Here is a 72,089-nt window from a genome sequence, read left to right as displayed (position 1 = left end):
ATAACTGATACACTTTGCTGTACAGCAGAAAGTAACACAACATTGTAAATCAACGCTTTTCCAATAAAAAAAATTTTTTAAAGCTATAGTTTTTGAGGAATCCTATCTTTCACGCAAGAGGATTGGAATGTACTAAAAGTAGATCTGAAAGTTCTTCGGTAGGCTAACACGTATGAAATTGTCACAGCTAACCTGGCAATATTCTTATCAAGCTTGATTTATAAGTGTTTCTGATTTCTGCCACAAATATTTACAGTGTTTTCTTAAGTGTAAAAACATATCCATTTTTAGGAAAAGCTTTCAGATGTACTTTCTGTAATCAGTTGTAGTCCCGCTTTTCTTTCCCTTATAAGATCACCCAGGGAAAATGTTTTGGAATTAGAGTGGTGATAGCAGAAATTTGTGAGAATACTAACAGTCACTGAGTTGTACATATTCAAAGGGTTTATTTTGTGGTTTGGTATGCGAATTGTGTCTCAATTTGAATAAAAGAAATATCAGTTATGGACAGTGGAGTAATTCTTTCTCAGTCATTCTTCTATAAAGAACTTGGGAGCACTTAGTCAGATTTGATAATAGGCTATAGTATGATAGCTGAGATATGTTAAACACCTGGTAAGCAAAAGATCTGGTTCAAAAGGACCCTGGTTTTAGTTCAGTGGTCTTTGAGGACTTTATAATACATAACTTATCATAAGTTGCATATGGATAATAATGTCAACAATGTATAAGTGACTGAACTGTGAAGTTGTTCCACTAGAGATTTTTCAGAGTGCTGTTATTACTCCACATACAAATATATTAAGTAAATATTGCTAGTACACCATGAATAGAGGAATGAAGTAAATCTACAGGCAGATCAAATATGGTACATGTATGATATGTACTATATTATACAGTGAAGAAAGTGCTATGAAATTAATAGGGGCTGCTGTGTGTCCTGCTTTGTACAGGATTGTCTCATAGAAAGATGAATTGTGTTGCCCTTTGGGGAGCTATAAGCTCCCCTGTTAAAATTTAAAGAGCTCCAGGTAGTTTCACAAAGGGCAGTATTTGAACCTGCCTTTGGTATTAAGCAGGAGGTTTTTTAGGCGGATAGGGTGAGGGTACATCTTTATTAGGATACACAGTTATGAATATCCTTAGCATATTTGGGGAAGCAGCCAGCTGTGATTGGAAAGAATGTTGGTTGTCAAGGGCAGTTGTATGGCATATTTAGTTGTGTCATATTAGCAGTGATGTCTTATAAACAACTCCATGACTAGAAAAGAGAAACTGGAGGAGGAAAAGATGTGTAGTTACCATTGTAAATGTTGGAATGGGGAGAAATTTCTGAGGTAGACTGCTTTTGGCATGATTTATTGGGTCAAAGTTATGAGAGCAGGTGCTTTGTAGGGAGAAAATAGTCAAGTAAAGCTGAGATTTTTATCTTTTATGACTAGAATTACGCCATCAAAGGCATAACCTTTTTGCTAAGTGACAGGTGTTTGGAAGCTTTGAGTTAGTCGTTAGAATTTTGGGAAATAAGCAATTTTGTTGATACTTACCCTACAGATCTTTTCCACTAAGGTATGCTGGTGGTAGAGAGTGGAGAAAGGAAGTTGAGGTGGGGGAATCTCCATTGAAATGCAAGACAGGTAAAAGAGACTGACCATCATCATATTCCTTAAACTAATATTTGAGCCCTTATTTTGTTCTAGGCATAGTGTTTTAGGTTTTGAATTAAGAAGTCAAAAAATACAGTACATGGATTGGAGGCACCACCACCCATCTTACTGGTGTTAGAGGAGCTGTCTTCTTGGCTCCCTCCTTTTCTTCCAATTTTCTGATATTCCTGAGCAACACTGGACCCAAGAGATGGGCTTTGTATGTGTGTATGAAGGAAGAGTACATGAAATATTTAGGTTTTGGAGAACTGAGTGCGACCATCTGCTTGGAAAGGGCATGTGATTCAGAGAGCAAGAGGGTTCTTGGCTACTTGGAAAAGCTAAGAGATGCCTCTTTAGGTGACAGTTTAGATGTCATTTTAGGCATAGGGTGAAATTTTTCATTTGCTTAGAGCCCTTTTGTTGGTTCTTTCTTACGGGAACCTGATCATGTTGCAGTTGGCAGAAAGATTTTAGATGCGTGCATATATTAGTATGACTATACTTTGAACATAAATATGATATTATTGGACTTAAATTTGTGTCCTGGACTCTTGTTGAGTAAGTGGGAGATATTTATTTGAAGGGGAAGCATTTGAGTCTAGATCAAAGAATCTGCTTTGGCTCTGAATTAAGTGGTGTTTTGGGTACATTATTACCTAATGGAAAGGTAACCTCTGCTGTTTTAGGAATCTACTTCAGGACATTCTCCATCCGGGTATACTTTGTCAAGCTCCTTGATGTTAATTTTCTCTTTTTTTAAAACCTAGCTTTGTTGAGATGTAATTCATTTTACAGTATACAGTTCAATTTATATATTCAGAGTTGTGCAGTCATGACCATTATCTAATATTAGAACATTTTATCACCGCAAAAATAAACAACTTACTAGCAGTTGTTCCCTATTCTTCCTCTATCCCGAGGCCTAGCATCCGCTTTCTATCTATAAATTTGCCTATTGCGGACATTTCATGTCAGTGGAATCATATGAGATGTCTTTTGTGACCAGTTTCTTCCGTGAATTTTTCACAGTTCATCCATGTTACACCCTGTATTAGTACTTCATTCCTTTTTATTGTTGAATTATATTCCATTGCTTGGATAATACCACATTCTGTTTATCACTTCATCAGTTGGTAAACTTTTGAGATGTTTCCACATTTTGAATAATGCTGCTCTGAACATTGGTATACACATTTTTGCATGGGCATATGTTTTCATTTCTCTTGGGTGTGTACCGAGGAGTAGAATTGCTGGGTCTTAATGATAATTCTGTTTAACTTTTGGAGGGACTGCCATACTGTCTTCCAAAGCATCTGTACCATTTTACCTTCCTATCAGCCATATTATGAGGGTTTTAATTTCTCCACATCCTTGCCAACATTTGTTTTATTATGTATCTTTGTTGTTTATTCTAGTGTGAGGATTATCCTATTGTGATTTTGATTTGTATTTTCTTAAAAGCTGATGTTGGGTTTTCATGTGCTAATTGCCTGTTGTTCATCTTTGGAGAAATGTGTTCAGATCCTTTGCCCAGTTTTATATTGGGTAAAGCTTTTTCATATATTCTGGATATAAGTCTCTGGATACAGTATCTAATATCATTTTTGAGGTTTATTATTAATCTTTTTAGCTTTTTTTAATAGTTTCACCATTTTGTTTTGTGGTCATAGATGTGTAACTATCAATTTATACTAAGGACATTTAGCTAGTTTGTTATGTTTTTGTTATAGACTTAAAGTTATAGAATTCTAGGCTCTCTTTGGAAATTATATATAGGTATAGGTAGATGTCTGGAAGGAACAAGCCAGAACAGCGCTGTCCAATAGAACTTTGTGTGATGATTCTATATGTGCACTATTGTTGTGGTAGACAGCCACATATGGGAAATGTGGCTAACATGACTGCAGAACTGAATTTTAAATTTGTTTTAAATTAGCCACACATGGCCAGTCACTACTCAGCTGGACAGTACACGTCTGGAGTGCTACAAAGTTAGTCCTAACTAGGTATAACAAATTTTGAGTAGTGTTCGATATGAGAAATATAATGAGTGAAGACTGCTCTTACGGAAGTTAGAGAACCCAGACTGTAGTTTTGGAACAAAGCTGTTGGGAATAGTGAAAGAATATCCAGGAAACTAATGTTATTTTTCAAGGAAAGAAAGAGGACATATCCTTTTGATAAACAGGATAAGATTTTACTTTGATACCCTCTTAAACTGTAATCCAAGGAATAAGAAACAGAGTCTACCAAATAGAATTTGACTTGTTTAGGTGGATAAACTTTTTTTCCGGGACCTTTATTACTTTACAGTGATAAATGTGCTATTACTGTGAGATTAGTAGAGTTTAGCAAGGGGAACAGATTAATAAGGTACAAAAAGTATAATAGCAGGAAAAACTCATCTATGGAAAATTGTCTTTGTGATTTCCTTACAGGAAGCATGGCATAATAGGCTCAAATTACATACATTATAGGCACAAGATCTGATTTTTATTTTGTAATAAATAGCTTGAAAAAGGATTCGGTTTTGTGGTAGATTATTATTCAAGTTTTGTCTGATTTTCTTAGGGAAAAACTCTCCCAATAGTCTTTATAAAGCTAGAAAAAAGGCAGACTAATCCTACTGGCTTTCCTTAAATGGGTAGGTTTGGTTTGTTATCTGTTGTTGATGAATTGTGATAAATTCTTTCCTAGAGGCCAGTTTAGGAAAGTCACTTATTTTCTCAACAACTATTTGTTAAGATATTATGAGGCATTGTTGTGTGCACCAGGGGTACTAGTGGAAAATAGATGGTCTCAGAGAAGATGAATGGGTTGAACACATATAGAGCACTGTTAAGATGTTGTGTATCTTTAGTTTTTACTCTGAATGAGGGGGAAGGCCATTGGAGAGTTGTGAGCAGAAAGGATTTTTTTTTTTTTTTTTTTTTTTTTTGGCGGTACGCGGGCCTCTCACTGTTGTGGCCTCTCCCTTTGCGGAGCACAGGCTCCGGACGCCCAGGCTCAGTGGCCATGGCCCACAGGCCCAGCCGCTCTGTGGCATGTGGGATCCTCCCGGACCGGGGCATGAACCCGTGTCCCCTGCATCGGCAGGCAGACTCCCAACCGCTGTGCCACCAGGGAAGCCCTCTTTTTTTTTCTTTTTTTTTTTTTGCGGTACACGGGCCTCTCACTGTTGTGGCCTCTCCCGTTGGCGGAGCACAGGCTCCGGACACACAGGCTCAGCGGCCATGGCTCACGGGCCCAGCCGCTCCACGGCATGTGGGATCTTCCCGGACCGGGGCACGAACCCGTGTCCCCTGCATTGGCAGGCGGACTCTCAACCACTGCGCCACCAGGGAAGCCCAGAAAGGATCTTAATTGTAATGTCTTAACAAGATTATTCTGAAAATAGATAATAAGTGGATGATGGAATTATCTATACAATCATTTGGGGAAGGATCAGGGAGGTGACAGTGGGAATGGTGAGAAGTAGTTGAATTTTGAAGTTAATGCAGACAGATTTGCTTCCAGATCTATGTGAGGGCTAAGAGAGGAATCAAAGATGTCACCAAAGTTTTGGCTTGGAATTTATAGAAACAGTGGATAGGGAGAGAACATAGAAGGAACCAGGGTGAGGGGTGAATATAAGAAATGAGTTGTGGACATGTTAATTTAACCTCCTTATTAGATATCCACTTTGAGAGATGTAAAGTAGGCAGTAGCATGTGTGGAAATCATTAGTGATAAGGGTAGGTTTTGATAATGGTGGGGGCACAAAACTTTACAAGGAGATTCAAGAGAGAATGGAAAGACAAATTGTGGAGACAATTTAGAAAACTTTATATATATATATATATATATATATATATATATATATATGGTAAAATTTACTCTTTCGGTGTACAGTTTTTACATGCGTACCCATGTATCTACCAGTACAGTCAAGATATAGGTAGTTTTATACCTCCAAAAATTAGCCATGAAGCTCCTTTGTAGTCATCTCTTCCCTCCACCCTATCTCCTGGCAACCACAAATCTGTTTTCTCAGACAACTCCTTAAAAGAAATTTTATTGTAAGTGAAAAGAGAGAATTGTACTCTGACCTGGCTTGATAATATGAGAATATAGGAATGAATGAGCTTATATGTTCTTAACTTACTGTTTATAAATAGTATTTTTCATAAATACTGTTTTTAATTTCAGCTTTTTAAAAAGTAAAAATTGGACCACACTGAGTTTAAGACATTATCTTTTGGATATGTTGAGGACATCATGACAAATGAGTAATAGTATAATTCTTTGGAAATTGAGGAGTCTTGAAAAGATTATCACCTGGATGGAAAGTTTGATAAACAGAAGCAAAGCCAGGGATTAAAAAGGTTTTTTTCCTTAATATTTTCTTGGATCCAGTCCTGTTTCTAAAAAGATTGATTTAGGACTCAAAGCAATCTGCATTTTATCACCCAGATTATTTTTTTTCAAGTGAATTTTCAAATTGCCTTCCTATGAAACATGTAGTTTTATGTTAACATAGCTTTCCTATGAATCCATCAAGAAAGTTCAATATAGTTGCTTAATTTTAAGAAGCAACTTTTCATATTTTAAAAGTTGTGAGATTGGATGCATCTTAAAATGAGTATGTACATTCGGTATTTCTTCCCTCTCTTGCAAAACTGTTTGTAAAAATCAGTGGGACAGGGCTTCCCTGGTGGCGCAGTGGTTGAGAGTCCGCCTGCCGATGCAGGGGACACGAGTTCGTGCCCTGGTCCGGGAAGATCCCACATGCTGCAGAGCGGCTGGGCCCATGAGCCATGGCCGCTGAGCCTGCGCGTCCACAGCCTGTGCTCCACAACGGGAGAGGCCACAACAGTGAGAGGCCCGCGTACCGCAGAAAAACAAAAATAAAAAAATAAAATCAGTGGGACAATTTTTAATCAAATGTATCTTTGAATTTGCAAAAATATCTCTTAAATACTAATATCAACAGTTCTTTTCAAAAGAAGATTGCAGAACCAATCATTGATTGCTACCATTGGTTCTACATATATAGAGGCTGTTGATTCCTGCTCTTTGTAAGCAGCAGTGCATGTGGTGTTCCCCAAACTTTGGGCAAGGTTCTTAAACCTTACAGAGGTACTAATAACCTCTTTATGTGTTTTTTTTCCCTTTAGTTAAAGAATTGTTATTTAGTTAAATTTTGATAGTTTGGGTGACCCTATATATTGAATGAATCCTGTACAGCAGACTGGTTTATCATTTAGTCCCTTTATCATTTAGATAAGAAGTACTTGCTGTTACTAATTTTAACTGTCATACAGATAATCTGTATCCTTAAATGGACCATAAAGGGCAATTTGAAGAAAGTTAAGGACCATAAAGTGCAACTATGCAAATTTACCTTGGTATTTGGAACTCTATCTACAAATTGTATTAGCAAAACAAGTGTTAACCCTTGTATCTAGTTTGGCTTCTCCCAGACTCCTCAAGGCAACGTTTGGGGAGGGGTGCCTACAAATAACAATTTTCGAAATTGTATCTTAGAAATAAAACACAAATTCTAAGAATTTCGCTAGTTTATTTTAAAGCTCAACAGGATGAATTCCAACTACATCATGAAAATGGGTTTTGAGGGTCAGTATTTGACATAACACAGTTTCATATTTTCATTTTAATACCTGAATTAAACATGTCACATTGTCATTTTTTGCACTTTTCCCTTATGTAGTTAAAGTCAGTAGTCTACTCATTTGTAAAATAAAGCTTTGACATTTAAAGAAATATATACTATTAAAATTAGATTAGGGTGAACTTAAAAAAATTAGTTTTTAATAAGTATTTATATGTTAGAATTGTATACCATAGTCTTCAATAATAAATTTAAGATAATTTCATTGTGTTAATTACTAAAAAAAGAATGGTAAGATATAAAGTCTACTTGATGGGGTTGTACCCGTCAATATAATCCGGTGGAAGTTTTGGTAGTTTTAAAAAAGATTGCAAAATAGTTAACTAAATCATTCAAATATGGTTTCTCAGAAGGTTTTATAAAGAGTGAGGAAGAAATATCCAGGAATACATTTATAATGTTCAAAGATGCCAGTTATTGAAGGCCTTGATTCTTGGAACAGTTTTTTAAATTCTGGTATTCATGAGTATCAGTAGTTGATATTCTGCTCATGCAGTATAATGCTTCAGTCCACACAAGGCCAAAGATAAATAAATTTTGTAAAGTCCTTTTCTACAAAACTGTACAGCATAATGTTACGTAAGGGGTGTGTTCTGAAGGTTTACTCTGGATGATATACTGGGAAACGTACAATTGAAATTGTAGAAGTTGTAGATTGTTCTAAGTCGGAGCATTCACAGAATTTTAGCAGACAATTTCAGGGAGTCTCAGACATTGTAAAGCCCCAAAACATAGTACCCTATAAAATCAGTCCCTTTTCTAGGAAAATCAAAGGTAATGAGGAAGAAACTTCATCTTGAAATTTTTCTGTTGTAGATGAAAAATAATGAAGTGGAAGAAAAAATATCTCCTAACCCTTGAATGAAATTATAATGAGATTGCATGTTTAAAGTGAATTTGATAAATCAGTATTGTCAGTGGGGGGGGTGATCTTACTAGATTGCTGTCACCTATAAATTATTTCACATTATGGCTTTTTTTTTCCTGTACGTGGGCCTCTCACTGTTGTGGCCTCTCCCGTTGCGGAGCACAGGCTGTGGACGCGCAGGCTCAGCGGCCATGGGTCACGGGCCCAGCCGCTCCGCAGCATATGGGATCTTCCCGGACCGGGGCACGAACCGTGTCCCCTACATCGGCAGGCGGACTCTCAACCACTGTGCCACCAGGGAAGCCCAATGGCATTTATTTTTTATTCACATTTTTTTGTGGGCAACGATACCTGAAAATTAGTTGGTTTTCAGAATTTGATAATGAATATGCCTAAAATTATTTTTTATCTATCCAATTTTTAAGAGTGGAAACAGTTACAGTACATTAAATAAACATTCAGGAGAACGTAGGTTTTTACTAATACCTTTTTTTTTTTGCTGCATTGGTTCTTTGTTGCTGCGTGCAGGCTTTCTCTAGTTGCAGCGAGCGGGGGCTACTCTTCGTTGTGGCTTCTTATTGCGGTGGCTTCTCTTGTTGCAGAGCACGGGCTCTAGGCTTGTGGGCTTCAGTAGTTGTGGCACTCGGGCTCAGTAGTTGTGGCACGCAGGCTCTAGAGTGCACGCTCAGTAGTTGTGGCACACGGGCTTAGTTGGTCCGTGGCATGTGGGATCTTCGCGGACCAGGGCTTGAACCTGTGTCCCCTGCGTTGGCAGGTGGATTCTTAACCACTGCACCACCAGGGAAGCCCACTAATACTTTATTCTAGTTGTTTCTATCAATACTTTCGTAGTGGTTGAAATGTATTATTATTAATCAGGGTTTTTGAGGCTGAAGATCACTATGTGTTACATCTAGTCATTTAAAAAGCTTGCCTTTGAAAACCTGTACATTTAATAAATGCCTTGTAATGCTTATGTTTTAGCCTGGAGATTAGGATTTTGTCTTATCTGTTTATGTTATTAGCTAATGTGTGTCCAGAAATGTTTTAATTTCTTTAAAATGGTATTTTAATTGCCTTTTATTTCTGACTAGTTTTTATACCAACACTTAGTGTCCAAATTTCTGATTCAAGGTGCAGCCATAATTCTCTTAGTGTTGAGTGCTTGTTCCTCTGGTAATAGTGAAACTTTCATAAAGATTGGGCTTTATCATTAGAGGATCAGCAGCTGTTTTGATGCCTCCTGTGATTTATTTGTATAGCTTTCCTGTGGGGAAAATGGTTACTTAATTTGTAGCTGGTTCTTGAAGCTTTTATACTGAGCTTCCTCTTATCTATTCCTTTGACTTTAAGGGTTATCACAGTAGGTATGGTTTCTCTCTTTGTGTTTTTGCCTCATGTTTTCACATTGATGCACTTTGGCATTTTATAAGGCAAGGTCTACTTAAACTTCCTTAGAGGAATCTTTGTGAGTTTTTTGAGAGCCCATTTTTGCTTAACCAGCAGTTAAGTTCTGTGGCACTAAAAAGCATCACCAGTTGATCTTTTAAAATACACTTTTCTTTAGAGAACTAGAGCATTTGACTTCCATTTGTGTTCAGGAGGCCATTACATAGATTGAAAGTAGACTGCATTTCTTCATTTTTGCTATGGCGATTTACCCCGGTTAGATGAACTAGTATGGTTCAAAAGGAAATTCCAATGCCTTGGCGTGTAGGGAATGTGGAATGGCTAGCTCATTGGTTTGGAGACTGATGCCAGTGAGAGAGAGTAGATTGGAAGGTAGGTTAGATCTCTGAATTCAACAGGGCTGAGGCATGAGATGTTCCATACCTAAAGATGTGGATAACTCACTTTTTTACCCCCACAAATTGTACAAAGTAGCATCACCTTACACAAAGGAAAGTAGTTTCTGAACACTGATATTTTATAGTTTCTGGATCATTATACTTTGGAAAATTTTGGGCCAGAAGATGAAAAGCTTTACATAAAAATGGAAGGAGGTAGTGATAATAAAAAGTTACTGTTGGGGACTTGCCTCGCAGCCAAAAAACCAAAACATAAAACAGAAGCAATATTGTAACAAATTCAATAAAGACTTTTAAAAGTTGTCCACATCAAAAAAAATCCTGGGCTTCCCTGGTGGCGCAGTGGTTGAGAATCTGCCTGCCAATGCGGGGGACACGGGTTCGAGCCCTGGTCTGGGAAGATCCCACATGCCGCGGAGCAACTAGGCCCATGTGCCACACTACTGAGCCTGCGCATCTGGAGCTTGTGCTCCACAACAAGAGGCTGCGACAGTGAGAGGCCCGTGCGCCGCGATGAAGAGTGGCCCCCGCTCGCTGCAACTAGAGAAAGCCCATGCACAGAAACGAAGACCCAACACAGCCATAAATAAATAAATAAATAAATAAATAATCCTAAAAAAAAAAGTTAACTGATGCATTATAAAATTTCAGAGCTTTGCGGTTAGGCAGAGAAACAGTTGGTGGGTTGTTAAGTTAATAGCCAAAAAGGTTCAGAACTAGAATTACAAGTTTTTTTCCTACAGGTATGTCTTAGCTTCATATGCTGCCACAGGCTTTTGTAAAAGTTACAGCATGGAATAAAGAGACTGTCTAGATCTGATGTCCATGTGGGAAGTTTTTTTGTTGTATTTTGATTTTTCTCTTTACAAATGGAAGCTTCAATACCAGGCCATCACTTCGGTATATCTTTAGCAATCACTGGGATACTTATCCAGTGGAAGTAGCAATTGAGCAGTCAGTGATTTTTGAAAGCTAAATGTGTGCTAGGCAGTGGATTTAGGCAGTAGTGAATAGTGAACAACATAGACAGTATTCTCTGTCCTGTTGGAGCTTTGAGTGGAGAGTGCTAAATGTTAGAATTGATAATGCTATGTACACCCAGCTAACAACACATGAAATACCGGTTTCTATAGGCCAAAAATGGTTAATATTGGCAGTTTTATATGGTTTAATGTAATACTACAAACTAGTGATAATTACTTGTATGCTTCTGTGGGTGAAAAGATCAGGGATTTAGCGACCAAAAGCTCTGTTTGCAGACTTGGTTAATTGCAGTCTTTTGTAAGTACTTTATTTGGCTTATATGGATTGCTTATTGTAGTGTATATGTGAAAAGAATAAGATCAAGGTAAAGGCCATTCATTGTAAAAAGTACAAAGTAAAAAGTAGAAATACTGTAAAAAGTATTCTGTTAATACTGCCATTATACACAGAAACCTTTTATGTCCAGTGCTTAAGGCAACCAACCGTATCATTGGATATGTGTGTATATATGTAGTATTTTCTTGAAGAAAAGTAGCTGCAGTATTAAAAATATCAAAGAGTAAACTGGCCTTTTGAATGAAATTAGCTTAGCAAAAAGAAATAATTGCGGAACAATGGACAATGATTTATCATTTTACAAGGACACCATTGTTGGAATCTTCCTGACTTATTTTTAGTTGTGAAGGAATTCTGTTTTCCTTTTATCCAATAGGATGTACAGTTACCCAGCACGTGTTCCTCCTCCTCCTCCTATTGCTCGGGCTGTAGTGCCCTCGAAACGCCAGCGTGTATCAGGAAACACCTCACGAAGGGGCAAAAGTGGCTTCAATTCTAAGAGTGGACAGCGGGGATCTTCTAAGTCTGGAAAGTGTATGTATTATTATTGCAGCTTTGTGATTCTGATATTTCTTGTATGTTGAAATATGGAAATTAGTGCAGTTAATGTTCAGGTTTTGTACAAATAACTTTGCATAATCAAAATAATAGAAGATGAGACAATAGTGATTAAGGGGCCAACTCTAGGAAGCCTTCTATCCTTAAGACCTTGGTAATTTGAAAAAAGTCATTAGATTTTAGGGAGTTGAGGGGCGCCCATTCATTGTGTAAAATATGTTGGTAAAGTGCTTTTAAAATAGAATTGAGGTCTTTAGCAAACCTACAAAAGTAAGAATGCTGTTGCTAAGGAACTAGGCACATTAGATTCAGTTTTCAGCTACCAACTAAAAGATCGGTGGACCCCATAACTAGGACAGTCTGGTACAGGCTCCATTTCTCTCCAAGGATCTCATGTTGACTACTGTTGTATAGTCTAGTGGGGGAGTGTGTTGTATAGTCTAGTGGGGGAGTGTGTGTATAGCTAACTGGTAGCTTCTGGTACATTTGATTCTAATCTAGGGTTTTGTTTGTATTAAAGTGAAAGGAGATGACCTTCAGGCCATTAAGAAGGAGTTGACTCAGATAAAACAAAAAGTGGATTCTCTGCTGGAAAACCTGGAAAAAATCGAGAAGGAACAGAGCAAACAAGGAGGTAAATGGTCCTTTTGCTTGTTGGGTGTAAAGTAGAGGTAGCTGTCTAAGATAGTTGAAAGTGTATGTTGGCATAGTGGGATATAAAGCAGTTTAATTGGAAACTTGTGGAATTTGAATTGGGAAGGACATTTGTGTGGGAGGATATAGACTTGTGCTGCAGTTCTATGATCATCAGTGGGGATTGTCTACATCCTGTGGACATTACTTGCCCCTAGACAGACTTGTCCTTCTCATCCGCAGTAGAGATGAAGAATGATAAGTCAGAAGAGGAGCAGAGCAGCAGCTCCCTGAAGAAAGATGAGACTAATGTGAAGATGGAGTCTGAGGGGGTGGCAGATGACTCTGCTGAGGAGGGGGACCTACTGGATGATGATGATAATGAAGATCGGGGGGATGACCAGGTGAAAACCACGGGAAAGGAAAGAAAGAGGTGGTGGAGGGGGGATCAGGGACACATGGAGTGCCTCTAACTCCATCCTATTTGTGTCTGTTTCTCACAGCTGGAGTTGATCAAGGATGATGAAAAAGAGGCTGAGGAAGGAGAGGATGACAGAGACAGCGCCAATGGCGAGGATGACTCTTAAGCACATAGTGGGGTTTAGAAATCTTGTCCCATTATTTCTTTACCTAGGCGCTTGTCTAAGATCAAAATTTTCACCAGATCCTCTCCCCTAGTATCTTCAGCACATGCTCACTGTTGTCCCCATCCTTGTCCTTCCCATGTTCATTAATTCACATTGCCCTGCGCCTAGTCCCGTTTTCACTTCCTTTGATGCTCCTAGTAGTTATGTTAAGTCTTACCCTGTAATTTTTGCTTTTAATTTTGATACCTCTTTATGACTTAACAATAAAAAGTATGTATGGTTTTTATCAACTGTCTCCAAAATAATCTCTTGTTATGCAGGGAGTACAGTTCTTTCCATTCATACATAAGTTCAGTAGTTGCTTCCCTAACTACAAAGGCAGTCTCATTAGTTGAGTAGCACCTGAGAACAGCTTTGAATTAGAGGTGTGCGTGTTATACCCCACATAAGAGCTGTGTGGGGCTGTTCAACACAAATGTAACAATGTATTTTTGTGAATGAGAGTTGGCATGTCAAATGGATCCTCTAGAAAAATAATTAGTGTAATAGTCTTAAGATTTGTTTTCTAAAGTTGATACTGTGGGTTATTTTTGTGAATAGCCTGATGTTTGGGACCTTTTTTCCTCAAAATAAACAAGTCCTTATTAAACCAGGAATTTGGAGAAAAAATAAATACCCTGGTTTTTTATTTTTGTATTTTATAATTGTTTACTTCAAATTCTTTGTTTCACAGCGGCCTCCACAAAACCCCTAGAATATACTAGATATATTTTTCTTTGAGTCATAATTATTATGCATACCAACATACACTACTCAAATTGTGTTTCATTGGGGTGGGTGTTGAATTAAGGAGACAAGTAACTTTGATGTGAAGTGGAGATTCTTTTGCGAAAATGGCTTTTAGATCCTAATGAAAAAGTTCGGGAACTGCATTAAGCCTTTTCTTCAATGTTTTGTGGTCCAGTTGGCACCTTTTTTGAGTTTTTTTTTGTCGTGTGCTGAACTGTTTCAACCTTAAATAGAAAGAGGCTCAAACATGTCAAGATTTTAGGGAAAGTGAAACAACTGAAGAATAAAACCTGTATTTTCTTCCATTTTGTTCTTTTAATTGCTGTTTATAGCCCCAGTTACCAAATGGATTCTGAGTCTGTGCCTCAGTGTTACTGAAAATAGGAGAGCTTTTTATTTCCTGGTCTTTTGTAGCCTGTGCCTTCCTAGGTAACTGAGGACACAGAGTTACACATTTATTTCACTTTCAATTAATTCAATCCATATAAACTAATTTTAGGCATGGTACTAGTTAGCACCCAAACTTCTAAGGCTGGATTTATTAAACAGCTTTCAGTTTTGTGATGCTTGCCTTGTCCTGAAAGGTCCAGTTTATTTGTTTTATACTTCAGTTTTTCCTGCAGAGCAGGACAAAAACAGTTAGTTTTGGGCTGTTATCACTCACACAAACCTTGGATTCCCCAGAAAGTTGCTGCTGTTTCAAAGGTGTTTATATACAACCTAGTATGGGCAGAAGTCATATCCTATTTATAAAGATTTCATAAATCATATAATAGGTGACAAAGTAGAATAGAAGGGAAAGGCTGATCTGTGGACTGCCCTTGGATCTCAGATTCACAGTATATACGTAGCTTTTGTGTGATGATTTGGTCAAAAATACTTTTAACCACCTTGTTTTCTAATCTTATATGTTCTCATGTTAATACAAACTCACTTTTAGCACATAACTGATGACAAGAAAATAAACTAGATGCTTAGAAGAAGAGTCAAAGTTCTAAGACTAACATGCTAATAAAACCTGTTTGAGATTATGTTAGCCATCAGTATTTAGAAGTACTGGACCAATTACCCTGGGCGTGCAGTTGTCTATTTTTAATTGCATATGAAACCAGGTATTGAAAAAATTGTGGAAAGCTCAAAACAAAGTAAAATACGGTGATGCGTTTGGATATAAATTTTAGAATAATGGGTTTTCTCAGTATGCCATGAAATCTAAGAAAATAGCCTGGAAGATTTTAAGAGTGCAGTTTCCAACAAAGGTTGGAATGCAAGAGAGGAGGTTGGATGATCGAAAAGAAATCCCTTTGAAACATTTCTAATGGTACGTAATTTTTAATTGGTAAACTGTTCTTTGGAGCTCGCTGGCTTAGGGTACTTTGTAATTTGCTGTTATCTAACCAGTGAAAGGAGCAAACTTGATGTCCAGTTGGGGTGGATGACAAATTTGGAATGCTTGGAAGGGGGTTCCCATTAGATTTCAGTTCAGATGTTACTCCAGCATCTGAAACCTGCAAGGATTATAAATAGACCAGTACCAGTCAATGTATGTTTTAAAGCCCCTGTTTTATAGAGGGAACTGGATGTGAAAGAAAAGGGAAATAATGCAAACAGGAACAACAAGATTATGGTAAATTGGAAGGGAATAAACTGAAGTCAGATGAGGATTGAGAATGTAATGGAAAGAGTAGAAGAAAAATAACCATCATTTGAGTCATACAGTAAACATAAAATATCCATACAGGAATCTTCTGGACACCTTAGCAGTATGTTCAAAAGAATAAGGGATAGCAAAGCCCCAGGGGTATGATACAGAAAGTAAAGAAACAGGACACAATCCATACTTCACAAGTACTAGTATTTTTTAGTTAACCCAGATGAAATGATGGGATGTGTTATGGAAATAGTTGGGAATAGGAAATAGCTGTATATTTAAAGAGAACAGTTTAAAAATGTACTTTGTTCTGAGGACACGTGGCTGGCCTGTGACTGCATTGACTGACCATTTATGGGCTAATTTTACTTTCAGGAGAGAACCAGGAAGCATCATTATTGACTGTGGTGGCCTGGGAGAATGAAGGACTTAGCCAGATAAAGTTCAGTGACAGTTGACCTTTTTATTTAATATGAGGAAAATATGAGGAGAATGCAGTTGCACCAATGTCAAGTGGGGTTTGAATTTTGGGACCCTAGTTCAGATCAGCTTGACCAAGAAAATGCATTTCAGTTGAATTTAGAGGGATCAAAGAAAAAGCAGTACCCTGATTACTTGCAGAAACCACTTAACAATAGTAAACAGATGTGACATAGAAATTAGTGATGAGTAAATGTTATATATAATATGTGGAGTAGGGCTACTAAGTAACTTAAAGTACCTCACTTGCTTTATCAATGCTCTGCCTCACAGAGAACAGGTATTTATACCATGGTGTTTATTTGACTAATAAGGGACGCTATGTTGGAGAACTTTCCGTGTTTAGAAAGACCTTAGGAATAAAGTAAAAACTTGGCAGTTAAGCTGTGTAGAGAAAAGGCTGGGTATATATATATTCGGGGATGACAATTCCAAATGTTCAGAGAAGAGACTAAATTAGGGGTTTTGGAAGTTCGAAGTTATTCTGATTTTTCTAATCAAACTAATCACTAGAATTAAAGTAAATCAAGGAGAAAGCCTCAAAACAGTAGGTGGGGGCTTCCCTGGTGGCGCAGTGGTTGAGAGTCCGCCTGCCGATGCAGGGGACACAGGTTTGTGCCCCGGTCCGGGAGGATCCCACATGCCGTGAAGCGGCTGGGCCCGTGAGCCATGGCCGCTGAGCCTGCATGTCCGGAGCCTGTGCTCCGCAACGGGAGAGGCCACAACAGTGAGAGGCCCGCGTACTGAAAAAAAACAAAACAAAAAAAACAACAGTAGGTGGTTTCATTAGTAACTTTCAAGTTTATCAAAAAAATTTTAGAACCCCAGTTAAGAAAAGCGGGACCTGTTTAGGCAGTGTTGAAGAATTAAAGCCCTGTTGTGAGCTACATTGGGACTCTGCCCCCACCACTTAAATTAGAACTATAAAACACAGTAGGAAGAGAGAACGGATAATGTAATGCCAAATAAGACAGAGCGGTTAATAGGAAGGAGTTGTAGCCCAAGGTGTGTGGGGAATAAGAAACTGCAGCATGGTCCACTGGAACTTTATGTGATGATGGAAATGTTTCATCATGCATTGACCAGTACGGTAGCCCAGTGGCTGAGGCCTTGAAATGTGGCTAGTGTGGGGAATTCCCTGGCGATCCAGTGATTAGGATTCCAGGCTTTCACTGCTGGGGGCCCGGGTTCGACACCTGGTGAGGGAACTAAGATCCCGCAAGCCAAACAGCCAAAAAAAAAAAATGAATTGGATTTTAATTTTCTTTACTTTTAAATAGTCACATATAGTATGTGGCTACCTTCTTGGGTAGTGTAGTATTAGAGAATACTGAGCAGTTTCTAAACAAGTACAGATACAGATTACTAACAAACTTATGTGAACAAATGTGACTGTTTCCAAGATGTTTCATATCCTGAGTTCATTATTTCCAGGCCCTAGGCACTAGCATTGAAGACTTCCCTAGAACATTGAACATTGCCTGGAACATCCCTAGACCCTAAATTGAAGATTTCCCTAGCATAAGAACATCTACAACTGCAGGCCTAATCCATGTTGCTCACGCCTTGATTTAGCGAGGCCTCTTGTAGCATAAAATATATTTTTAAGTGGTAAACTGACTTGGCTGGGTGGACCAAGGCTCAGGCAGATATTACCATTTATAGAGAGTTTTAAATGCATCCAGCGTGTTGCTAGGCAAGCCTTTAACATATACAATCTTACTTCATTCTCACACAGTTCTATTACATATGTATGGAAGTGGTAATTGCTGTTCCAAAGGGTTTCAGAGAGATTAAATATTTTTAAAGCCCCATAGTTATTAAATGATGCCAACATTTCAATCTGTGATCTGACTTAACATCCATGGATTTCGGACCTTAGGAGAGGGAATGGTGTATTTGAACCCACATCCCAAATCCTAGAAAATGACAAAACTATTTCCAAATTACAGTAACCTACTGTCAGCACCTACTCTCTTAACAAAAGGGGAAAAATATCTTCATTTTTCTTTCCTTTCTGTCCACTGAGTACTAGAGTGGTTCATAGACCTAATCATTGGAAAAGCACATTGTTGAAAAATGCCTGGCTAAGAGCTGAAATGCTGCTGTTTTATGCTACATGGGTGGGCTTTAGAAATGTAGGAAGAATACAGAAAATACATTCTCTCTCACCCATTTTCTTTTGCTGTTCCTGGGGCACCCAGAACCCCTATTTTAGACCATTTCTTCCACTTCAGACAACATAAACTTTCCAAATACCTTGTAAAAATTTATTCTTTGTCAGGATAGTACAATGACTACACATCCCTTGAGGCTGCATGACTCATAAGCACCTGGCAGCGCCATTGCAAGATGAGTCCCTCCCAAAAGGACTTCTTCATCTGGAAGGGGTTCAATGACACAGATTGACTCACCTTTGCAGACCCACACAAGCCACAATAATGAGTTGCTGGCGTGGCTATGAGACACATTGGGGGTGGGAGGAAGGTGAGCCTGCTGATTTCCAGCTTGGTCCTTGGTTAGCAGCTTTACTAGTTCCCATCCAAACTTAGAAGTGGACCTTGACGTCTGATTTTTTTTTTGTTTTTGTTTTTTGCCTGTTTTGTCTCTGCCTTCAAGGATACTTGCTCCAGAGTTATGAATGTGATACTTCAAACACTGTCTTGGTCTTGCTGGGAGAAATTACGCTAACCAGAGAGCTTGTAGTGGACCAGGTGGTCTGCTAAATAACTGTCTAGAGCTAGCTTCCAGCCCAACCTCACCCACAAAATTCCTCTCCCTGCTTGGAACCTGCGTGTGATGACTTTTTGTTAGTTTCCTCATCCAGCCAAATTTGTTCTTTCCCCAGAATTTTATATGCACTCTTCACAAAAGCTGTTGGGTAGCAGCAGCTAGGTCATTCCCAGGTCCCAGAAGTTGCTGGCGTTTAATTGCCAGGAAGTTGTCTGCATAACTGCTGGAAATGCTGTGATGGTCTGCACTGTCCTTTCCAGGTCCCCCATCTTGGACTGACCCGCAGTGTTTTTCCAGCTAGAGGTATTAATACCCAACTCTCTCTGCTTTGGGCAGAGGAACAGCCTTTGGCAGCATCTACTCCCCCAGGGGAAGTCTGGCAGCATCCTCACTTTGTTTTCTCATGACACTTTTGGAGACAGCCTCAGTGTTTGCTGTGTTTTCATTCCCTCTTAACTGGGCATACAATCCTGATCCATTCTGGTGGGGCCCTGCTGTCTCCCCCTCAGCCTGGGATCAGGCACGTGGCAGGCACTTGTTTGAAGTTGTACTGTCTTGTCCTCCTAAGCATCCACCTGAGTGTAAGTATATACATCTTTCCTTCAAAATATTAACACCCTCAGCAGAGTCCCTCACTTTCTTAAGGATTCTGCATTCTTCCTGCAAATGACTCAAAGGTTCGTTTTCCCAAAATCTCTACAGACCTTGAGAAGTTTTGTCTTAGCTTTGGTGTATCTGGAGTCCTGTTTCAACATTTTTCCACCAAGATGGCAGCCTCCTGCCTGCCCTTTGTACACTTGTTTTTCATTTTGCCTCCCTTGCATTGTGCCCTTTGGCTGTTTTTTTCTTCATTGGTGGTTCCCTAGCCATGTTCTCCCCCTGCTCCCTTTTTTGGCAACTTTATGGCAATCTTCAATTCTTTTCCTTAAGCAATATTGGTACTTAGCAGCTTCAGAATATCCCAGGCACAATTCAGTTGCAACATGGCCACACACCTTTTTCCTAAGAAATGTGCTAGTGAAACAATAACAACCGAAGTTAACAATATGTATGCTTTTGCATCTAGCTATGTAAGCACATAATTCGTTCAGAAATAAAGATGACACAGCACATTTTAATAGCTACTTTTAAAGCTCATGTGCCTCCTAAATATCTGTTCAACTGTTCTATTTCTCTCCATCTTGACTGCCACCATCCCAGTCCATGCTACCATCACCTTTCTCCTGGCTTAGTACCATCCTGTATACCCACATCCACTGTGATCCTTTTCCCGTCACTTCACACACCAGCCATAGTAATCTTTTCAAAACACACATGTAATGATGGCACTTCTCAGCTTAAAACCCCCCTGGCTTTACTTGCCCTTAGGATGACGACAAAACTTCTTAACACAGTGTACATGGACAAAAATGGTCTTCCCCTGTCGATCTGTCCAGCCTCTCTACCATTTGCTCCTGCACTTTGCCTTTTGCAACCATATGGGACTTTTCTTTGTCCCTCTTATTCCCCATGCTCTCTCCCTCCACCTTTGCCCATTTGTCCCTAGCTAACTTCTATTCATCCTTAGAGTTTAGCTTAAGTGTCACTCCCTCCCTTTCCTCAGTAGACCAGTAGGCTCTCAAAGACCAGGAATCTCTTCTCTGTAGCACTGATTACAGTCACACTCATCAATCTGTATTGATTATTTGATGAAAAGTGTTTCTTTTAGAATGGAACTCGGTGAGAGCAGGAACCACATCCATTACTGTTCAGCAGTATATCCCAAGTGCTTAACATAGTATCTGAAACACAAATATATGTTGGATGAATGAATGAATGAAGAAGGGAAAGGAAGAAGGTGGGGAGGGTTAGCCCTGAGTGAGGCAGTCTTGGAAACAGGCAGCAGGAATGCCAAGCAAGGCTGAAGAACTGACTTCACTGCACACCTGGAAGAATGTTGTAATGCCTGTGCCTGTCTCAAGGAGGTGCTTTCCTAACAGGTGAATTTCGGTGCCTTTGCTTCCACTGTAATGTTTCACAATCCTCTCCCAGTGTCAGCCTGCAACAAATCCCTCAGTAATCTGTGTCTGATGCCAAGGATGAGTGAGAAAGGGCATTATCCAGAAAGATGGATGTACCTATTGCAATTAACCTTTCAATACCTTTACATCTGATTTCCCTTACATAGCCCACTCTCCCATTAGTAAGCATCTCTTCTACTCCTCAACACCTGCATTCTTTAATTTTTAAAATTATACACATATACTATAAAATGCATACATTTTAAGCATACAGTTTGGTGAAGATTTGCAAAGTGAACATGCCTGTTTAAGCACCACCCTGATCAGGATATGGAACATTACCAGTACCCCAGAAACTTCCTTCATGCCCTCTCCAGTCATTACAGCACTAGGTAACCACTATTCTGACTTCTGTCACCATAGATAGATTTTGTCTGTCTTTGAACTATGTGTAGATGTAATAGTATTGTATCGTGGAAGTTTGGGCTCCCCCGAGAAAACACTTGGATGCAGTAGTTTATTGGGGGGGATGATCCCAGGAGACAGGAGTGATGAAGTGGGGAGAGAGAGACGGTTAAGAAGGAAACGCCAATATAAAGGTGTGTTATTGAGATTGGACACATAATGCTTCCCAGAATTATCTGAAGGTTGGGAGAATGGGAGGCTGGTATACTTATCCATGGGCTCCTCTTCCCCATTCACTGAGGGATGCCACAGGAAGGTTAACTTCTATACAATTCTGGGCTGTAATTTATCTTAGGCTCCAGCAGCAATGAAGGACATTTGAATTATTTTCAGTTTGGGATAATGTCTTTGGAGAACACATATGTACACATTTGTACACATTTCTGTTGGGTATATAATTGGGTGGAATTGTTGGATCATATGCTATGTGTATATTTAGCTTTAACAGATATTGCAAAACACTTTCCCAAAGTGATTGTACTAATATATATTCTTACTAGCTGTAAATAAAATTTTCAGTTGCTCCACATCCTTGCCAGCACTTGATATTGTTAGTCCTTTTAATTTTAGGTTTTCTTGATGAGTATGTAGTGGTATCTCACTTTGTGTTTGTTTGCTTTTTGGTAAACTTTTTATTGAAGTATAATTTACATATAGAAAAGTGCACAAATCATGTGTATAGCTGTTACTTTTCACACACTGAACACACACACAATAGGTAGAAATCAAGAATTGGAAAATCAGCACTAGAGCCCCATACATGCATGCCCTCTTCCCATCACTATACCACCATCCCAGGAACATGTTATCCTGACACCATAGATTATTTTTGCCTGATTTTGAACTGCAAATAAATGGTGTAATATATAATATTATGTAGTTTTTTGTGTCTGGCTTTTTGATCCAACATTATGTTTGTGCAATTCATCTATATTGTTGCATGTTGTAGTTCATACCGTTGTATAGTATTATGTTGTAAAAATATATTGCAATTTATTCGTTCTGTGAATAGGTATTTGGACTGTTTTTGATTTTAGCTGTTATGAATAAAGTTGCTACGAACATTCTAGACCATGTCTTTTTGAACATATGTATCTATTCTGGTTATGAAACTAAGAATGAAATCACTGGGATAAAGAGTATTCCCCACACCCTTGCCTACCTAGATTCTCTCTAATTTTAAAGGTGCCTAGTGGAATCACATTAAATTTTTTTTCTTTTTTTTTTTTTTGCGGTACGCGGGCCTCTCACTGTTGTGGCCTCTCCCGTTGCGGAGCACAGGCTCCGGATGCACAGGCTCAGCGGCCATGGCTCATGGGCCCAGCCGCTCCGCGGCATGTGGAATCTTCCCGGACCAGGGCACGAACCCGCGTACCCTGCATCGGCAGGCGGACTCTCAACCACTGCGCCACCAGGGAAGCCCTATTTTTTCTTTTTTTTAAAAAAAAGCTTTTAATGTTGAAATCATGTTAGATTTACAGAAAAGGTGCAAAGACAGTACAGAGAACTCCTTGTATAGCCCTCATCCAGTTTCCCTTAATATTAACATCTTAACACTACCATGGCCATTTATCAAAACTCAGAAATCAACACTGGTACAATACTATTAAACTCCAGACCTCATTCAGACTTCACCAGTTTTTACATGCACGTGTGTGTGTGTGTTTCTGCACAATTTTATCACATGTATAAATTCATGTAACCACCACCACAATCAATATAAAGAAGTGTCCCATCACCACAAAGGAACGCTCGTACTATTTATTGTCTCATCACACACACACACCCCATCCTCCCACTACCATCCCTAACCGCTGGAAACCACTAATCTGTTCCTGGTCACTATAATTGTGCCATTTCAAGAAGTTATATAAATGGCATTGTACAGTGTGTAACTTTTTGAGAATGGCTCCTCCTTACCCCACAGCACAATGCCCTTGAATTCCATCCAAGTTGTTAACGTGTATCAATAATTTGCTCCTTTTTATTGCTGTGGATGTACCAGTTTGTTTAACTATTCATCTGTCGAAGGACATGTGGGATGTTTCCAGTTTGGAGCTATTACAAACAAGGCTGCTATGAATATTCATGTATCAGTTTTTGTGAACATTTGGTGGTGATTGGTGAGTAGTATGGTAAGTATGTATATGTTTATTAAAAAGTGCCAAACTATTTCCCAGAGATGCTGTATTACTTTACATTCCCATCGACAGTGTATAAGACATCCAGTTTCTCCGCATTCTTGCCAGGATTTGGGATTATCACTAGATTTTATTTTCACTTTTCTAATAGGTATGTAGTGGTTTTCTGTTTCTGTTTGGTTGTTTGTATTTCCCTAATGGCAAATGCTGTTGACCATCTTTTCATGTGCTTATCTGCTATCCATACATCCCTCTTTGGTGAAATGTCTGTTCATGTTTTTATCCATTTTATAATTGGATTCTTTTTAAACTGCTGAGGTTTGAGAGTTCTTTATATATTCTAGATACATGTCCTTTTGATGGTTTGCAAATATTTTCCCCCAGTCTGTAGCTTGTCTTTTCATCTTCTTAATAGAGCCTTTTGTAGAACAAAGGTTTTAAATTTTCGTGAAGTCCAGTAATCAATTTTTTTCTTTTATTGTCATGCTTTTAGTGTCATTTCATTTCATTTCTTTTTTTAATATTTATTTATTTGGCTGCGCCAGGTCTGAGTTGCGGCATATGAACTCTTAGTTGCAGCATGTGGGATCTAATTCCCTGACCAGGGATGGAACCTTGGCCCCCTGCTTTGGGAGCACGGAATCTTAGCCACGGGACCACCAGGGAAGTCCCTTAGTGTCATTTCTAAGAATTCTTCACCAAGACCTAGGTCCTGACAATTTTCTCCTATGTTTTTCTCCTAAAAGTTTTATAGTTTTACCTTTTAAATCTATGATCCATTTAAAATTTTTTGTATTGGTATAAGATGTGAGGTTTAGATTGAAGGATGTTATTGTTTGTTTGTTTTTAACCTATGTCTATTCAATTATTCCAGCACCATTTGTTGAAAAGACTATCCTTCCTCCACTGAAATGCTTCTGCACCTTTGTCAAAAATCAGTTGAGCATACTTGTGTGAGTCTGTTTCTGGGTTCTCTCTTTTGTTCCATTGTTCAGTGTATTTATCCATTTGTCCATATCATACTTTTGTTAACTGTAGCTGTATAGAAAGTCTTAAAATTGGGTAGAATGTTTCCTTCCACTTATTCTTTTATTTTTTTCAAACTTGTTTTAGTTATTTCCTTTGCATTTCCATATACATTTTAGAATATGCTTGTCTGTATGTTAAAAATCTTACTTGGATTATGATAGGAAATGTGTTAAATCTGTAGGTCAATTTAGGAAAATTGACATCTTTACCACGTTGAGTCCTCCAATCCATGAACATGGCATGACTTTCCATTTGTTTCGATCTTTTATTTCTTTCATCAATGTTTTGTAGTTTTAAGCATATAGCAAAGCAGATTCTGTACAGGTTTTGCTAAATTTACATCTAAGTATTTTGGAGCAATTGCAAATGGTATTTTATTTTAATTTCAGTTTCTACATGTTCATTGCTAGTATGTAAAATATAGTTCATTTTTATATCTTGATCTTGCATCTTGCAACCTTACTGAACTCTCTTATTCTAGGAGTTTTGTGTGTTTTTTTGTAGCTTCATTGAGAAATGAATTTTCTCAATGCATTGAGAATTTTGTAGATTTATCTGCCTAGACAGTCATGTCATCAGCAAATAGGGATTTTCTTCCTTTCCAATATGTATGCCTTTAGTTTCCTTTTCTTGCATTCTTGCACTGGCTATGATTTCTAGTACTATGATGCATAAGGGTGGTAAGAGCAGACATCCTTGCTTTGTTCCCAATTTTAGGGGGGAAAATACTCAGTCGTAGTTATGATATTAGCTGTAGGATTTTCACAGATGCTGTTTATCAGGTTGAGATAATTTCCCTCTATTCCTAACTTGATGAGAGTGTTTTTTCATGAATGAGTGTTGAATTTTGTCAAGTGCTTTTTGTGCACCAATTGATATTATTGTGTGACTTTCTTCCTTAGCCTATTAATATGGTAGATTCCAACAACTGTGTTCCAAATAGTGAACCAATCTTGCATTCCCAGAATCAACACCACTTAGTCATAGTGCATAATTCTCTTTATATATGGTTAGATTCTGTTTGCTAATATTTTGCTGAAGAGTTTTGTGTCTATATCCTTGACAGATATTTTTTAAGTATGGTCTTTTTCTTTTTTTTTCCATTTTCCTTTTTTTTGTTGTTTTGTTTGTTTTGTTTTTGGTATTATGGTAATACTGGTCTCATAAAATGAGTTGGAAAGAGTTTCTTGTATTTTCTTGAAGAGATTATGTAGAATAGATGTGAATTCTTATTTAAATATTTGGTAGAATTGTCCACTGAAACCATCTAGACCTAGAGATTTACTTTTAAGGATTATTTTAAACTAGGAACTCAGTTACCTATTTTGTTTTGGGTGATTTTAATAGTTTGGTTTTTTTTTAAAGAATTAATCCTTTTTTTTTTAAAGAATTAATCCATTTTATTTAAGTTGTTGAATTTATGTGTGTAGAGTTGTTTGACCTGTTCTCTTACTATCCTTTTGAAGTCTGTGGGCTCTGTAGTGGCCACTGTTTCATCCTTGATGTTGGTAATTTGTGTCTTCTCTCTTTTTTTTTCCCTTGTCAGTCTTGCTAGAGGTTTATCAAGATTGTTGATCTATTCAAAGAGGCACTTTTTTGTTCAATTTTCTCTTATTGTATTTTCAATTTCATTGATTTCTGCTCTTATCTTTATTATTCGCCTTCTTCTGCTTGCTTTGATTTTGTTTTGTTCTTTTTCTAGTTTCTTGAGATATAAGTATTTACTGCTGTAAATTTCCCTTTCTCTCTGCTTTAACTATGTCCCACAAACTGTGGTATGTTGTATTTTCATTTTTATTCAGTTTAATGTAATTTTAATTCCTCTTGAGACTTTTTTCATCCTTGGATTATTTAGATTTGTGTTGCTTAATGTCCAAGTGTTTGTATGTCTTCCTATTATCATTCTGCTATTGATTTCTAGTTTGTTGCCATCATGATCAGGGTGCCTATTCTGTATTATTTCAATTCTTTTAAAGTTGCTGAGGTTTGTTTTATGATCCAGAAAATGGTCCATCTTGGTAGGTGTTCCATTGATGCTTAAAAAGAATGTGTATTCTACTCCATTGTTTGGTGGAGTGTTGTATAAATTTTAGTTAGGTCCTGTTGGTTAATGGTGTTATCCAGATATTCCATATCTTTGTTTTTAATCTAATAGTTATGTACATTGTTTAGAGAGGGATATTGAAGCTTCTAACTATAATTATGATTTTATCTATTTCTCATTTCGGTCCATCAGTTTTTTGTTTAATAAATTTATTTATTTTGTTTATTTATTTTTGGCTGCATTGGGTCTTCATTGCTGCATGCGGGCTTTCTCTAGTTGCAGCAAGCGGGGGCTACTCTTCGTTGCCGTGCGTGGGCTTCTCATTGCAGTGGCTTCTCTTGTTGCGGAGCATGGGCTCTAGGCACGTGGACTCAGTAGTTGTGGTGCGTGGGCTTAGTTGCTCCTCAGCACATGGGATCTTCCTGGACCAGGGCTCGAACCCATCTCCCCTGCATTGTCAGGCGGATTCTTAACCACTGCGCCACCAGGGAAGCCCGGTCCATCAGTTTTTGCTTCATGCATTTGAACCTCTATTATTTGGACCATACATGTTTAGGATTGCTATGTCTTCTTGATGGATTAGACCATTTACACTTAATGTTATTATTGGTAGGTTAGGGCTTTAATCTGCTTTTTTTTTTTTTTTTTCTGTTTGTTTCCTCTCTATTTTGTTCTCCCGACCTCCCCATTTTCCTGACATCTTATGGGTTACTTGAACACTTTTTAGAATTTCATCTTGATTTAGCTCTGGTAGTTTTTGTGGATAATTTGGTTAACTTAAAATGTTTTTAGAAATAGTCTTTTTTAAAAATTGTGGCAAAATATACATAAGATAAAATTTATCATTTTAACCATTTTAAAGCATATAGTTCTGTGGCATTAAGTACATACATTCACACTGTTGTGCAACCATCACCATCATCCATCCCCAGATCTTTTTCATCTTCCCCAGCTGAAACTCTACTCATTTAAGTACTAACTCCCCTTGTCTCCCTCCTCCCAGCCCCTTTCTGTCTCTATGAATTTGACTACTTTAGGTACCTCATATAAGTAGAATCATACCATATTTGTTCTGTCATGACTGGCTTATTAGCATAATGTCTTCAAGGTTCATCTATGTTGCAGCATGTGTCAGAATTTCCTTCCTTTTTAAGGCTGAATAATGTTCCATTGTATGGTGTAAAGTGTTTCTGACACTAAATATATGTGTCTTTTTCTAGCACCAACCAGTTCATTCTGGTTCTCCAACATTGACTGGATGTCCAATAATTCAATTCTGACGGTAACTCCTGGAGTTAGTGCAGACCCCCACAGGTTAAGTACTTAATTCCAAAAGACTGCCCCAACTTCAGACCCCAGCTGAAAATGCAGTGCCCAAATTAGCCACTCTCTGCCTGGCCTATTGAAAATTTGGGGGTTCCAACAACCCTCACCTCCTGCCTCAGGTTCAATAATTCACTAGAACAACTCACAGAATTCAGGAAAGTGCTACGCTTACTTTTACTGATTTACTATAAAGGATGCATACAACTCAGGCACAGCCAAATGAAAGAGATGTATTGGAAAGACGTGGGGGTGGGGTGATGCAGAGCTTCCCTGCCTTTACCAGGTATGCTACCCTCCCAGCACATTGATGTGTTCACTGATCTGAAAGCTCACTGAACCTTGTTGTTTAGAGATATTTATGAAGGTTTCATTACATAGGCATGATTGGTTAAATTGTTGGCCACTGACGCTTGAATTTAATCTCCAGCCCCTCCCCGCTCCCCAAGGTTTGGGAGTGAGGCTGAAAGTTTTAGCCTTCTAATTAGTTGTTAGTTTTTTTGACGACCAGTCCCCATCCTGAAGATATCTAGGTGCAACCCCCCACCCCATGAGTAATCTCACTTGCATCCAAGAGACACTCTTTTCACGTAGGAGATTCCAAGAGTTTTAGGAAATCTGTGCCAGAAACTAGGAACAAAGTACAAATATTTATTTTTTATTATATCACATATATATCTATACATACATTGCTTTAAAAATTTTTATTGACGTATAGTTAATATACACTGTTGTGTTAGTTTCAAGTGTACAGCAAAGTGATTCAGTTATTCATATATATTCTTTTTCAGACTCTTTTCCATTATAGGTTATTATAAGATATTGAGTATAGATCCCTGTGCTATACAGTATGTCCTTGTTGTTTACCTATTTTATATATAGTAGTGTGTGTATGTTAATCCCAAACTCCTAATTTATCTCCCACCCCACCCCACCCCTCCATTCCATAAGTTTGTCTGCAAGTCTATTTCTGTTTTGTAAGTAAGCTCCTTTGTATTATTTTTTTTAGATTCCACATATAAGTGATATCATATATTTGTCTTTCTCTGTATCACTTACTTCACTTACTATGATAATCTCTAGGTCCATCCATGTTGCTGCAAATGGCATTATTTCATTCTTTTTTAATGGTTGAGTAATATTCCATTGTATATATATGCCACATCTTCTTCATCCATTTATCTATCAGTGGACATTTAGGTTGCTTCCATGTCTTGGCTATTGTACATAGTGCTGCTATGAACATTGGGGTGCATGTGTCTTTTCGAATTAGGGTTTTCTCCAGATATGTGCGTGGAGGTGGGATTGCTGGATCATATGGCAACTCTACTTTTAGTTTATTAAGGAACCTCCATACTGTTTCCATAGTGGCTGCACCAACTTACATTCCCATCAAAAGTGTAGGAAAGTTCCCTTTTCTCCACACCCTCTCCAGCATTTATTATTTGTAGACTTTTTAAAAATATAAATTTATTTATTTATTTTTGGCTGTGGTGGGTCTTCGTTGCTGCGCGTGGGCTTTCTCTAGTTGTGGCGAGCAGGGGCTACTCTTCATTATGGTGCGCAGGCTTCTATTTTTGCAGAGCACGGGCTCTAGGCACGTGGGCTTCAGTAGTTGTGGCTCGCGGGCTCTAGAGCACAGGCTCAGTAGTTGTGGCGCATGGGCTTAGTTCCTCCATGGCACGTGGGATCTTCCTGGAGCAGGGCTCGAACCCGTTTCCCCTTCATTGGCAGGCTGATTCTTAACCACTGTGCCAACAGGGAAGCCCTGTGGACTTTTTAATGATGGCCATTCTGACTGGTGTGAGGTGATACCTCATTGTAGTTTTGATTTGCATTTCTCTAATAAATAGCAATGTCAAGCATATTTTCATGTGCCTGTTGGTCATCTATATGTCTTCTTTGGAGAAATGTCTATTTAGGTCTGTCCATTTTTTGATTGGGTTGTGTTTTTTTTTATATTAAGCTATATGACCTCTTTGTATATTTTGGAAATCAATCTGTTGTTGGTAGCATCATTTGAAAATACTTTCTCCCAGCGTAACACAAGGTCTTTTCATTTTGTTTATGGTTTCCTTTGCTGTGCAAAAGCTTTTAAGTTTAATTAGGTCCCATTTGTTTATTTTTGTTTTTATTTTCATTACTCTAGGAGATGGATCCAAAAAAATATTGCTGCAATTTATGTCAAAGAGTGTTCTGCCTAGGTTTTCCTCTAGGAATTTTATAGTATACAGTCTTACATTTAGGTCTTTAATCCATTTTGAGTTTATTTTTGTTTATGGCATTAGAGAATGTTCTAATTTCATTCTTTTACACGTAGCTGTCCAGTTTTCCCAGCACCACTTATTGAAGACACTGTCTCTTCTCTGCTGTATATTTTTGCTTCCTTTGTCATAGATTAATTGACCATAAGTGCATGGGTTTATTTCTGGGCTTTCTATCCTGTTCCATTGCTCTTTATGTCTATTTTTGTGCCAGTACCATACTGTTTTGATTACTGTAGCTTTGTAGTATAGTCTGAAGTCAGGAGGCATGATTCCTCCAGCTCCGTTCTTCTTTCTCAAGATTGTTTTGGCTATCCAGGGTCTTTTGTGTTTCCATACAAATTAAAAAATTTTTGTTCTATTTCTGTGAAAAATCCCAGTGGTAATTTGATAGGGATTTAATTGGATCTGTAGATTGCCTTGGGTTTTTTTTTGGCTGTGCTCATGGCTTGTGGGATCTTAGTTCCCGACCAGGGATCAAACCCATGCCTCCCTGCAGTGGAGGCGTGGAGTCCTAACCACTGTACCTCCAGGGAATTCCTGGTAGTATTGTCATTTTAACAATATTGATTCTTCCAATCCAAGAACACAGTATACATAATTCAAAAAGAGTCATGTACCACAATGTTCATTGCAGCTCTATTTACAATAGCCAGGACATGGAAGTGACCAAAGTGTCCATCGACATATGAATGGATAAAGAAGATGTGGCACATATATACAATGGAATATTACTCAGCCATAAAAGGAAACGAAATTGAGTTATTTGTAGTGAGGTGCATGGACCTAGAGTCTGTCATACAGAGTGAAGTAAATCAAGAAGAGAAAAACAAATACTGCATGCTAACACATATATATGGAATCTAAAACAAAAAAATGGTTATGAAGAACCTAGGGGCAGGACAGGAATAAAGACGCAGACGTAGAGAATGGACTTGAGGACATGGAGGGAGGAAGGGTAAGCTGGGATAAAGTGAGAGAGTGGCATGGACTTATATATAACCAAATGTAAAATAGGTAGTGGGAAGCAGCCACATAGCACAGGGAGATCAGCTCGGTGCTTTGTGACCACCTAGAGGGGTGGGATAGGGACGGTGGCAGGGAGACGCAAGAGGGAGGAGGTATGGGGATATATGTAAATGTATAGGTCATTCACTATGTTATAAAGCAGAAACTAACACACCATTGTAAAGCAATTGTACTCCAATAACGATGTTAAAAATATATATATATATAGGGGGAAAAAAGTCAATTCTAAAATAAAGTTCTTGAAAAGGTGAAAAAAAAACCAAGAACATGGTATATCTTTCCATCTGTTTGTGTCATCTTTAATTTCTTTCATCAGCATCTTACAGTTTTCAGAGTACAGGTCTTTTGCCTCCTTAGGTAGGTTTATTCCTAGGTATATATACCACTTTTTTTTTTTCATATACCACTTTTGTTTATCCATCTGCTTAATGGACACCGGTTTGCTTCTACCTATTGACTATTGTGAATAATGCTGCTGTGAACATGGATGTACAAATATCTATTCAAGTTTCTGCTATCACTTTTTTGGGCTATATACTTTGAAGTAGAATTGCTGGATCATATGGGAATTCTGTTTAATTTTTTGAGGTGTTGTCACACCATTTTCTACAGTGGCTGCACCATTTTTTGGCTGTACCATGCGACTTGTGGGATCTTAGTTCCCCAACCAGGGATCAAACCCGGACCCCTGGCAGTGAGAGCACCGAGTCCTAACCCCTGGACCACCAGGGAATTCCCTTGGCTGCACCATTTTAAATTCCCATCAGCAATGCACAAAGGTTCAGATTTCTCCACATCCTCACTAACACTTGTTATTTTTTTTCTTTCTTTTTTTGATAATAGCCATCCTAAAAGATGTGAAGTGGTATCTCAATGTGTGTTTTTTTTATAGTCTCTTTTTTTAAAAATGTTTTTTATTTTTATTTATTTATTGCCACACCACAGCATGTGGGATCTTAATTCCCTGACAAGGGATCAAACCTGTGCCCCCTGCAGTGGAAGTGCAGAGTCCTAACCCCTGGAGTACCAGGGAATTCTGTGGTTTTGATTTGCATTTCGCTAATGATTAATGATGTTGAGCATTTTTGCTGTGCTTATTGGTCATTTTTATATGTTCTTTGGATTAAGTCTATTCAATTCCTTTGCCCATTTTTTAATTAACTTGTTTGTTTCATTTTTGTTGGGTTATAGAAGTCCTTTATGAATTCTGGATATCAGTTCCTTATGAGCTATATTCAAATATTTTCTTTCATTTTGTGGATTGTGTTTTCACTCTGTTGATAGATTTCTGTAGTGATTTTTAGAGATTGCTTAGATATTACATTATACATACAAAACTGATCACAATCTACTGCATTTAAAAAAATTTTATTTATTTTATTTATTTATCTTTGGCTGTGTTGGGTCTTTGTTGCAGTGTGCAGGCTTTCTCTAGTTGCGGTGAGCAGGGGCTACTCTTTGTTGCAGTGTGTGGGCTTCTCATTGTGGTGGCTTCTCTTGTTGTGGAGCACAGGCTCTAGGCATGCGGGCTTTAGTAATTGCGGCATGTGGGCTCAGTAGTTGTGGTTCGTGGGCTCTAGAGTGCAGGCTCAGTAGTTGTGGTGCATGGGCTTAGTTGCTCCATGGCATGTGGGATCATCCCAGACCAGGGCTCCAGTGTCCCCTGCATTGGCAGGCAGATTCTAAACCACTGCACCACCAGGGAAGCCCACAGTCTACTGCTTTTATTTTACCATTTTGAGCAAAATTTTGAAACCTTATTTAGATCCCTTTACCCTGTTCCTTCATCATAAAATTGTCTTAAATATTTCCTTTACCTGCACAGAGAACCACATCAGACAATTTTATTTTTGCTTCAACCATCAAACAGAATTTTTTTTTAATTCAAGAGGAGGATAGTGTATTACCTTTAGTCATATTTTTACCCTTTTCATTTTCCTATTTTTCATTACTAATATTCCAAAGTTTCTTTTTCAAGATCCTTTCTTTTTCAAGAACTTGCTTTATTCTTTAGAATAGGTTGGTTGACAAAAATTCTTAGTTTTACCTCAGTTGAAAATGTCTTTATTTAACTTTCCTTCCTGAGGGATATTTTCCCTGGATAAAGATTCATGGCTGACCATTCTTCCAGCACTTGAAGTGTGCCACTCCTTTCTGGCTTCCATGATTTCTCATGAGAAGTCTAATATTTGAATTCTTATTCCCCCATAGGTAATGTATTTTCTCTCTAGGTGTTTTCAAGATGTTTTCTTCGTTCTTAGTTTACAAAAGCTCTGATTATGATGTTCTCTGTGTGGATTTCTTTGGGTTCATCTTGTTAGGAATTATTTGCTAGGCTTCTTGAATCTGTAGGTTTATGCCTGTCACCTAATTTGGGGGAAATTTAGCTTTTTTTTTTTAATTTAAAAATTCTCATTCTCTTTCTGTTCTTCTGGGACTCTGATCATACAAATGTTAGATCTTTTGTTATCGTCCCACAGGTACCTGAGGTTTTGGGGATTTTGACGTTTTTCTTGTTTTCTTTAGCTGTTGTTGTTGGTGGTCTCTTTGTTTGTTTAGTTTGGGGTTTTTTTTGGTCCCTTTTCTCCCTGTTTATTGTTTAGATAGGGTAGCTTCTATTGTTCTATCTTCACATTCACATATTCTTTCCTCTGTCATCTGCATTTGTACTATTTTAGCCCATCCAGTTAGTCTTAAATTTCAGTTATTTTTAAGTTCTAAATTGGAAATTTAGATTTCCATGGAAATGGAATTTGGTTCTTATTTATATCTTCTATTTCTTTGCTGAGATTTCCTTTCTTTCACTTGTTTTACGCATGTTTATAATTTCTCATTGAAGTATTTTTATGATGGTTGCTTTAAAATCTTTCTAAGATAATTCCAACAGTGTCATTTTGGTGTTCATTTGGTGTTGCTTCATTGAAGTTGAGGCTTTCCTTGGTTCTTGGTATGACAACTGTTTTTTTTATTGTATCCTGGACATACTGGGTATTATTTTTTGATTTTCTGGATCTTATTTAAATCTTGTCTTTTAGCAGGCCTCCAATGACACCTTGCTGGTGGGGTAAGGGAGGACACCTCTTTTTTCCACTGGGTAGGGGTGAAAGTTTATGTTCTCCACTCAGCCTCTGCCTACATGGGGAGAAATGCTTCATTACTGCTGGGTAGGGGTAGAAATTTAGACTTTTGATTCAGCCTCTACTGACATCATGGGTATCCAGAGGGGCGCTTTGTTACTGTCAGGCAGGAATGGAAGTCTAGACCCTCCACTCAGCTTCTGCAGGGAGGGAGAATGGTGCCTCATTACTGCTGGATGGGTTGGAACTCTAGGTTCCTCATTTGGGACTGCTGACTGCAATTTTTGATATGGTGGTTTGTAGTAGTGTGAATATTGTCCGAAGATTTTCTATTCTCCTAGGCCACCCTTTGCCATTCCTTTGGCTAAAGAGAGGATTTGGGGAGGGCCTTTTTAAAAAATCTGTAATAATTTTTTTTTTTTTTTTCGGTACGCGGGCCTCTCACTGTTGTGGCCTCTCCCTGTTGTGGCCTCTCCCGTTGCGGAGCACAGCCTCCAGACGTGCAGGCTCAGCGGCCATGGCTCACGGGCCCAGCCACTCCGCAGCATGTGGGATCTTCCCAGACCGGGGCATGAACCCGTGTCCCCTGCATCCACAGGCGGACTCTCAACCACTGTGCCACCAGGGAAGCCCCAAAAAATATGTAATAATTTTTAAATCAGCTTGCAATTTCCAAAGACAAACTGCTGGGAATTTGAGTGGGACTGAATGTAATCTATAGATCAAAATGGAATGAATTTTTATAATTTTGAATCTTCCAATCTATGAAAATAATATAACTATTTATTTAGCCTTCTTTAGTTGTTTTAGTATTATGTAGTAGCTTTCATATACATCTTTCATTAGAATTCATTAATTTTGGATACCAGTAGAAATGCTATCATTTGATGTTTCATTTTCTAATGATCTTTTCTAATAATTTATTTTTTATGCATTAACTTTGTATTCAGGTCCTTGTAAAATTAACTTATTAATTCTGTAGATTCATTTTGGACTTTCTATGTATTCAATCATGTCTGTGAATAATAAAAGTTTTGTTTCTTCTTTTTCAATACCTCTTATTTCTTCTTCCTGCCTATTACACACTATTGAATACAAATTGTTCAGTTCAATATCAAAACAAAATTGTGATAGAGGACAACCCTGCTTCATTCCTGATCTCAGGGAGAAAACTTTTACTATTTATTGGATTTTAATAAAGCCAATAAATATGATGCTTGCTGTAAAGTTTTTGTATTTATCTTTTGTTAGATTAAGGATATTCTTTTTTATCACTAGTTTGCAAAGGTTTTTAAAAATCATGAGTGGATATGGAATTTTATCAAATGCTTACTCTCCATCAATTGTGACAATTATATATTTTATCCTTTATTTGGAATTAAAAAAAAATTTATTGGAGTATAGTTGATTTACAGTGTTGTGTTAGTTTCAGATGTACAGCAAAGTGAATCAGTTATATATATACATATATCCACTCTGTTTTTAGATTCTTTTCCCATATAGGCCCTTACATAGTACTGAGTAGAGTTCCCTGTGCTATACAGTAGGTCCTTATTAGTTATCTGTTTTATATATAGTAGTGTGTATATGTCAGTCCCAACCTCCCCGCCCTTACCCGCAGTAACCATAAGTTTGTTTTCTACATCTGTGACTCTACTTTTGTTTTGTAAATAAGTTCATTTGTACCCTTGCTTTAGATTCTATCTTGAATGTTAAATCAACTTTGCATTCCTAGAATAAAATCAACTTGATGTAAGATTTACCTTTTTTATATATTGCTGTCTTTGCTTTAGTAATATTTTATTTAGGATTTTTGTATCTATGTTCAGGAGAGAAATTGACCTGTAGGTTCCTTTCTTACAGTGTTTTTTAAGTTTCGTGGTCAAGGTTATGCTGGCCTCTTCCAATGAACTGAACAGAATTTCATCTTTTTCTATCCCCTGGAATTTTTTGTGTAATACAGATGTTATTTATTCTTTAAATATTTGGGAAATTTTACTGATAAGCCATCTGGGCCTAGACTTTTCTTTGTAGGGAATTTTTAAAAATTTATTTTTTTGGCTACATTCGGTCCTCATTGCTGTGCACAGGCTTTCTCTTGTTGCGGCGAGTGGGGGCTACTCTTCCTTGTGGTGCGCAGGCTTCTCACTGCAGTGGCTTCTCTTTTTGCGGAGCACGGGCTCTAGGGTATGTGGGCTTCAGTAGTTGTGGCACGCAAGCTCAGTAGTTGTGGCTCATGGGCTCTAGAGCGCAGGCTCAGTAGTTGTGGCACACAGGCTTAGTTGTTCCACAGCATGTGGGATCTTCCCGGACCAGGGCTCCAACCCATGTCCCCTGCATTGGCAGGCAGATTCTTAACTACTACGCCACCAGGGAAGTCCCGGGAATTTTCAATAATGGATAAAAATTTTTATTAGCTTTAGGACTATTCTGATTATCTATTTCCTCTTTGTTTTGGTAAGTTATGTTCTTTAAGAATGTTTTTCGGACTTCCCTGGTGACGCAGTGGTTAAGAGTCCACCTGACGGACTTCCCTGGTGGTGAGAGCCAAGGTCTCTCAAATTTCTGACCAGCAGAAATCATGTGAAATACTAAGTGTTTATTGTTCTTTTAAGCTGCTAAATTTTAGGACAATTTGTTACACGGCAATAGATAAGTAATACAGACTTTGGTACATGGAAGTGAGACGTTGAAAAGTTATAGTGTCTTTGACAGTACGGTGGGAGGAAGCTGAAAGAACTTTGAGGAAAGTATCAGTGAAAGTCTGAAAGGCTTTGAGGAGACTTAGCAAAATTCAGATAGCCTTTGAGAAGGCTGCCAATGGGACTTAAATAAACCTGAGGATAGTGTTATTGGAAACTGGAGAAAAAAATTCTGTGTTATGCAGTGGCAGAGAGTTTAGCAACTCTGTTGTTACAGTAATGTAAGTGGTAGAAAATGTACCTAATGAAATGGGTGATCTGGGAATTCACTGGTGGTCCAGTGCTTAGGAGTGCATGCTGTCACTGCCCGAGGGCCCAGGTTCAATCCCTGGTCAAGGAACTAAGATCTCGCAAGCTGCGTGCAGCCAATCAATCAATCGATCAATCAGTCAATAAATCAATAAAGATGAAGCTGAGGGTGACAGTAAAATCTTTCATTAAGACCTTAGGAAGATCCAAGGTGGTGCCTCAGAGAACAGTTCAGACAAATGATAGGACTTCCAGGAAGCTTCAGAGTGTAGGCCCTCAGCAGTCTCAGCAGAGGTTCAAGGTAGAGCGTTATCTCAGAGATTTGTTAAGTTTTTAAGAATGTCATGGTGGCAGAATCACCACCAGCTTGAACTGTAAGACAGTAGAAAATGAAGAGAAGCCTTTCAATCCCCAAACTCCTTCAGACAGGAAGCAAGCTAAGAAAACTACTCAGCTACAAACACAGGCTAGCTTTCATATAAAATGAAGGATAATTTAGTGGGCAGAGCTATAATCTCAGAGTGGAGCCAAGAGCCACAGAGAATTATTCCTAGGATTTGAGTCCTAATCAAGGACTTGCCAACAAGTGTCTTACTGGATTTTAGAATTTTTGTGACTCAGTGACTCTTGTGTGCCCACCTTCCTCTACCCCCCCTTTTCCTGTAGTGGTTTTCCTATACCTGTCCTGCCATTATGTGTTTTGTGTGTGTAGAAGCCAGATGTAACTTGTGTGTTTAGCTCACCAATCTTATGACTGAGAGGAACTGTACTCAAGAAACTCTATGTAAGGAACCACATGTGATGCACTTCATCCATACCTGTACCTGATTTAGATGATGTGATTGTGGACCTTGAGCTGATACTGTAATGGAACGTGACTTTCGGGATTCTTGGGAGGGGGTGAGTATATTTTGAGGGTATATTCATGTGTAAGTTGGACGTGAATCAGTGAGGGCCAGAGGGAGGACTACGGTAGCCAGTCTTTGAGATGGCCCCAGTGATTCTCAGCTCCTGGTATTGATGCCCTTGTGTAGTCCACTCCCACAGTGCATGGGGCTGACCTGTGTAACCAGGAGGATACTGCAAAAATTACAGTACTGTGTCACTTCCAAAAGTATAAGAAAATGAATGTTTATTGAGATAATCTGTTGTGTGACAATAGATAACTAATCCAGTGACCAATTAATTTAAATATCATCATGAACTTATGGATTTAAGCATATTTGATAGACTTTGTTAAACTAAATATTATTGTTGGATATTTAAGGATAGCTACTAATAGAAATAGAGGAATCAGTAGAAGGGGAAAAACATACATTACAAAACAAAGAAAACTTAATCCAAAAGGAAACAGGAACAGGATCAGAGGGTGGGGGAGGGAAGCAAATTGGAAAAAGTGTGATAAATGGAAAACTCAAGGTGAGAAATAAAACAAATTCAATATACCTGAAAGCCCCAAAGGTTGAAAAGCAAAAAACCAATACCCCAAAATCTCACCTATATAAAAACAGATACTCTGATTAGTTAAAAGAGAATATTCTAGATATATGCTGTTTACAAAAGCCACACACACCTGAAACTTTGAGTGTTGGTTCCCCAAAGTGATTTTAATGTGAAACAAGCTAACAGACGCAAATAAAGGGCAAAAATTTCTTTACTGTAAGTAAAGGATGTGAGAAATCAACTGAATAAAGACACCTGCATGGAGAAGAAGATACAGCAGGACTCTATCAAAGTGACAATCATCTCTGGCTTTCAGGGCTCCACAAAGGCTGCCTATGATACCATCCCATCCTTTGCAAAGTTGCCTTTCACAGGGTTTGTTTGATTTCTGCCTAGCCCATACCAGCTCTTCTGATAAAGCCCCCAAATATTTCTGAATGCTTACTGTGTGTCAAGGTACATCTGAAATCAATTTTCCAGGCATATCATCATCCTAGAAGACCAAGATTTCAGGTCTGCCTGGGGAAATTCTGCAAACGTAATGGTGCAGAAAAGTTGGGACTAAAGGGTTAGCAGTAAAGAAATGAAAAAAGATATACCACGCTGAGTAATCAAAGTAAAACTGTAGTGACAGTATTAATTTCAGAAAAGTATGTTTCAGAGCCAAAATATTAGCAGGCATAAAGAAGGTCATTTTATAATGTAAGTGGGGAAATTTATCAAGAGGACATAACAATCTTAAATGTTTATGCACCTTATAACAAAACTTCAAAATACATGAAGCAAAACTGAAAAACAGCAAGGAGAAATCAACAAATTCACAATTACAGTTAGAGATTTCAATATATTCCCCTTTCAACTCTTGATAGAACAAGTAGGCAGAAAATTAGAAAGGATATAGTAGACTTGAACAACACTATCAAGGAACATGACCTAACTGACAATGATAGACCATTTGACCTAACAACAGCAGAATGTAATTCTTTTCAAGTGGTCATGGAACATTCATCAAAATACACCATATTCTGGGTGGGCCATAAACAAATCTCAATAAATTCAAAAGCATTCAAGGCATACAAAGTATGTTCTCTAATCACATGTTATTAAATTAGAAATCAATAACCGAAACATCTCTAGAAAATCCCCCAGTATTTGTTAAGTAAATCACATACCTCTAATTTTATTATGATCTTGATGGGTATAGAGGTCCTCAGCTGTAATCTAGGTCCCAGTGTACATTGGGTAACTGGAATAAAAGAAAGAAAAACTGTAAAAACTTTGTTTTCCAGTGTAGAAGAAATACAGATAATAATTACACAAGAGTTCAGTTTGGGGTTGAGGTAGAGAAGTCCTTTGGGGCTAATGACCAGTGTATTGTCAGGGATCTGGTGTGGAACCATTCCCTTCATTTCCAGTTTCCCAATCACCAGATTCCTCAAGGGTAGAGGAGCTAGTAACTTTGCAAACACGTTAATGGATCTACATGGGGCCAGTTATTCTCGCTTCCTCACCTGCCTGCTAAGCCCTCATTAATGAACACATCGTCCTCCCCAGCTGTGACCTGATGGGCCGCCCAGAGGAAAAGGTGGCTCTGGGGTGTCTCTTCCCAGTACAGGATAAGCTGTGAGTGCCTCTCAGGGAGGGAGCTGCCTCCCTCCCCTCACCACGTGGGAGGTTAATGTCAGTAGCAGGCTCTGATCCCCAGACTCAGTCTATGGACCGAATGAGTCTGGCTTTGTCTTTACTGTTTTTCTAATGAAGGCTTGTGTTCCGACCCCAGAGCAATAGCTCTGCCACCAAGTCACATGCTTTGTTGGAATTAAATGGTTTGCTTAAGGACATCTCAAGCAACCTTGAAGGAGGAAATTCACTGGTGTTTGATTATCACCAGGTAATACTCAGATTTCTGGGAACTGTTAACTACTGACACATATTCTGGAAGGAAGAGAATGTCCAGGACAGCCATCCTACCCCACAGGCTGATCTGATTTTCCAGGACATGGAGAATTCTAGCAACTTAGAAAGGATATTTATATGTGGCTCAGGGGAAGTTAACCCATGGTTTAGTGTTTCTTAAAGTATGGTTCAGCAACCACCTGTTTCAGATTCACCAGATTTGGGGGCCTGGCTATAGACTTACTGGCTCACATTTTCTGAGGTTGGGACCTGGAATCTGCACAGAAACAAGCTTCTCCAGTGAACCTTGGGCAGGGCACCTTAATGTTTAAGAACCCTTGCTTCGGATCACTGCTGCTCAGAGATACTGGCTGCTCCCTCTGACTGCCGGCTCTCCGTTGTACTCCCACTCTGCTAGCCCAAGGAGGAGGGCAAAGAAGCAGGTAGAAATAAAATCTCTTGCTTACTTCTCCCTCATCTACAGGCCCCAGGCACCTGCTCTCACTCCTAAACACTCCACTCCACAATCCATTTCCATATGATAAGACCACTCAAATTTTCTTCCTCGTTTTCATTCACAGGTACAGACTGCAGCCAACAGAAATAGTGGCTACCCCAGCATCCTCTGAAAGACTGTCAGAGATGTCAATTTCTCCACAATCTCTTGCTTGACTAACTCTCTATATTCTGAATAGTTTTGAATTTAGTGCAGGCTGGAGAAGAGAGATGAGAGAGGAAAGGGGAGAAGAATAGAAAGAGAGAGTAGATTTAAAGCAAGTAATAAATCAGAGGCTCTGATCAGCTACCCATTGTATTAACCACCACCCTACCCTACCCTATTCCAACCCACCTCCCTGCCTGAGTGTTGGCCACATTCCTTCTCTTCTCTGCTTTCGTCCATTCTTTTAATCAGAGAGGTACTTGCAGACCCATTACCCACACTGAAAGAGTCAACTGAGGAAGAAGATGTGAAGCTGCGTCTTAAGAAGTTCTGCTTCACTCTTAGCAACAATTCCTCAACTTCCTTGAAGTTCCTGTAAATTATTCCATCCTGGGATTTTTACAGTCAATTCTTTGAAGTCCTTGTAATTTGCCTTGAAGCTGAGTTGCCTTTTGACACCAATAGGGCCAATGACATTTGCAACCCAAATCTAGGGCTGTCCACATTCCTGCAATAATGGGGTTTATTATAAACTAGAAACTGTTGGGTGTAGAATGGCTGAATATTACATCTCAGTGACCAAATAAATCAGTTATGCTCCACGTGCTCTAAAAGAAGTTACCGAGGCTCCAATTTGGTATTCAAATTTGCCCTCGTATTTTGTGTCTTAACTTCATCAGGGCATGTTACCTCTTGGGGCATTACAATGCTTTCTTCTTGTCACCGTTCACCACTCACAGTGTTCTATCAACAGCCATAGTGCCTTCATTACCTACTTGACAGATAAATTTAGTCAACCCTATGTCCAGAGTCTTCCGCTGCTCTGGTAGTTTGCTGATTCCGGAAAGTCTGCCAGTGGGATGAACTAGAATCTTTTGCCTGTTCATTACAGCTCTTTCCTCTCTGGAATCCTCCCAACATCTTTCACAGCTGTATTATTCATTTACTCTCCTCAAGGCAGAAGGAGGGGGCTCAATTTTGTTCCTTTCTCTCCTACCCCAATCACATCTGCTGGTTTCAAAACCTTCACAACTGAAGATCCTCACCAAAGAGCACAGGGTACTTGACTGACTCCAGAGCCCAGAGGTAATTCAGGAACAGAGCAGCCAATGCGGCAGAAGAGAGTGTGGTGCTTAGGTGATGCATCATGGCTTTGTTCATTCTCTGAATAGAAAAGGCATTTTTACAAAGCCCTAGCCCTAGTCCTAGGGAGGGGCTGTTCCTTCCCTGCTGGCCCAACAGCCCTTGAGAACAAGGTGATTCTACTCACTGGAAACGACGGTGACTTCGTGAACGATGGGTGGCATTTTCCCTCTGGCTGATGCTCCCGAGTGCAAGGTCTCAGCCCTCTCTCTACAGCCCTACACCATCCCCATCTCTCCACATCCCGACCTCCATCACCTTTAGAGCCCATAGTAGTGTCTGGCTTGGGCCAAGTTCTGAGCGGCAATTTTATAGCTGAGCCAATGAACCACCTTTAACTCCTCTAGAACACTCAGGATCCTCTGAAGGCCTGTGTAGTCACTCTTGCTTAGTACACGTGTCTCTGTCTATTTTGTTTGGTGGTAGGTTGCTTGCCAAATCTTGTCATTGTTTCATTTATTCATTTTATTGTTGTTTAGTTTTGTGTTAGATCTATCTCTCCAATAAGAATAATCAAAGCTAACATTCTTTCTCAATGTGCCAGGCTTTGTTCAAGTGCTTTACATGAATTAAGCCATTGAATTTTTACAACAAGCTTTTGAGATTCGTGCTATTATCCCTATTTTACCGAAAACTGAAAATCAGAGAGGTTAAGAAACATTCCCAAGTTTACACAGCTAGTTAGTAGTGAGGTCCCGGCTTGGAACCTTGACAGTCTGACGCCAGAGCCTGTGTGCCTGAACACAAAATATACTGTCTCTAGAATATGAACTTCCTGAGGTCAGACACTCTTGAATTCCTGACAGGAAGGACACGGAGCTAAGCATATGGCAGACGGTCAATAAATACTTGGTAAGTAACTGTTTCATTATTTAGAATTTTTTAAGATCCTTAAGAGAGCAAACTGTGTATATTTCTTTTATATTTTCCATTGCTGCTCAAGTCATGCTTCCTAACTAACCAACCAGCCAAGTAGTGGAGAACTTCTCTATGACAAAGTTCTATCGACAATCTTCACAAGGCTGTCCTTAGGGCAGAACTAAACCAGTGAGAGCCCCTGGGTGTTTCACCTCATTTCTGGTGGTCCTCTCTTTCCACGTCGCAGAGCACTGGAGAAATATGGAAAGGGCAAACCTGAGCCGAGGGATTGAGTTTGAGCTCTTGGGCCTCACCAGTGACCCCTGGCTCCTGAGGCTGCTCTTCATGGTGTTCCTGGGCAAGTACACTATCACGCTGCTGGGGAATCTGATCATGTTCATTATGATCCACGTTGAGTGCCACCTTGCACACACCCGTGTACTCCCTTCTGAAGAGCCTCTCCTTCTTGGATTTCTGCTACTCCTCCACAGTTGTCCCCCAGACCCTGGTGAACTTCTTAGCCAAGAGGAAGGTGATCTCTTATCCCGGCTGCATGGCTCAGATGTTTTTCTATGCGGGTTTTGCCACCAGTGAGCGCTATCTCGTTGCTGCCATGGCCTACGACCACTATGCGGCTATTTGTAACCCCCTGCTCTACTCAATTGCCATGTCTCCTGAGGTCTGTGCCTCTCTGATCGTGGGCTCCTACAGTGCAGGATTCCTCAGTTCTCTAATCCACATGAGCTGTATCTTTAGTCTGAAATTCTGTGGTGCTCACGTGGTCACTCACTTCTGTGATGGACCGCCCATCCTGTCTCCATCACGTGTGGACACTTCGCTGTGTGAAATCCTGCTCTTCATTTTTGCTGGTTTCAACCTTTTGAGCTGTACCCTCACCATCTTGGTCTCCTACCTCTTCATTCTCATCACCATCCTGAGAAGGAACTCAGCCCAGGGCAGGTTCAAGGCCATTTCCACCTGTGCTTCCCACTTCGCTGCTGTGTGCCGCTTCTATGGCACAACACTTCATGTACCTGCGCCCCAGGTCCAGCCACTCCCTGACCCAAGACCGCATGGTTGCTGTGATCTACACAGTGGTGATCCCAATGCTGAACCCCCTTATCTACTCTCTGAGAAACAAGGATGTGAAAGAAGCTTTAAGAAAGGTTTGGGGAAGGAAAATAATGGAATGATCTTCTCAGTTCATCACCATATATCTTTAGAAAACTGAGGGTACTTTATGTGGTGCCAGCCTGAGTACAATCCCATGCTCACCCCTATTTATAGGGGGCACTCTCTGGTCTGCAGGTGCTTCTGCATCTACCTGCCACAGAAAGAATTGATGGTGTCATAGAGACTAAAAAGAAGCAAGGAGTGTCAGCTTGTTGCATAATTGGACTCACTGGCAATATTTAGTCATGCCTTTGTTCAGATGCTTCATTCATATTTCCATGTTTGTGAATATTTTAGTTTATTATTACAAACTGACATTTATATTCTTCATAATGAAATTCTTCCCTTGACTAACTTGAAGACCTTCACTTCTTGGGGAAATCCTCCCCATTCTTTACAATCTCTTCTTTGTAAAGGCTGACTCCTTGACTTAAATTTTTTTTGATTGACTAACTATTCGAATGATACTATAACAACAATTTCAAAAGCTCAGATGATGTTCTATTGTCTTTACTGACTTTTTTTCCTGGCTAAATAGCTACTTAGTCACTTCCAAACTGGATAAACTTGAGCAAGTTACTTGGCTTTTCTGAGCCACAGATATCTCATCTTTTAATTGGTGTGAGTTTTAAACTAAGCATTCAATTAGATATTGCAGGTAAATCATTCAGCACAAGATAGGCATTTGTGGACTTCCCTGGTGGTCCAGCAATTAAGACTCTGCACTTCCACTGCAGGGGGAACGGGTTTGGTCCCTGGTCGGGGAACTAAGATCCTGCATGCCACACGCCCCATCTTTTCCTTTCTATCAGCCCCTAAGTTCTCACAAAGTGAGAGAGAGGAGTACATGTTCTGCCATTCACAAAGGTTTGTTGTCCCTGCTTGGTTCTTGGTAGTTTATGAGTTGTGATTGAATCAAATTAAATCTTTTTAAATAAGAAGAATCACATAGAGGGAGCTCAATCAAACATAATATTCCTGGGCTCTCTGTGCTCATTGACACACCTGAGGAAAATAAATCAGGCACGCTTGGCTAGTCCCCTGACAAGGGGAGACCTGCCTCGGGCCGGTGCTTCCATGACTGGGTCAGCAAGGTCTGCCTAACTCTGGACTTTAGTTTCCAAAGTCCATTTCCCACAGATGCAATCCATGAACTCTAATCTAGCCTTTAATGGTAATATGATTGATATTTTTCTCCCTGATTACATCTTATGCTTTTTCTACATTGTTCAGGATCACAAGGGAAAGAATGGTGCTATATATATTGACACACCCACACAAAGATCCTGACACTGAACTTGTTTCTGAATTTTAATGGAAATTTCACCTTTTATTGTAGAGTTTACTGTTAGCCTTCAATAATGAATGTTGATCATATTTAAGTATAGTGACTTTTTTTTAGTGCTAATTAGAGATTTTCTTAGTGGCAGTGTAGTCTAGCTGATAAGGATGTGGGCTCTAGAGAAACACAACCTTTCGTCAAATCCTGGCTCCATCATTTCCTATATGTGGGACATTATTTAACCTCTCTGAGTTCAAGTTTTCTCTTTTGTAAAATAGCAATAATAATGATTGCAGCAATACAGTTGTTAGGAAAATTAAGTACGTTAATGCAAACAAAGTACTTAGAACCGATGCCTGGCACATAGCCAGCACTTAAACATTAGCTGTTATTATTAGAAACGGCTGCTGACAATGCCTTATATCACTCAATATAATCATGTGATCTTCCTCCTTTATTTTGTTCCCATGGTGAATTGAAGACATCGGTTTTCTAATGTTAAACTATTACTGTTTCCTGGAGTCCTACTTAGTCATGAAATGATTTTCTTTTAATAGACTGTTGGATTTGATTTGCAAAGATTTTATTTAGACTATTTGCATCTGTATTCAAAGATAAAGTTCATCTATTATCTTTTCATATTATCTTTATTATGTTTTAATATTAAGTGTAGGCTAGTCTTATAAAATGTATTTTAAGTTCTTCTTTTCCTATAGTGTGGAATAATTTAAATAAGATAGGAATATCTGTTCTTTAAAAATGATATATGCTCTGCTATAAAACCATCTGAGACTGGTATGTTTTTAAAAGGTAGATCTTTAATTACTCTTCTAATTTCTTATATGATTATTGGTTTCATTTTAGGTTTTCTCCCTGCTTATTAAGTCAGTTACATCATTTGTATTTTGCTCAAAAATTGTTTCCTTCTTCTATGTTTTCAAATTTATTGCCATGAGTTGCACATAACATTCTCTTATAATTTTTGTATTTGTTCTTTAGGTCGGTAACATCTGCACTTACTCTTCTAAGTCTCTCCAGAGAGTTTGTTCCATTTTTTAGGACAATCCAAAAAAAGATCCTCTACCACAAAATGAGAGAAATGGATTAAGTGGTCTGTAAGGATCTTCTGGACTCTAATAGTCTATGAGATAAACATTTGAAGAAAGACAATGTTGAGGAAGGATTAAACACGTATACTGCCTAGATTCCAATCCCAGATCTGTCACTCACTAGCAATGTAAACTTGGGGAAGTTCTTTTACTTCTCTCTGCTAAGTTTTTCTCATTTGGGAAATAGAAGTAACAATAAAAGCTATCTCATGTATAAAACTGTTGTGAAAATTAAATGACATAATACTTATACTTGTGGAATTTAAATGACATAATATCGAAAACATTGTCTGACACATAGTAAACCTTTCCTAAGTCTGTATTAGCTACTTTTATTTCTTTTGTGTGTTTCTGTGGTTATATTGCCTTATACATTCTTCATATATTTGTTTGTTTTATTTTCTTTAATAATGCTTAACAGAAGATTTTATCAACCTTCTAAAACATTCTGTTTTCTGGTTTTTCTTCTTATTTCTACAATGTATCAGCTTCCCATTTTTGTATGCTGAAAACTAATCTTTTGTTGGTTAAATGTGTGGCAAGTACCTTCACCTAGTTATGTCTTCTAAATATGTTATTTATTTTTACTTTCTTTATGACGTGTTGATTAACAGAAGGCCTTAATTTTAATATGAGCAGATTTAGCAATACTTTCTTTTCTGGTTTGAATTTTTTTAATGTGTATCTTAAGAATCTTTCCCAAATGTAAAATCATAAAGATATTCTCTATGTTTTCTTCTAAATGTTTTTAAAAGTTTTGCCTTCACATTTGTTTTGCTGTTAGGTTGGGATTAAATTTCTTTTTTTTCAAAATCGATACCCAATTGTCCCAGACCATTTCTTGCATAGGCACTCAATACCTCATGGATCTGCAATGCCAGTTCTGTCTAAATCAAATTCCACATATGCATGAGTCCTTTTCTTGGTTCTCTATTCTGTTTTATTGGTCCATTTGTATTCCTCTGCACTGATACCACACTGTCTTAATTACTTTATCTTTACAATAAATCTGTATCTTGTGAGCACATATTCCTCCTCCCCCCCATTTTCTATATTTTCTTTTTGTCTTTATCTTTCAACAGGTTTATTATGATGTGTCTGTTTTTGAATCTCTTTGCATTTATCCTAGTTGGAATTCATTAAGTCTCTTGGGTGTGTAGATTAGTATTTTCATCAAATTTGAGAATGTTTAATCCATTATTTCTTTGTATATTTTTTTTTCTCCATTCTCTCACTCCTCTTCTGTTTGTACTCCAAGTATGCATATGCTGGTGCCCTTAAGTATGCCTCACATTTTCTGAGTCTCTGTTTATTTATCTTTATTTTTTTTCTCTCTGTTCTTTGGATTACAAAATCTCTATCAATCCGTCTTCAAATCACTGATTCTTCTGCTAATTTAAAGATACCATTGGGCTTCTCTAGTAAATTTTTCAGTTTGGTTATTTTACTTTTCAACTTCAGAATTTCCATTTGGTTCTTTTTTGTAATTTCTATCTATTTATATCCTCTACTTGATGAGAAATTGTCATCATATAATCCTTCTTTAATCATGACTTTCTTTGGTTCTTTGAATATGTCTATAATAGCTGCTGCTAAGTCTTTGGTTGCTAAGCCCATTTTCTGGGCCTGCTCATAGGCAGTTTCTGTTGCCTCCCCCTCCCCAATCCCACCCTCGGCCCCCCACGTATGAGTCACAATTTCCTTTTCTTTACATTTCTCATAATTTTGTTGTTGTTGTTGAAAACTGGATGTTTGAGATGATAAAGCAATTCTGGATACTAATGTCATCCTCCCCATCCGAGGCTTGTTGTTGTTTGTTTAGTGACTTGGCTGGATTATTTTGAGGATGTCTATTTCCTCCACAGCATATAGCCTCTGATGTCACACCCTGAAGGGTGCAGGCTTAGGAATATGGATAATCATCTTGGGTGTTTTTAGCAGGGCTCTTTTTGACTGTTTCCCTGATCTCTCTATTCAGCTGCCTGCCTCTATATCATACCCAGCTCATAGGCTTCACTAATTGGTGGCTGATTGCTTTATTGTTTTTGACAATGCCCTAGGGCATAAATTCTTCCAGTCAATTAAATTCAGGCCTCTTCCTACAGGTGGTTTTGAGGCCAGTCTCTGGGTTTGTTCTGAGGACTCTTTATAGCTGTCTCTTTCCGTGATTCTGGTAAACTAGCTGGCCTACAGTTTACTTTGTTCCTTTCATGGAGCTTCCAGCCACCTCTTAATGGCTTACAATTTAAATCTCCATTGTTTTTGACCCTCACATTATTTTTGATGCTATTGTGAATGGGATCACTTTTTCACATAATTCATTGTTAGTGTATGGAAATGCTACTTATTTTTGCATGTTAATTTTGCATCCTGGGTTTCCTTGGTGGCGCAGTGGTTAAGAATCCGCCTGTCAATGCAGGGGACACGGGATGAAGCCCTGGTCTGGGAAGATCCCACATGCTGCAGAGCAACTAAGCCTGTGTGCCACAACTACTGAGCCCGTGTGCCGCAACTACCAAAGCCCATGCGCCTAGAGCCTGTGCTCCGCAACAAGAGAAGCCACCGCAATGAGAAGCCCACACACCGCAACGAAGAGCAGCCCCCGCTTGCCACTAGAGAAAGCCCATGCGCAGCAACAAAGACCCAAAGCAGCCAAAAATAAATAAAAATAAAATAAATTTATATAAAAAAATTTTGCATCCTGCACCTTTACTGAATTTATTGATTAGATCTAACAGTTTTGTTTTTTGTGTTTTTTTTGGTGGAGTCCTTAGGATTTTCTATACATAAAATCATGTCATCTGCAAATAGGGACAATTTTACTTCTTGCTTTCTAGTTCTGATACTTTTTATTTCTTTCTCTTGCTTGATTGCTCTGGCTAGGACTTCCAGTACTATGTTGAATAGGAGTGGTAAGAGTGGGCACAAACTTGTCTTGTTCCTGACCTAAGAGGAAAAGTTTTCAACATTTCACCATTGAGTATGATGTTAGCTGTGGACCTGCCATATATTGCCACCATGCTCTTTTTTCAATTAAAGTCAGTTCACTTGGGGAGAGTGCCACAGCCCTTAAGAACCACCCCTGCCACTGAGAAAAATCTCAGCCACTGCTTCAGGACTCGGGTGGAGATAGTTGCCTGCTTTTCTTGGAATGATTCCCCTGCTTTATTAGCAGGCCACAGGGTAGAGCAGTAATCTCTGGTCTTCTTGGCTTGCCTCTCTTGCTGTGGAACTCCACCATAACACTACCCTATGAACACACTGGATGAGGCTAATTGGGGTCCCAGTATTCTCAGCCTGCCATGCCTCAGGTAGAGCCTCTGCTCAATGAGTGGGAACCAGGTGGAAGAAGGGAGACTTTGATATCTTGGCACACTTGTCTCAAATTTAACCTTTGCAACATGGAATTTGGAGAGATGAGAAATGCTGGCGGCATGTCCCTCCCAGTGAGATACGATAGCCATTGGCTGAGATCTGGGGGAAGATGGTACCTGTCTTACTGGCCAAACCTGCTTGGAATGGACAAAACCTGCTTGGTGTGGAGAAAAGGGAACTCTCTTGCACTGTTGGTGGGAATGTAAATTGATACAGCCACTATGGAGAACAGTATGGAGGTTCCTTAAAAACCTAAAAATAGAATAACTATATGACCCAGCAATCCCACTACTGGGCATTTACCCAGAGAAAACTGTAGTTCAAAAAGACACATGCATACCACTGATGAACACAGATGCAAAAATCCTCAACAAAATACTAGCAAACAGAATCCAGCAGCACATTAAAAGGATCATACACCATGATCAAGTGGGGTTTATCCCAGGAATGCAAGGATTCTTCAATATACACAAATCAATCAATGTGATACACCATATTAACAAATTGAAGGAGAAAAACCATATGATCATCTCAAGAGATGCAGAAAAAGCTTTTGACAAAATTCAACACCTATTTATTATAAAAACCCTCCAGAAAGTAGGCATAGAGGGAACTAACCTCAACATAATAAAGGCCATATATGACAAACCCACAGCCAACATCATCCTCAACGGTGAAAAACTGAAACCATTTCCACTAAGATCAGGAACAAGACAAGGTTGCCCACTCTCACCACTGTTATTCAACATTGTATTGGAAGTTTTAGCCACAGCAATCAGAGAAGAAAAAGAAATAAAAGAAATCCAAATTGGAAAAGAAGAAGTAAATCTGTCACTGTTTGCAGATGATATGATACTATACATAGAGAATCCTAAAGACTCTACCAGAAAACTACTAGAGCTAATCAATGAATTTGGTAAAGTAACAGGTTACAAAATTAATGCACAGAAATCTCTTGCATTCTGATACACTAATGATGAAAAATCTGAAAGAGAAATTATGGAAACACTCCCATTTACCACTGTAACAAAAAGAATAAAATACCTAGGAATAAACCTACCTAAGGAGACAAAAGACCTGTATGCAGAAAACTATAAGACACTGATGAAAAAAATTAAAGATGATACAAACAGATGGAGAGATATACCATGTTCTTGGATTGGAAGAATCAACATTGTGAAAATGACTATACTACCTAAAGCAATCTCTACAAATTCAATGCAATCCCTATCAAACTACCACTGGCATTTTTCACAGAACTAGAACAAAAAATTTCACAATTTGTATGGAAACATAAAAGACCCCGAATAGCCAAAGCAATCTTGAGAAAGAAAAATGGAGCTGGAGGAATCAGGCTCCCTGACTTCAGACCATACTACAAGGCTACAGTAATAAAGACAGTCTGGTACTGGCACAAAAACAGAAATATAGATCAATGGTACAGGATAGAATGCCCAGAGATAAACCCACACACATATGGTCACCTAATTTACTACAAAGGAGGCAAGAACATACAATGGAGAAAAGACAGCCTCTTCAATAAGTGGTGCTGGGAAAACTGGACAGCTACATGTAAAAGAATGAAATTAGAACACTACCTAACACCGTACACAAAAATAAACTCAAAATGGATTAAAGACCTAAATGTAAGGCCAGACACTATCAAACTCTTAGAGGAAAACATAGGCAGAACACTCTATGTTCACATAAATCACAGCAAGATCCTTTTTGATCCACCTCCTAGAGAAATGGAAATAAACACAAAAATAAACAAATGGGACCTAATGAAACTTAAAAGCTTTTGCACAGCAAAGGAAACCATAAACAAGACGAAAAGACAACCCTCAGAATAGGAGAAAATATTTGCAAATGAAGCAACTGACAAAGGATTAATCTCCAAAATTTACAAGCAGCTCAATATCAAAAAAACAAACAACCCAATCCAAAAATGGGCAGAAGAGCTAAATAGACATTTTCCTAAAGAAGATATACAGATTATCAACAAACACATGAAAGAATGTTCAACATCATTAATCATTAGAGAAATGCAAATCAAAACTACAATGAGATATCATCTCACACCAGTCAGAATGGCCATCATCAAAAAATCTAGAAACAATAAATGCTGGAGAGGGTGTAGAGAAGAGGGAACCCTCTTGCACTGTTGGTGGGAATGTAAATTGATACAGCCACTATGGAGAACAGTATGGAGGTTCCTTAAAAAACTAGAAATAGAACTACCATATGACCCAGCAATCCCACTACTGGGCATATACCCTGAGAGAACCATAATTCAAAAAGAGACATGTACCACAATGTTCATTGCAACACTATTTACAATCGCCAGGACATGGAAGCAACCTAAGTGTCCATCAACAGATGAATGGGTAAAGAAGATGTGGCACATATATACAATGGAATATTATTCAGCCATAAAAAGAAACGAAATTGAGTTATTTGTAGTGAGGTGGATGGACCCAGAGTCTGTCATACAGAGTGAAGTAATTCAGAAAGAGAAAAACAAATACCGTATGTTAACACATAAATATGGAATCTAAAAAAAAAAAGAAGAAATGGTTATGAAGAACCTAGGGTCAGGACGGGAATAAAGATGCAGACCTACTAGAGAACGGACTTGAGGACATGGGGAGGGGGAAGGGTAAGCTGGGACAAAGTGAGAGAGTGGCATGGACCTATATATACTACCAAATGTAAAAGAGATAGCTAGTGGGAAGCAGCCGCATAGCACAGGGAGATCAGCTCGGTGCTTTGTGACCACCTAGAGGGGTGGGATAGGGAGCGTGGGAGGGAGGGAGACACAAGAGGGAAGAGATATGGGGATATATGTATATGTATAGCTGATTCACTTTGTTATAAAGCAGAAACTAACACACCATTGTAAAGCAATTATACTCCAGTAAAGATGTTTAAAAAAATGTATTACAAGAAAAATAAGTCTGTTTAAGTAGGTTTTACAGGCACATGATTAAAAGCATTAAAAATGTATTACAAGAAAAATAAGTCAGGTTCTGTGTTAGTTATCTAACACTGTGTTAATGAATTACTGTGAACTTAGAAGCTTAAAACAACACACATTTATTATATCATTTTCTGTGTGTCAGGAATATGAGCATGGCTCACCTGAGTCCTGGGTGTGGCTCATCTGAGGCTCCTCTGGGAAAGGATACCAAGCTAACGTCACTGTTGCAGGATTTGTTCCTTGTGCTTGTGGGTTACCAGCCAGAGGTATCCTCAGTTCCTTGGCATATGACCTCTCTGAATGGCTGTTTACTTCATAAAATCCAGCAAGTGTGAGGTTCAGTAGAGTCTGCTAGCAAGATGGAAATTACAGTCCTATTTAGCATAATCACCGAAGTGACATCCATCACTTTTGTTGTATTCTATTGTCTAGAAACAAGTTGCAGATCCTGTCCACACTCGAAGGGGAACGGATTACACATGGGCATGAATGTTAGGAGGCAGAGATGATTTGGGACCATTTTAGAACCTGTCAGTCACTGCCTCCCACTCCAGATCCCCAGTCCCTATATTCAGGGGGCAACTCCTGTTACCTATTCCTTGTGAACTCATCCAGATATTCTATGCACCTGTGTGAAGTCACCCCGCCCCCTCCAACAAACAATCAAAAATTATAATCTTGTATTCACAGTGCTCAGCACCCAGATTTTTTCATTTAACAATGTATGTCTTGAAATCTAGTTCATATTAGTACCTACAGATCTGCTTCGTTCTTTTTTATAACTGCATACTCTTCCATTGTTTGGATATCCTATCATTTATTTAACCAATTCCCTCTTTCATGGATATTTAGGTAGTTTCAAATCTTTTGCTATTACAAACAATGCTGGAGGATACATATTCCTGACCAAATAGTATATGCATTTAATATTTTGAGTTATTGCTAAACGGCCTTCCTGAAGAGTTGAACCAATTTACACACCTATCAGCGATGAATTACAGCACCTATTTTCATTCACAGTTTATGTTCTAGAAATACTGATCTATTTTGTATTTTCCCATGCTTTCTCAAGCCTTTTTTCTTTGCCTCACACTGTACTTTTTCTTTGCTTGTAACATTTTCCTTCTGTTCGCTTTCTTTGAAAACTCCTACACATTCTTCAAGTTCTCTACTCGCATGTTACCTTTCCACGAAACAGCACTTTGCCAAGGATCCTATATACTTAATGACCTTGTGCATGGCTCTATTAAGGTATGCAACTATCTTTATTTACAGTATTATAATTATAATAGATAATTCCTCTCCTCCTCCACTAGAGGGCAGGGACAATTCCTTTTTTTGTTTTTTCCCCTGGTACACAGCACCACACCTAGCTCACAATAGCCACCCAAGTATTCGTTGAGTTAATTAAGATGAACGTGAACCCACAATGTATTCCAGATCCTTTCCCAGGGATTATTGCATCGATGACACTAAATCAGCCTCCTTTAAGTTGTACAAATTTGGGGGTTAAAAATATCTCTGGGCCAACCCCTCCTTTCAATAACAATGCAATAACCTCCTCCAATAACTACAGGAACTTGTAAAGAACCAGAAAACACCAGCAACTGGCAAATAAGCTCAGGTCACTGGCTTTTTCCTCTAAAATCAACCGTGGAGAAAATGTAAAGTAAGAGGGAAGCATAGAATCCAGGAATGAACCACCATAATCACTACCTCTGTGAGAAACCCTTAGGGAAACTAAAAAGTCTGTCTTGAATTAGAGTGTGTGGGAAGGCGGGGAAGAAGATGGGTACTGAGGAGAGAAAGAGAGACTGGGGGCTACACTATGGTGGAGGGTAGCAGTGAAAAGGTAGGTGAAGAAAAGCTTCTTAAAGTTCTGTTCTTTCCTTCTGCAGAGTTGCTTTGAGACAGACAGTCACTGCCTGTCCCTTCATGGTAAAACTAGTGGCAGCATCCTAGACCACTGGGGATGGTATCCATGGGGTTGTTTCCATGCACGGCATGTCATGATTTTATCTGCTGTGTTCTCTTATCCACCCTACCAATGCTGCACACCAGTTTACCTCCAAATTCCCTGCCCGTATTCCTTCAAATTATTTCTTTTTCTGCTTAAATCAGTGGTTAGTTTCTGTTTTTTTGTAACTATTAATCCTGACCATCAGTGGAAACAAGCCTGGAGGAAGGGAAAGGGTTAGAGGTTATTATAATAAACCAGATGAAAAATAAATAAATAAACCAGATGAGAGGCAATGATGGTGTGGGCAAGAATGTTGGCGGTATAAGAGGTTATTGGATTGGAGATATATTTTGGACATTAAGTAGACCAGACTTTCTAAAGGATTGGATGAGGAAGGGGAGGAAAATAAAGTAATCAGGGATGACTCTGAGGTTTTTGTCCAGCAGAACTGTGTGAATGGTAGTGCCATTAATTGAAATGGGAAAGATTGAGGGAGAAGAGAAGACTTTTTATAAAGGTAGGAATTAGAAGTCCTGTTCTGGTCATGTTATACTTGAGATCCCTATTAGGCATCCAAATGGAGATAATATATGAGTCTAGGATTCACGACAGAGTCATGTCTGGAGAATAAACTGATGGGATCGGCAGCATATAGAGAGTATTTAAAGTCATGGGACTGAATGAGATCATTAGGGAAAGAGAGTATATAAAGAAGAGGACCAAGAAATGAAGCCTGAGGCAACTGATCTTTAGAGATTGGGAAGAGAAGGAGGATCCAGTAAAGGAAATTAAGAAGCAGCCAATGAAGTACAAAGAAACTAGGAGAATGTGGAGTCTCTGATGTCAGATGAAAGCATTGTTTCAAAACTAAGGAGGGGTTAGTATGTCCCATGTTGCTGAGAGTTCAATAAGATGAGAACAGAAAATTTAATATGAAATTTGAAAATATGGAAGTAACTGGTGAACTTGGCAAAACCATTTTCAGTACAGTGGTGCAGAGGAAAGCCTAGGATTTACTTCTTTAGTCCCTCCTCCAATTTTCTACTTCTGTTTGCCTGGAACATAGATAAAATGTCTGGAGTACAGTAGCCATATTGGGTCATGAGGTAATATTGAGGCTGGAAGTTTTACGCTAAGGATGGCAGAGCAGGAAGACAGAGGAGCTTGGGTCCCTAGGGACAATATGAACCCATAATATCTACCTCTGAGCTTCCTTTATATAAAAGAAAACAAACCCTGCCTTATATATACTACTCTATTCTGGATTTTGTGTTATATGAGACTAAACGTAATTCACACTGACATTGACATAGGAGAGCAGAGAAAATAGGCAGTGTCATGGTAGAAACAAATTTTTTTTTCTCCAAAGATGGGAGATACTGTAACATATCTGTAGGCTATAGAGGAAGAAATTGATGGCGCAGGATAGAGGGTATAACTAGAAGAGCAGAGCCCATGAGTAAGGAAAAGGGATTGGAGTCTTGTACACAAATGAGGGGATTGGCCTTAGATGGTAGTGAGAATAGTTCATCCATTGTAACAGGAAAGAAGGCAGACAGGTATAGGCCCAGGTAGTTCGGTAGCTTGGTGAAGAAGATGAAGTAGTTTTTAGTTAGATTTTCCTATTTTCTCAGTAAGATATGAAATGAGTCATAAACTTAATTCTAGTTCATCTCTAAAATGTGGATAATTAGGTACATGAACTCTAGAGCAGGGACTCCTGGATGTGAACTTAATTTTCCTGTGCTTTATTTTCCTTAACTGTAAAACAAGGATAATAATGCCTGCCTTTTAGGGATGTTGTGAGGATTAAGTGAGTTAAAACACTAGAAGTGCTTAAGACAGGGTCAAGCACAGAGTAAGCGTGACAAAGGCACATGTAAATATTATCATTAGAAATAAAGGTATTGGGGGCTTCCCTGGTGGTGCAGTGGTTAAGAATCCATCTGCCAATGCAGGGGACATGGGTCTGATCCCTGGTCAGGGAAGATCCCACATGCCACGGAGCAACTAAGCCCGTGCACCACAACTACTGAGCCTGTGCTCTAGAGCCCATGAGCCACAACTACTGAGCCTGCGTGCCACAACTACTGAAGCCCGCGCGCCTAGAGCCCGTGCTCCACAAGAGAAGCCACCACAATGAGAAGCATGTGCACCACAATGAAAAGTAGCCCCCGCTCTCCGCAACTAGAGAAAGCCTGCGCACAGCAACAAAGACCCAACGCAGCCAAAAATAAATAAATTTAAAAAAGAAAGAAAATAATAATAATTATTATTATAAATGCTACATGACTGCTCATAACTGCTATTTTCTCAGGCCCCTTCTGAAGGTTTTTTCATGAACACAAACCACACTTGCAACCCATATGTCTTGCAACCCAGTTGGCAGCTGTAGTCAGAGATCACAGATTTGGTCAATAGTTTTCTAATTTCTTCCTGAGTTCTTTTTTAATTCCCTGGCACTGTTTGTTACAATCTATTGCAAAAGGAACTTCTAGTCTGTACCTCTTAATATGATTCTGTTGAATCTTTATTCTCTTTTCTTTGCTTGCCTTTCTCTTTTTGAAAGGTATTTCTTCCCTGCAATAACAACATCTTTGACTCAGCTATAAAAGAGATTTTTTTCCTTTCTAAGCAAATGCTTACTTGTCTCTCTGAATGTTCTCTTCCACCATAATTTTAGTAGTTTCCAGATTCTTTGGTGTTATTTACCTTTAAAATTCTATCAATTTTTCCCCAACTAAAGGTTTCATTTAACAAGTAAAATGAGTTTTGGTCTCAATATAAGGAAAACTTTTTTTTCCACTTCAAGTTGATGTAACTTTCATTTTTCAGTTTGATTGGGAAATGGCATATTAATTTAATTTTATTTTTTTAATTGAGGTAAGTTTCATGTGTACAACATTATAATTTTACTTTTGAATACACAACAGTGTGCCTTCCACCAAAAGTCTAGTTTCTATCCATCACCATACAGTTGACCCCATTTACTTATTTCACCCTCCCTCTCAACCCCCAACTAGTAACCACCAATCCGTTCTCTGTGTTTATGTGGGGTTTTTTTGAGGTTTTTGGTTTGTTTGTTTGTTTGTTTGTTTGGGTTTGTTTGGCCATGCCATGTGGCATGTGGGATCTTAGTTCCTGGACCAGGGATTGAACCCTCACCACTTACAGTGGAAGGGTGGAGTCTTAACCACAGGACTACCAGGGAAGTCCCCTTGTTTTGTTTTGTTTGTTCATTTATTTATTTATTTTTTATATTCCACATGAGTGAAATCATACAATAGTTTTCTTTCTCCATCTGACTTATTTCACTTAGCATAATACCCTCAAGGTCTATCCATGTTGTCACAGATGGCAAGATACCATCTTTATGGCTGAATGGTATATATATACCACATCTTTATCCATTCATCTGTCGATAAGAACATAGGTTGTTTCCATATCTTGGCTACTGTAAATATGCTGCAATGAACATAGAGGTACGTATATCTTTTCAAATTAGTGTTTTTGTTTTCTTTGAATACCCAGAAGTGGAATACCTGAATCGTATAGCAGATCTATTCTTAATTTTTTGAGGAATCTCTATACTATTTTCCACAGTGGCTGCACCAATTTACATTCCCACCAACAGTGTATGGGGTTCCCTTTGCTCCACATCCTCTCCAACACTTGTTATTGCTTGTCTTTTTGATAATAGCCATTCTGACAGGTGTGAGGTGATATCTCATTGTGGTTTTGATTTGTATTTCCCTAATAATCAGTGATGTTGAACTTATTTTCATTTGCCTGTTGGCCATCTGTATGTCTTCTTTGGAAAATGTCTATTCATAGCCTCCGCCCATATTTCAATCAGGTTTTTTTGTTTTTGTTGAGTTGCATGTGTTCTTTATATACTTTGAGTATTAACCCATTATCAGATATATGATTTGCAAAAGTCTTCTCCCATTCAGTAGGCTGTCTTTGTTTTGTTGATGATTTCCTTTGCTAGGCAGATGTTTTTAGTTTGATGTTGTCCCATTTGTTTATTCTATTATTATTATTTTTTGGCCACGCCACACTGCTTGTGGGATCTTAGTTCCCTGACGAGGGATCGAACCTGGGTCCTTGGCAGTGAAAGCATGGAGTGCTAACCACTGGACCACCAGGGAATTCCTACCCATTTGTTTATTTTTGAGTTTGTTCCCCTTGCCTAAGAAAACATATCCAAAAAGATTACTAAGGCCAATGTTAAAGAGCATATTGCCTATGTTTTCTTCCAGGAGTTTTATGATTTCAGGTCTTACATTCAAGTTGTTAATCCATTTTGAGTTAATTTTTGTGTATGGTGTAAGATGGTGGTCTAGTTTCATTCTTTTTCATGTGACTGTGCAGTTTTCCCAACACCTTATTGAAGATACTTTCTGTTCCCCCATTGTATGTTCTTGACTCCTTTGTCATAAATTAGTTGCTCATATATGTTTGGGTTTTTGTCTGGGCTCCCAGTTCTGTTCCATTGATCTGTATGTCTGATTTTCTGCCAATACCATGCTGGGTTTTTTTGTTTGTTTGTTTTTTTAAATTAATTAATTAATTAATTTATTTTTGGTTGCATTGGGTCTTCGTTGCTCTGCATGGACTTTCTCTAGTTGTGGCCAGCAGCAGCAGCTCTTTGTTGCAGTGTGCAGGCTTCTCATTGCAGTGGCTTCTCTTGTTGCAGAGCACAGGCTCTAGGCACACGGGCTTCAGTAATTGTGGCATGCGGGCTCAGTAGTTGTGGCGCACGGGCTTAGTTGCTCTGCGGCACGTGGGATCTTCCCGGACCAGGGCTCAAACCTGTGTCCCCTGCATTGGCAGGCAGATTCTTAACCACTGTGCCACCATGGAGGTCCCTACCATGCTGTTTTGATTACTCTAGCTTTGTAGTATAATTTGAAATCAGGGAGTGTGATACCTCAGCTTTGTTCTTTTTTCTCAGGATTGCCTTTGCTGTTTGAGGGTTTTTTTTTTTTGGTGGTTCTATATAAATTTTAGAACTTTTTGTTCTATTTCTGTGAAAAATGTCATTGGGATTTTGAAAGGGATTGCATTGAATCTGTAGATTGCTTTAGGTAATATGAACATTTAAAAATTGTTCTTCAATTCATAAGCACAAAATATGGTTCCATTTCTTTGTGTCTTTTTTTTTTTTTTTTTTTTGCGGTACGTGGGCCTCTCACTGCCGTGGCCTCTCCTGTTGTGGAGCACAGGCTCTGGATGTGCAGGCTCAGCAGCCATGGCTCACGGGCCCAGCCGCTCCGTGGCATGTGGGATCTTCCCAGACCGGGACACGAACCTGTGTCCCCTGCATCAGCAGGCGGACTCTCAACCACTGTGCCACCAGGGAAGCCCTCTTTGTGTCTTTTTCAATTTCTTTCAACAATGTCATAGTTTTCAGTGTACAGGGTTTTCACCTCCTTGGTTAAATTTATTCCTATGAATATGGATAACCAACAAGGACCTACTGTATAGCAAAATAAAATAAAATAAAAATTAAAAAAATTATTCCTATGTATATCATTCTTTTTGTTGCAATTGTAAATGTGATTGTTTTCTTCATTTCTCTTTCTGATAGTTCATTGTTAGCATATAGAAATGGAACTGATTTTTGTATACTGATTTTGTACCATGAAACTTTAGTGTATTCATTTATTATCTCTAATAATTTTTTAGTGGAATCTTTAGGGTTTTCTATATATAAAATCATGTCATCTGCAAATAGTGACAGTTTCATTTCTTCCTTTCCAATTTGGATGCTTTTTATTTCTCTTTCTTGTATAAGTGCTCTGGCTAGGACTCCCAATGCTATGTTGAATAAAAATAATGAGAGTGGGGACTTCCCCGGTGGCTCAGTGGTTGGGAGTCTGCCTGCCAATGCAGGGGACACAGGTTCGAGCCCTGGTCTGGGAAGATCCCACATGCCGTGGAGCAACTAAGCCTGTGCACCACAACTACTGAGCCTGCATTCTACAGCCCGTGAGCCACAACTACTGAGCCCACGTGTGCCACAACTACTGAAGCCTGCGCGCCTAGAGCCCATGCTCCGCAACAAGAGAAGCCACCGCAATGAGAAGCCCGCGCACTGCAATGAAGAGTAGCCCCCGCTCGCCACAACTGGAGAAAGCCTGGGCACAGCAACGAAGACCCAAAGCAGCCAAAAATAAATAAATAAATTTATTTTTTAAAAAAATGATGAGAGTGGGTATCCTTGTCTTGTTCCTGATCTTAGAGAGAGAGCTTTCAGTTTTTCACCACTGAGTATGGTATTAGCTGTTGGCTTGTCATAAATGGCCTTTATTTTGTTGAGGTATGTTCCCTCTGTATCCAGTTTGTTGAGGGTTTTTATCGTAAGTGGACGTTGAATCTTGTCAAATGCTTTTTCTACATCTATTGAGATGATCATATGATTTTTATCCTTCATTTTATTAATGTGGTGTATCACGTTGATTGACTTGCAAATGTTGAACCATCCTTGCATAACTGGAATATATCTCACTTGATCATGGTGCATGGTCATTTAAATGTATTATTGTATTTAGTTGGCTAATATTTTGTTGAGAATGTTTGCATCTATATTCATCAGTGATATTGGCCTGTAATTTTCTTTTTTGTGTTGCCCTTGTCTGGTTTTGGTATCAGCATAATGGCCTTGTAAAATGAGTTAGGAAGCATTGCCTCCTCTTCGATTTTTTGGAATAGTTTGAGGATTGGTATTAAATCTCCTTTGAATGTTTGGTAGAATTCACCAGAGAAGCCACCCTGTCCTAGACTTTTGTTTTTTGGGAGGTTTTTTATTACTGTTTCAATCTCCTTGCTAGAGATCAGTCTATTCAGATTTTCTATTTCTTCATGATTCAGTCTTTGTTGTATGATTCAAAGGATTTATTTTTTAGGTTGTCTAATTTGTTGTTGTATAGCTGTTCATAGTATTCTCTTATAATCTTTTGTATTTCTGTGGTTTCTGTTGTAATTTCTCTTTCATTTCTGATTTTGTCTGAGCCTTCTCTATTTTTTATCTTTTCAAAGAGCAAGCTCTTACTTTCTTTGATCTTTTCTGATATCTTTTTAGTCTTTATTTCATTTAATTGCATTCTGATTTTATTATTTCCTTCTTTGGCCTTCATTTGTTCTTTTCTAGCTCCTTTAGGTGTAAGGTTAGATTGTTTGAGATTTTTCATGTTTCTTGAGGTAGGCTTGTACTGCCACACACTTTTCTTTTAGTACTGCTTTTGCTGCATCCCATAGACTTTGGTATGTCATATTTTAATTTGTCTTCATATATTTTTTAAATTTCTCCTTTGATTTCTTCATTGACCCAATAGTTTTTCAGTAGCATGTTGTTCAGTCTCCAAATATTTGTGATTTTTCCAGATTTCTTCTTGTAACTGATTTCTAGTTTCATACTCTTGTGTAGGGAAAAGACGTTTGATGTGATTTCAGTCTTCTTAAATTTACTGAGAGTTGTTTTGTATCCCAACATCTAGTCTATCCTTGAGAATGTTCTATGTGCACTTGAGAAGAATGTGTATTCTACTGCTTTTGAATGGGGTCTTCTGTGTAAATCTATTAAGTCCATATGATTTCAGATTGATATTTTCTTGTTGAATTTCTGTCTGGATAATCTATCCATTGATGTAGTGGGATGTTAAAGTCCCCAACTATTATTGTGCTACTGTCAATTTCTCCTTATAGGTCTATTAATAATTGCTTCATATATTTTGGTGCTTCTATGTTAGGTTCATATATATTAATAAATGTTATATCTTCTTGATGGATTGTCCCCCTTGTCATTATATAATGTCCATCTTTATCTCTTGTTACCTTTTTTCCTTGAAGTCTATTTTGCCTGATATGAGTATTAATTATATCCACTTTCTTTTGGCTGCCATTTGCTTGGAGTATCATCTTCCATCCCTTCACTTTGAGCCTGTTTGTCTTTAGAGCTGAGCTGAGTCTCCTGGAGGCAGCATAGAGTTGGGTCTTGATTTTTAATCCATCCAGCCACTCTTTGTCCTTTAATTAGTGAATTCAATCCATTTGCATTTAAGGTGAGTATTGACAGATGAGGACTTAGTCCTGCCATTTTATCTTTTGTTTTCTGGTTCCTCTTTATCTCCATTGTTTCTTTTTCCTTGCGTTTCTGTCTGTCATTTTGGTTTGGTAGTTTTCCATGATGTTTTTCTGTTTCCTCTTTTTCATGTTTCATATCTCTGTTCCAAATTTTTTTTGTGGTTACCATGAGATTTGTATAAAACATCTCATAGATAAAATAGTCCTTTTTAGGACTATAGTTTCTTTTTCTGCTGATAGCATCTTGTTTTCATTTGCCTATACAGATTTTGTCCTATTCCTCTTCCCTTTCATGTTTTTATTGTCACAAATTGTCCTTTTTTACGTTGTGAGTTCATTACCAAATTGAAGTAGCTATAGTTACTTTTAATACTTTTTCCGCTTTAACCTTTATGCTATAATTGTTTAACAATCTATAATCTATTCTGATATAGAGTTATAATTTTCTTATACTATTTGTCACCTTACTCAAAGTTTTGCGTACTTTTGCCTTCTTGTTTCAGGTATAAGAGCTCCTTTCAACATTTCTTGTAAATAGGTTTAGTGGTAATGAAATCCCTCAACTTTTGTTTTGTTTGTCTGGGAAAGACTTCATTTCTCCTTCATATCTGAATGATAACTTTTCTGGTTAGCATATTTTTGGCTGACAGTTTTTATCTTTCTGTATCTTGAGTATGTCATTTTGCTCTCTTCTGGCCTGTAGAGTTTTTGTTGAGAAATATGCTGATAGCCTATCGGTTACTGTCTTTTTTCCCCTCAATGACTTTAAAATTCTTTCTTTGTCACTGACTTTTGACAGTTTTAATATAATGTGTTTTGGAAAAGGTCTTTTTTCATTGATATAATTAGGTGTAGTATTAGCTTCATGAACGTATATATCCAGTTCCTTCCCCAGATTTGGAAAATTCTCAGCTATTATTTCTTTAAATAAGTTTTTTGCTCCCTTCTTCCCCCCTTCTCCTTCTGGGGTACCCATTATCCTTATATTGCTTTTCCTAAGGTAGTTAGATAGTTCTCATAGAATTTCTTCATTAAAAAACAAAAGAAAACACAAAACTTAGTTCTATCTCCCCTTCTACATGAATCATTTCTAGATTTCTGTCTTTGAGCTTGTGAATTTTCTCTTCCATATGGTCTTCTCTATTTCTAGTGCTTTCTAATGCATTCTTCATCTCATTTATTGAGTTCTTCAGCTCCAGATTTCCTACTTAGTTCTTTTTTAGAGTTTCAATCTCTTTGTTAAAATGTTCCTTCTGTTCATTGATTATATTTTATTTTATTTATTTGTTTTTTTGGCCACACCACCTGGCATGTGGGATCTTAGTTCTGTGACCAGGGATTGAACCCATGTCCCCTGCATTGGAAGGTGGAGTCTTAACCACTGGACCACCAGGGAAGCCCCTGTTCATTGATTTTATTCCTGAGCTCATTGAGCTGCCTTTTTGTGTTTTCTTGCTGAATTTCTTCATGACAGCTATTTTTGAATTCTCTAATAGATTAAAATCTTCTGTGACTTTAAGTTTGATTTGTCATTTTCTTTTTTTTCTTTTTTTTTGATACTGTGTTAGCATGTTTTCTTTTATGGTGCTTGATGAATTGGTCCTCTGCCAGCGTATCTGAAGTAGCGAAAACCTTTCTTCTTTAGGTAGTTTTGTTTACTTTGATTTTAACAATTTAACAGATTGGTCACTAGAAGGCCTTTCTTTTGTTTTTCAGTAGGTGGCGCTATAGCACAAGTTTTTGGTTTCTCTTACCTGAGTTGTTCTATATTTGAGAATCGGCACTTTCCATCTTCCCCTGCCTCTGCCAGAGGTGTCACTGGTGCCCTTGTCACAGCTGCTTGTGCCTCTGGCGTTGCTGGCGTCGCCACCAGGGGCACTGGGATGGCGGGTACCTTTGCCTTGTCCAGGGTTGACTGGGTTGCAGGCATTGCCACCACAGTGAGGGGAGAGGATTGGTGGGGGATCCAGGGTCATGGGCACCTCCGCCATGTTTGGGGTTGCTTGGTTTGCAGGCGCCGCTGCAGTGGGCGAGGGTGGGGGAGGGGGGAGAGTTGTGGGCGTCACCACGGTTGGAAGGACTGAGTCTTGGTCTCACCTGTGCTGCTGCCCAGTTTCCTGCACCCATAGGCACTGGTGCAGCCAGGAGGCTGAAGCTGTGTCTGCTGCCCCTCCTCCTGCCACAGGGTTCTCTGGGGCTCTGGGTTCAGCTGCTGTGGCTGGGGAGCTGGGATCATGGGCACTGCCTCCGCTGTTCCCCCCACTTATGCCTCCTCTATGTGTTCCAATGCACCCACCTTCACATGCAGATGTGTGGATCTCTCTAGCATTCTGCTGTGTTGGGTAGGGAAATTTTCTTGAGTTAGGGATGTTTTACTAGTTGTAAATTGAAGGGGTGAGACAAAGGGAGCTTCTCACACTACCATGATGCTCATGTATCCTCCAGGAAAACTTTAAAATAATATTTAAAACCCAGATTGTGGAGGTAATATATATATATACATATTCACTGGAAGAATTTTGAAAATGTATTTTTTAAAAGTAAATAAAATTCACCTATAATCACCCCCTGAAATATAACCATTAATATGTTGGCATATATACTTCCAGTAGGTTTTTGTTCTATGCAATATGTCTGTTTTTACAATAAAATTGGTTTTGTTCAAATATACTGGTTTGGATGCACCCCAGTGCAGCATTATTCACAGTTGCCAAGAGGTGGAAGCAACCTAAGTGTCTATCAACAGATGAACAAATAAGAAGAAATGGTATAAATGTTCAGTGGAATACTACTCAGCCTTAAAAAAAGAATGAAATTTTGCATTTGCAGCAACATGAATGGACTTGGAGGGCATTACATGATGAACGCTCCTCTCTTTCATCAAATATTATTCTATAGCATGTTTTAAAAAGGAGTCAGGTAATTGAGGATTATTGTAGAAAAGTTAGAACATTAGTCCTAAATGACAACCATGGATGACCAGAGTAGTTTGATATTTACCCTTCTACACTTTTTTTCCTATGCATATACTTCTAGAAAAACAAAACCAACTATACCTGCTGTTTTGTAATGCACTTCTTGTATTGTGGTAAAATTCACATAATATAAATTTCACCATTTTAACTATTTTAAAATATACAATTTGGTGGCATTTAGTACATTTACAGTGCTGTGCAATCATTACCAATATCTAGTTCCAGAACACTTTTAGCATCACAAAAGGAAACCTCATAGCCATTAAGTAGTCATGCCCCTGGCAACCACTAAAATGCTTTTTGTTTCTATGGATTGCCTATTCTGGATAGTTCAGATAAATGGAATCACACAATATGTGACCTTTTGTGTCTGGCTTCTTTCACTTAGCATAGTTGCTAGGTTCATCCATGTTGTACATAGTGGAATAAGAAGTGTTTCATTATATGGATATATACCACATTTTGTTTATCCATTTATCAGGTGATGGACATTTGAGTTGTTTCCATCTTTTTGCTATGAACATTTATGTGTAACGTTTTGTTTGAACACCTATTTAGTATATACCTAGGAGCGGAATTGCTGGCTCATATGACGATTCTATGTTTCACCTATTGAGGAATCGCCAAGCTATTTTCCACAGCAGCATTTACGCTCCTACCAGCAATACATGAGAGTTCCATTTCTCCACATCATTGCCAACACTTGTCATTTTCCATTTGTTGCTGTTGTTTTTATAGCTCTCCTAGTAGCTGTGAAGTGGTAAAGTAGTATCTTGTTGTGGTTTTGAATTGTATTTCCCTAATGACTAATGATGTGCCACATCGTTTTCATGTGTTTTTTGGTCATTTGCAAATTTTTTGGAGAAATGTTTATTCAAGACTTTTGCCATTTTTTAACTGGATGCAATGTGCTTTTTTTCTTTTTTTTTCCACTTAGGAATATACCATGGACATCTTTTAGTCTTTTTATGCCAGTATAGTATAGTATAATATTTCAATCTCTACATTTATTATACTTTAAAGATCAACTACCTTATTGTTAGACATTTAGAACTGCTTGTACTTGAAAAATTAATGCTGTACTGAACATTTCAATAGGTAACTCCTTATACATGTCCAAAAGTATTCCTGCAGAAAATTCCTAGATGCAGAATTGCTGGGCCAAGGGTAGGTAATTTTTAACCTGTATATACAAGATGTTAAATTGCTTTCCATTACAGTTGTACCAATTTACCATCCTATCAGAGGTATAAGAAAGTGCCTATTTCCTTGCACACTCACCAGTGATGGATTTTATGCACTTAAAAATAACAATGTGATTGGCACAAAATGGCATCTTACTGTTTTAAATTGCATTTATTTAGGTACTTCTCTGGTGGTCCAGTAGTTAAGTTTCCACGCTTCCACTGCAGGGCGCACAGGTTCAATCTCTGGTTGGGGAACTAAGATCCCTCATGCTGCAAGGTGCAGCCAAAAATATAAATAAATTGTATTTATTTAACTACTATTAATATAAATCATCTTTCATAGATTTATTGGCCATTTAAATTTCTTTATTTGGTAAACTGGCTGTTTTGTCTTTATCAGTTTTTCTATAAGAAAAGATTCAATATTAATACTAACAATCTTTTAGCTATATGTTACTCTCAGTCATCCTTTCTTAAATCTACACTTGAACTTTATCTTTATTGTAATTTTTTTTATAGAAAGCCTAAAATTTTTAATGTAAAATCAATCTTTTTCTTTTTAGTTTCTGCTATTAGTGTTATATCTAAAAGTTCTCATCTGCCCCAGGTTATATAATTACCTATATTTCTTCTCATATTTTTATGGTTTTGATTTTTTCCATTTAAGTCTAGAATTTATTTTGGTGCATGGAGTATGATAGAAGTGTAACTTAGTGCAAATAGTTATGCAGTTATTCCAACATCACTTATTGAAAAAAATTAGTTTATGATTAACTGACAGATAAGAAATAGTGCTACTAAAATATATTAAATCTTTGTATATACTTGAGCTCTTTTTTTGACTCTATTCTATTCCATTCATCTATCTGTCTATTCTGATGTCAATACCATAATGTTTTAATTTTTCATCTTTATAATACACATTAATAACTGATAGACCAAGTCTCACCTTATTACTCTTCTTGTTAGAAGCCCGTTCTTCCTTCTTTCTCCCTTCCTTCCTTTTCTTTCATTATCATTTGTTTATTCTTCCAGATGCACTTTAGAATAACTACTGAAAATAAAACAATACAAAAAACTTAAAGTAGAAGCTGTGGAAATTTAGAACTGCCAATAGTAGTATTATGGGGTTCCCTTTAGGATCTAGTTGCAGTTTGAGATCATGAATTTTTTGTGGCACCAGCTGCCATGTTTGAGTAATTTTCTCTAGTAGCACCATTACTGTTAATGTTTTAGCAGAGACTGAATGACTATCAGAATGTTGCACAGGAGTTTCTGTGTTGAGTAGAATGCCTTCTAAGACTCCTTCTGATTTAATTTATTCATTCATTCAGTAAACATGTATTGAATGTCTCCTTATGCCATTCACTTAGCTATGTTCTGGGGTTATAAAGATGAATAAAACACGGTTCTCTCTTCAAAGGTGGGCACATAAATGATAATTTCAATTGTAGGGGAAGGAAAAACTTTTCTCTACCCTCTTTGGTTTAGTAGCTGGTGCTTGCAAATTAAATTGACAAAAGGCAAATTAACAGGAGAAAAGGCATACACATTTCACTTGATGTTAATATTTCAATTTTTATGTATACAGAGGATCTTCACAGAAAAGAAATGAAGGCTCGGGGGTGATTAGACACAGGGTATTATATAACTTTTTTTTTTGCATTGGGTCTTCATTGCTGCGCATGGGCTACTCTTCATTGCAGTGTGCGGGCTTCTCTTTGCAGTGGCTTCTCTTGTTGAAGAGCATGGGCTCTAGGTGCTCAAGCTTCAGTACTTGTGGCACGCAGGCTCAGTAGTTGTGGCTCACGGGCTTAGTTGCTCTGCAGCATGCGGTATCTTCCGGGACCAAGGCTCAAACCCGTGTCCCCTGCATTGGCAGGCGGAGTGTTAGCCACTGTGCTACCAGCAAAGTCCTATATACCATTTTAACAAAGGGTGAGAAATTGAGGAGAAGTGACAAGACAAAGGAAAAGCATTTTGGGCTCCTAGGGGTCACAGATTGCAGGAAAGTAAGTATATAGGGGAAAGTGATGGAAGGTAAGTGTGATTTTAGTAAGGTTTGTTTGTATAGACCCATTCATGGTGCTGACTCTCTGTCTGCAGTGTAATAGTTGTTTTTCTTCCTCCTGCTATGAGAGAGGGCGGGGAAGACCTTCACAAAGGGAAATTTACATCCCATTTTTACTCAGATAGGGGGAAGGCAGAGAGCATTTTCTGAGTTTGCTGCTTCTTATTTGTCTTCCAATAGAAACAATCCCCATGCCAATGTGGCACATTTTGGGGTGGTGCATTCTGATCCTCTTCACAATACGTATAGAACTGTGTGTAGAGCACTGTCAGAGTACAGTCTTGGTGGTGATGGGAGAGGTCAGGGAAGCTTCCCAAAGTAGGTGAAGACTAAGCTGAGTCTTAAAGAAACAGTACCAGTTAGCAATATGGGGTTAGGACTAGTTACAACAGCTTGAATAAGGCATAGAAGTAAGAAACATATGTGCCATTGACCCAAGAATTCTACTTCTAGGAATTGAACCTGCTGATAATACTATGAATGTATGAAAAGATGCATGTATAGGAATGTTCAATGCAGCATTATTTGTAATTGCAATAATAAAAATTACTAAAGGTCCAAAAAAAAAAAAGAAAGAAAGAAACATATGTGCCAAAGTGAGATGTTTTGACGTAGCTATTTTGACATGACATGGCTTTGACTTATCACTGGTATTTTAATTGTTCTGACTTCTTATTAATGTGAGCAACAAACAGCCCTGACCCCCACCCCGCCCATCACTGAGTCATTGCTGTCATCATCATCATCCTTGGGCTAATCAGAAAGAAAAAAAAAAGAGGGAGAGGGTAAAGCTCAAAGATGGGGCGGAAGTGTTTCTCATACATATTAACTAATAATTAAAACAAAATTTTAAGGCTGCACACCAATGCCACCTTCCTCAGATTGCTGTCACTGAAGAGTATAGTGCAAGGGAGGGCATGTGGAGATGACACTGCAAAGGCGGGGGCCAGATCACAGGGATCATTGCACCATTTAAAAAAGCTTGGAGCTGATCTTCTAGGACGGAGATGACTGAAGAGCTTTTAAGCAGGGAAGCTATGTGGTCATGTTTATGTGGCTATGTGTAAGATCCTCCAGGAGGATGATCCTGGAAGCACAGAAACTATTTAGGAAGCTTTTTCTGTAGTAGGTGACAAGTGGTGGGGGCCTGAACTAGGGCAAGGATGGTGGTGATGAGGAGAAGACTGATTCAAGAGCAGGAAGAAAATCTATAGAGTGTGGTGAGCATTTGGCTACAGGAAATGAAGAAGAGTTTAGCATTCAGCTTATATGACCAAGTGATAACACCAGTTAAGATGGAAAATTCAGGGGCTTCCCTGGTAGTGCAGCAGTTAAGCATCCGCCTGCCAATGCAGGGGACACGGGTTCGATCCCTGGCCTGGGAAGATCCCACATGCCGCGGGGTAACTAAGCCCGTGCACCACAGCTACCGAGCCCGCGTGCCTAGAGCCCATGCTCTGCAACAAGAGAAGCCACCACAATGAGGAGCCTGCACACCACAACGAAGAGTAGCCCCCACTCGCCGCAACTAGAGAAAGCCCGTGTGCAGCAATGTAGACCCAATGCAGCCAAAAATAAATAAACAAAAAATAAATAAATTTATTTTTAAAAAAAATGACGGAAAATCCAGAAGGGAGAATGGGGGCACAAAGAGAAGATTTAAGGTTTTGAGTGTGCAATATGGTTCTTGCAGGTCTTTGTATGTTCTTTTTAAATATAAGAATCTTGGAGAAGTTAAACACTAAGTTCTTGAAATCTTTCTGATCATATCTCTCTAGGGCATTGGTTTTCATGCCCTATGGGGGGGCACTTTTGCTCCCCACGGGATATTTGGCAATGTCTGGAGAGATTTTTAGTTGTCACATTTAAGGGGAGGAGTGCTACTGGTATTTATTTAGTGGTTAGAAGCCAGGGATGCTGCTAAACATCCTACAATGCAAGGGACAGCCTTCCACAACAAAGAATTATCTGACCCAAATGTCAGTAGTGCCACAGTTGATAAACTCTGTTCTAGGGACTAGAGGAATACTTTACACTTTCGCCCAGCACCGGTCATTCAGATTAGAGAGTATGGATGGGTCTACTAAAAAAACACCACCACTGCTGAGAAACCAAATCTTAGTTTGGAGGAGAAATTAAAGGTTATCTATTCCAACCATTCAAGTGATATTTGAAAACTTGCTTCAACAACCTATTTGTGCAGAAGCGCATTGCACAAAACACCTCAAACAGACCCAGAGGTTGACAGCCTAACTTCAAAACAGCTCATCTTTTGAAAGGTGTTCAGTTTCTCTTTTTTGGTCTAAAACTGGCCTCTCTATAATACATAACCATTGGATCCAGCTTCACTTCTTAGGTTCACAAAGAACAGCTTCTCTTCCTCATAATTATTTTTGAGATTTACAAAGACATCAATCCTGTTTCTCTTATGCCATGACTTTGAGTCCTCTCACTTTACCTAAAGCATAAGAGTGGGTGCAAAGCATTTTCCTTATAAAGCGAGCATCTTCATTATAAAGTGAGCACATAATTATTAAGAAGCAAAACAAATTAAATCATATCTGGGGAGCTTGGACTTGTGGAAAAATATTATAAACAAGAAAACTTTATAAAGGCAAGGAAAAACAAACAAGAATCAACAAAGACGACTCATTCCCTCTGGACAGAACACAGGAAAAGTTTCTGATAAGAAAAATAAACCAAAGATTCAGATGATAAGTAGAATCAAGAATAACATGCAACACAAAATATAAATATGGCTGAAAAAATGTATGCAAAGAAGGAAAAACAAGAGAAACAGAAGACAACTCTCATTAAG

At 38.5% G+C, this 72,089-nt stretch overlaps 2 protein-coding genes across 14 annotated transcripts in view; both read left to right on the top strand.

Annotated features, from left to right (window-relative positions):
• Nucleotides 1–13,763, top strand: part of HNRNPC (heterogeneous nuclear ribonucleoprotein C (C1/C2)) — a 47,405-nt gene extending 33,642 nt beyond the window's left edge. For 4 of the 13 annotated variants that reach the window (XM_029236682.1, XM_029236684.1, XM_029236683.1 and 1 more), the window contains 4 exons: nt 11,693–11,850; nt 12,395–12,508; nt 12,751–12,911; nt 13,011–13,380. In XM_029236682.1, the coding sequence (XP_029092515.1) occupies nt 11,693–11,850; nt 12,395–12,508; nt 12,751–12,911; nt 13,011–13,094 (517 nt within the window). In that variant the 3' untranslated portion in view covers nt 13,095–13,380. Of the gene's footprint in view, nt 1–11,692; nt 11,851–12,394; nt 12,509–12,750 lie in introns of all 13 variants that reach the window. The other 9 variants (XM_029236689.1, XM_029236688.1, XM_029236690.1 and 6 more) reach the window with 6 other exon arrangements.
• A 29,488-nt stretch (nt 13,764–43,251) lies between these two features.
• LOC114904279 (olfactory receptor 5AU1) lies at nt 43,252–44,264 on the top strand. Its single transcript, XM_029238007.1, is given in 3 exon segments — nt 43,252–43,485; nt 43,487–44,094; nt 44,096–44,264. Coding segments are annotated over 3 exon segments (930 nt in total). The 5' UTR covers nt 43,252–43,332.
• The last annotated feature ends 27,825 nt before the right edge of the window (nt 44,265–72,089 follow it).

The sequence above is a fragment of the Monodon monoceros genome, unplaced genomic scaffold (assembly GCF_005190385.1).
Source record: "Monodon monoceros isolate NGI ecotype Baffin Bay Population unplaced genomic scaffold, NGI_Narwhal_1 Super_Scaffold_21, whole genome shotgun sequence".
NCBI classification, from domain to species: domain Eukaryota; kingdom Metazoa; phylum Chordata; class Mammalia; order Artiodactyla; family Monodontidae; genus Monodon; species Monodon monoceros.
Note: the sequence above shows the minus strand (reverse complement) of the source record. Positions and strands in the feature narration are given on the sequence as shown.